General features: G+C 36.5%; 4 protein-coding genes and 1 long non-coding RNA gene across 10 annotated transcripts; 4 read left to right on the top strand and 1 right to left on the bottom strand.

Moving 5' to 3' along the window:
- The first annotated feature begins 19,727 nt into the window (after window positions 1-19,727).
- On the top strand, window positions 19,728-24,227 carry LOC130943466 (uncharacterized). The gene is made up of 4 exons (XR_009071824.1): window positions 19,728-20,579; window positions 20,667-20,798; window positions 20,910-21,025; window positions 23,454-24,227. It is a non-coding gene; the product is annotated as an uncharacterized LOC130943466 (long non-coding RNA).
- A 1,098-nt stretch (window positions 24,228-25,325) lies between these two features.
- On the top strand, window positions 25,326-42,817 carry LOC130969963 (OVARIAN TUMOR DOMAIN-containing deubiquitinating enzyme 7). Of its 6 annotated transcripts, none has more exons than XM_057895889.1 (12): window positions 25,326-25,531; window positions 26,459-26,565; window positions 27,394-27,469; window positions 28,749-28,898; window positions 29,359-29,420; window positions 29,950-30,034; window positions 30,116-30,265; window positions 30,566-30,683; window positions 30,902-31,026; window positions 31,139-31,239; window positions 31,469-31,733; window positions 42,566-42,817. In XM_057895889.1, the coding sequence occupies exons 1-11, from the start codon at window positions 25,475-25,477 to the stop codon at window positions 31,596-31,598; spliced, it is 1,161 nt and encodes a 386-aa protein (XP_057751872.1). In that variant the 5' UTR covers window positions 25,326-25,474; the 3' UTR covers window positions 31,599-31,733; window positions 42,566-42,817. The 6 variants fall into 6 exon arrangements, with proteins under 6 accessions (XP_057751872.1, XP_057751895.1, XP_057751888.1 ...); XM_057895912.1 differs by having other exon boundaries at window positions 31,139-31,230; XM_057895905.1 differs by having other exon boundaries at window positions 31,142-31,239.
- On the top strand, window positions 33,060-35,039 carry LOC130976097 (uncharacterized). The gene is made up of 3 exons (XM_057900863.1): window positions 33,060-34,430; window positions 34,476-34,611; window positions 34,696-35,039. Exons 1-3 carry the CDS (start codon window positions 33,060-33,062, stop codon window positions 35,037-35,039), a joined length of 1,851 nt encoding a protein of 616 aa, XP_057756846.1.
- Window positions 35,128-35,688, top strand: LOC130976101 (uncharacterized). Its single transcript, XM_057900865.1, has one exon. It carries the CDS (start codon window positions 35,128-35,130, stop codon window positions 35,686-35,688), a length of 561 nt encoding a protein of 186 aa, XP_057756848.1.
- LOC130976106 (uncharacterized) lies at window positions 39,363-41,961 on the bottom strand. Its single transcript, XM_057900878.1, has 2 exons — window positions 40,344-41,961; window positions 39,363-40,258 (listed from the first exon to the last, which is right to left on the bottom strand). The coding sequence occupies exons 1-2, from the start codon at window positions 41,959-41,961 to the stop codon at window positions 39,363-39,365; spliced, it is 2,514 nt and encodes an 837-aa protein (XP_057756861.1).
- Window positions 42,818-72,089: the final 29,272 nt, after the last annotated feature.

The following is a 72,089-nucleotide window of genomic DNA, read 5'->3' on the forward strand; positions in this document are numbered from 1 at the left end:
TCTTAATCAATTTGAGTTTGTTAAGTGATCATCTCACTCGTCCACTTAAACAACTATTAGGAGTTAGAATCTCGCCTTGTGTATATAGCAATGCATTGGCTAGCGTTAAACTCTTAATAAATGGAGTATCAATACGTCGTTAGACTTGGCAGAAGTTTCCGAATACGCGGGTACCCGACCCGTTCATACCCGGATGAAAAGGGTAATAACTTGACACAAGTTGGGACAGATTTTGCTCAAGACAGGGTATATGGTCGGGTTTAGGGTGTACCTGCCCCGAATATATACATATAAACACTTTGTAGGAATTAGGATTTGCCTCACATCACAGATGATTCATAGCTTCAGTCTATACTCTATATCCATACAAGATAAACTCAGTCATCCTCACCTAAAATTTTCTTCTTTTCGACTTCTTCACAAAAAAACCGCATAGACGCGTCATGTTGTTACTGAGTCCATCGCCGCCTACCTATTCACAACTTTCATCTTCCTTCACAGCTAGGGACGGACCCACGTTTAATATAGAGGGGGAATTTGCTCCCACAATTTTTTTTTAAAAAAATTAATACTTATATACTTATATACCACTTAATTATATTTGTTTCAAAATAAAATATAAATAGTTCTTTTGTATTTTATGTTAAAAAATATTTTGTTAAACTTAACACATAATAATTATATTGTTAAATTTGATTTAGTATGAAAAATAAATAAATACACTAAAAAAAAGTGATAATTAATTATATTATATTAGTTAATTAATTAATAAATAAATTAAAAATTAGTTTTCTAATTAAATACAACTTAAATTATTAGTGATTTTTTAAAATTGTTTAAGATAAAAAATATATTATCTATGTATTAATATACTGTAATTATTTTGGTTAAAAAATTTATTTATACTATAAAAATAATAATAAGTAGATTTGACAATTAAATATGAGATAATAAAAAGTAAAATAATTGTTTAAAAATATATATAAAAAAATAATATTTAGTCATGTTAAAAATAAAAAAAAAAGTCCTTATAAATATTTTTTGTTATTTTAAATATTATACTATGTGTATGAAATTATATTTTTATTATTTTAAATATTATAATAATGATTGTGTGTATATCTAGTTCTTATCAATATGTATTAGATAGTTCTGATTTTAAATTTTGAATATATCTAAACCAATTTAGATTGGTCAAGTGATCAACTTAGTCATCCGCTTAAATAAGTATTGAGGGTTCGAATTCTATCTCGTATGTATAGCAAATCGTTTCCAGCCAATTGTAAATTTTTAAATAAAATTCAAATTCACGACGGATTTGTCCTTAACTTGTTGAGTATTGTGGGAAGCAAAAAAAATATCTATACCTAAATTTTATTATATTTTTGTCCCCATTACTAAATTTTTCTGGGTCCGTCACTGTTCATAGCTTATGTCATCATCGCTGCTCATCCCGTTACCGTCGCTGTTAAGCCCGTCGCCACCTTTCTCCTGTCGAGTCCCTTTTCTCTAGGTAAATTTCCCTCCCTCTCTCTCTCTCTCTCTTTCTCTCTCTTTATCTCTCTCATTGTGAGTCTGTTAAATTATTCTCTTCTTCTACAGACTCATCACTTAGTCGCCTTCGCTATGAGCCTGAACGTTGCCGTTGCAATTTCATCTGAGTCTGTCACGGAATAAAATAAAATTTTTATTCAAGTTAAAAATAGACATGCATGAGATCATTTTTGCATGTAATCTCTAAATTTTCTCATCCAAATTTGATCTATGTGGTTGAGTATTTTAGTATGGGATCATCGTGGTTTTGTTGTGACACTAATGTGATAAAAATTTTGGTAATTTCATAACTAATATATGAGATAGACCAAATTATGAAAGTAATAAGAGAAATAACATTCAGATTTGCGCGTAAAATTTATAAGAGGTTATCTCAGGAAAATATATATTTATAACCCAAGTACGTAGAAGATTGTTAGAAAATTATTATTTCTTAATATATTAATTATAATCGTAAATTAAGTAATTTCACATTAAATGACTTATACAACGGTGATCTCATTTATTGTCATAAATGTTGAATTAAATAAGTCATTATTACTTTTAATTTAGATAAATGAGATTAAAATAATAGATATTATTTTATTTGAGTTTTAGGGTTTCTTGAGTGTCACACTCAAATATAAATAATGACTTTAGAATTTTGGTCTCCAACACATCAAACTCGCATTCGTAGCTCTTTTTCCATAGTAAAATTAAGATTCAACCCTATCAAAAATACAGAAGATTTTAGTTGACGAAGATCAAAGAACCACAAGAGCCAAACTCTCTGATCTCAATCATACTCTCGAATAAAGAGACGCTTCCACGCTCTTAGTTATATTTTTTAATGAGTTAAGATGAATGATCTTGAGGTTGAGAAATCCTGAAATTTTCAGCTAAAATAAAAATTTTATTCAATCAAATGATAATAAATAATTTTATTGAATTAAATTATATTAATGTGATCATTGGATGATAAAGAATGCTAGAAAAATAAATAAATAATATTTTAAAAGTATAGAAATATTAAATTGTCATTTCAATTTACTTTTTTTAATCAACGATAATAAATATCTTAAATTAATTAAATTTTTACAAAAATTATACACCTAAAACTATTTCATTTTTTCAAAAATCTTTTGATAATACAATGGTTCAATGAGAGGTTGACTATTGAGAATTGAGTATAATATTTTTAAATTCGTATTTTCAATAAAAAAATATACTTAGTTCTATCCATCCTAAATAATTCTATATTCACTATTACTTATCCATCTAAATAATTCTAACATTGATAGAATATTATTTTTAGATGAAAAAATTTTAAAATATATTTATTCTATTTCAAAAATTAATATTCATATTTAACTTAGAATTTCAACAAATATGACAAAAAAATATTATATTTTTTAGTTAAAAAATTAAAGTAAAATATCTATAAATATATTTTTGCACTTTAGCTTTAGATTTTTCAAAAAAAATTTGGCAAGTTAATGGAATCAAATCATATTTCTATAACATATATAAGAATGTATATTACACATAAATAAAAAAATTAGGTATAGTAAGAACAAATACATAAATTAAAATAAAATTTAGAAAAATAAGAACCAATAAAATATTGAAGGAAAGAAATATAAATAGAAGAGAAATAAAATTATTAGATGAAAGAAAAATAATTTAATAAATTTTATGTGTATATAAAAGAAGAATAAAAAGAAGATATACATACAATGCTTTATTTAATTTAGCAAAATTTATGGGAATAAACACATAGAATAAGAGAATAAAAAATGATAATAAAAAAAAGCTAAACATCTGAATTAATATCAAAAAATAAAAAATAATAAAATAATGATAATCTATCATAATCTTAATCTTTTAATATAATTAATTAATAATAATATAATTAGTCTACCATAATCAATTTTGTTACTCACTTTAACCTTATTATTCATTTATTGTATCTAAAAAAGTATATAATGTCACACTTATTTTTAAAAAGATGAAACTCTTCAAATACACGGTATAATATATAATTTAAAAACAATAAAATAAAAATATCTAGAATTTTATAATAGTATTTGAAATTTTCAATGACGATAATACAAAGTAAATCGACCAAATGAATTCAATAGTTATCCTTTGCACATCTTATTTAAATTTGAATCTTAAAATTTACTTTTATCTTTTTTTTTCTAATATCAATTATTTTTGACAAAAAAATAGAGAAAAAAATTTGTTAGACAAAAAAATATCCGATCAAAAAATTATTATAAGGAAATTTATAATTAGAGAAGAAAAGAATAAAAATATTAATAATAATTAAGAAAAAGAAACGAAGCTTGCATTAAAGAATGTTAGAAAAGAATAATAAAGTTTATATTAATAATAATAATGCTGAGAAATGATGTTGCTGTTTTAGACTTTTAACCTTCTTCTTTGACCGTCTTTTTTTTGTTTTTTGCTTTTTTTTTTTTAAATTATCAAGTCATAAAAAAAATAAAGAACAATTCAAGAAAACGAAAACAGCAAGATCGAAAACAGTAAGATCAATAATAACTATACAAATCAAAATATATAGGAGAAAAATAAACTATTATATGATAGAATTAACATGAGTATATTTCATCATTAAATAAACAAAGTTAATGCACAACAAAATTACATGTAAAGAGAAAAAAAGAAAAAAAATTAAAATATCTAAAGTGATAAAAAGATTATTTTATAGAAGACTATAAAATAATGAACTTCTAACTAAATTAAACTGTACTTATTATTATTAGAAATGGTAAGAGAGAGAAAAGGTTTGTGTGTATTTAAGTTGTGTAAAATGATACAATATAGAGTCACAAAAAAAAATGATACAATATAGGAGAGTATTTATAGGTGCTAAGAGAATCGAAATAATAAAGACGTAATATCCTATAATAAATATTTAGATATGTTAAATAATACTAATTGATCTATCCTATATGATATCAAAACAAAAAAAATCAGCGTGCTAATATAATATTATCAATATTATATAAATCATCTTTTTATATTTATTTTTCTGTACGTATATAATATTTAATTAACACATTAAGATATATATAATATTTTGTTAATACATATATAATATAAAGTGATTTACAAATTATTTTATTGAATATTATAAATTAGAGTGATTTATAAATTATTATTAATTCGTATATAATGTATAATTAAATTTAATGAATTCAATTAGAATAAACAATAAATCTATTCTTTTTATTTCAGACTTTATAAATGAATAAATTAATTAACTAATATAATAAATTACAATTAATGTAGTAAAATTAATTAAGTAATATATATTATAATAAATTATATTAATATTTAAATATCTAATCAAATCAATTAGCTGATATAATTAAGTCATGGTAATAAATTATATTGAATGAGTTAAAATAATTAAATCGGAAAATACTCTCTGGAGCATGCCATGTCAGCTCCATCATTAAGTACAGACATCCAATTTTTATATAATAGAATAGATATAAATACACACTAAAAATGAATTAAGCAATTCATATATTTATATATAAATATATGATGACTGATTTTAGTATATAAATAATATTTTTAATTAATAATATATGTCATAAAAATTGTTTTTATTAAATTATTATAAAAGAAGCATTCATATTTTTATAAATTATACATTAAAAAATTAAATTTTTGTTATTATTATACTTTTAAAATGTGGGCTAATTTTTTTAGTTATGAAAATTTAGAATGTGTCATACTCAATTATAAAAAAAGTGTATTTTTTATGGTATGGAGATAATTTTTTTTAATTAGAATTCACAAATTAGAGGCTAAGTTTTGTTTTAGAAATAAAACTTAGGGTCTGATTTGGGGTAATAGAAAAATTTGAGTCTTAGATTTATGTGAGGTAAAAAAAATTTTTAAGAAATAAACAAATTGGTAGGTTAGTTTTGTGAAAAAAATTATAAATTACAAATCTGATCCTCAAATTTGTATTTTTAAAAAGAATTAAAACCACAAATTTGACTCTTAAATTTGTGGTATTCACACCCAAAAAAATAGATAAGTATTCATATCGCTGGAAAACACCACTTGAATTACAATACCAAAAATAAAAAGCGCTTAAAATTTGTATCTTTAACTAATTTTTTTAATATATTAAACATAAATACATAAAAGCATTGCAATTCTTTATTGAGTTTAATATCGATATCATTAGTAACGAAATATACGAAAATAGGGTAAAATCCTAAATTAGTCTCCTATGGGCATAATTTTGTTTTGGTCCTTAAAGTTTAAAGTATCTTATTTGAATTTAAAAAAGTTTCATTTAGTTTTAATGTAGTTCCATCGTGAGGTCAAGTTAAATAATTAACGGAATGTCTTATATGACAGTAGTATAAGAACAAGATCGATAATCTGGAGAACAAGTACAAGCTCTAAAGGCACAAAATCAACCGTAGATGCATCAATACATTTATTTATCATTTTTCTTACAATTTAAATGAAATATTTTCTATAAAACTAAGGAAAATGATAAATAAATGTATTGATGTATTCACGGTTGATTTTGTGTCTTTGGAGCTTGTATTTATTCTCTAAATTATCGATTTTATTCTTGTACTGCTGTCATGTAGGACATTCCGTTAATTATTTAACTTTGACCTCACGGTGGGACTAAATTAAAGCTAAATGAAACTTTTTTAGATTTAAATAGGACACTTTAAACCTTAAAAACTAAAACAGGATTATGCCCAAAAATAGGAGACTAATTTAATATTTTACTCTATGAAAATATTTAAAATATAACTTTTGTAGAAAAATTAGAATATTTATATTATGAGGCAAAATATTAAAAATAAATATTAGGATAATTCACCTAAACAAACAGAATGAATATTAATATTACATAAATGTCATAGCTAAAACTAAATAGCTTACATGTATGTCCGATTTTCATCTTTACTCTAATCGAAACTATTGAGCTCAATTTAAGCTCACTCCATGTAACTTGAATGAAATATATTCAATTTACTTGAAACAATAGTAGATTGAATGAAATGGATTCGATTTAGGACAAACAGTAATAAATCAAAGTGAATAGATTCGATTTACTAGAGAAGTAGCGTTGGTGAGATCTAGCCTATAATAAATCACATGAAGTAGTTCCGATTTTGTGGATTTGATGTCCATACTAAATTGAATCCATCAAATTCGATTTGAACAAGATGTGACCCAAGGTCAATTGAAGCTAGGTTGTTTCAAAGTAGTGTTGGAAAGCTTTATAAAAGAATTTGCATTTGATAGATACGAATTATAGCTACAATTCTACAATTCACTTACCCCATCCACCTATAAAGAGAATTCTCTAAGAAAATTTTGAAAACTCGGGATATGGAGGATAACCCAAATTGTATTTATTGTTTGGATGAAGTTGTCCATATTACTGGTAGCATAAATAAAGATGTAGGTAAATGATTTTTTTTAAATTATATTAAAAATGTTAACAATATTTAGTGAGCAGTATTTGACTATAAATATTAGATCTCATAGTGATTATAAATTTTGTTAGAAATCTTAAATTAAAAATGTTGGTAATAGTAATGACTTAAGAAAATTTTATGAATTAGAAAAGTTAGTGTTAGTTGAACGTAGATTTAGTGGAGTTAAATGTCAAAATGGTCCCTGAGATTGATGTCGTGCATTAAAATCGTTCTTGAAATTTTAATTGCACCAATTACGTCCTTGAGATTGACAAAAGTGCACCATGTTAGTCCTTGATCCATTTTTCATTAACAACGTGATGACATGATTTGATGACATGGGCTGTTAATGACACATATCACTCTATAGTTTGGCCACGTATAATGGTATGATGATGTGTTGACCGGTGACACGTGGCATGCTGATGTGGATGATTGTGCCACGTGTCACAATGCTATTTGTTTCACGTGTCGCAACAGTATTCATCCACGTGTCATCCATTATGTCATCATTGTAGATGCACTAAATTAGTCCCTCACTTTACATTAAGTGACTCATTTTAGTCCCTGAAATTGAATGTCAGTGCACTAAACTAATCCCTTCACTAGTTTTTTCTCATTTTTTTACAAATTTAAAATTTTTAATATCGTGGATGCACTAATTTCAATTCTATTTTTTCATATATCATTTAAATGCAAGTGCTTTTATATATTGAAATTCTATAAAATAACTTTTCACCTGTTTCATGCCATGCAGTCCTGGTTTTGGAATTATAGTACTCTGAAACTCAACAAAATTCGTAGAAGGTTTGATAAAAACACTAAATGGATTCTTATCAATAAATTTTATTCCCTCTCACATTTTTTTCTTAATCGTCCTTCTGTAGTGCACAAGAACTAAAAAAATTATTCTCACTAGGCATTATGACTCTAATAAAGATTTAACATTCTACTCGTATTTATATACTTTAGACTCGTAATCTAAATCGAATTAATTGAATACAATTTGTTTTGTTCATTGTGTTAAGTAAATCGAATCTATTAAACTCGATTTACTTGGTCTAATAATATGGAATAAATCGAAACAATTAATTTCGAATTACTTCACTAAAGCTCGTTTTTAGTAAATTGAATCTGTTTCGTTCAATTTACTACTTGTGCATATAAATCGAATATATTTCATTTGATTTACATATAAAAACTTTAAATCGAGTTTAATAGCTTCAATTTATATAAAATCTAAAATCAAACATATATGTAAATTGTTTAGTTTTTGGATATTCATGTAATAATACCTTCCATTCCATTTGTTTAGATGAATTATCCTAAGTATTAGTTATTACGTCACATACATATCCTATATTAATATTGTAATTTGAGTCGACTAAAAAAATATAGCTAATCTGCATATATAATTTCTATTGAACGATATTTATATAAAGGTAAATGCTACTCTACTCTATCTAAAGTAACATATAAGTTACCCTTTTTGATATATTATATTTTAATTGGGTGTTTATTTTAATCCGAATTACTTTAATCTCATGAGAATTAATAATATTTTGGAAGACGGTGACGGCCTAACAAAAGAAGAAAATGGAACACCCAATAAGACGGTGATACTCAGGAGACACAACGACAACGACAAAAGAGTGGGGAGGAATAAACGCAATTAGAGAGAGTTTGAATACCTTTTCTGAAAGAATGATTTGGGAAGAGAAAACAAAGACACCCAATGAAACGGTGATGCTTGGAAGACGTAACGACGACGATGAAGGAGTACAATGGGAGGAGTAAATGCAATTAGAGAGAATTGGAGTATTTTCTGGAAGAATGATTTGGGAAGATAAAATAAGATACCAACGAGACCGTGATGCTTGGGAGGCGTAATGAGGATGACGAATGAGTGAGGAGGAGTAAACACAATTAGAGAGAGTTGGAGTACCTTTTCTAGAAGAATGATTTGAGAAGAGAAAACGAAACACCAATGAGACGGTGATGCTTGGGAGGTGCAACGACGACGAAAGAGTGGAGAAGGTAACTCAGGTTAAAATAAACACCCAATTAAAATGTGACACCAGAGAAGATAACTTACCTATTACTTTATAAAGGGTAGAATAGCATTCATCTTATATAAAATCGAATATATATATATAGTAGCTTATAAAAAGTGTGACAAATTGGATTTGAAGCTTTAAAATTGCTTAGGACTGATCGTGGGAGTTGGAGATGGTGATTTTGTGAAATTAGGATCATGCAAAAAATTCTACGTAAATCCAAATTTTATTTTGATTGGTTCTCAGCCCTCAAATGTCATTTTTGTGCAAAATATTTTTTTTTAAACTTGGTATATTTAGTTGACATTCAATTTTATGTTGATTGGAGTTCTGAAAAGTTAATGATTTTTGGAAAAGAGCCTACTAAAATGATTTTAAACCAATAATTTTAAAACAGAACAAATTCTATCAAAGAGCATAACTCACACTCTCTTGGAACGATAGTCACATGTGACAAATTGGAATTGAAAGATGTTTTAGTCTAATTATTCCACACCAAATATAGCTATAGAGTAATAAATGTTACAAAACCAAATTCAAATTATACATAGATATTAAAAATTTTTTGTTAAAAATATAAAAAATTCAAATTTTTAATATATTTATTTTACATTGGTTAAATAAAAACATCTAAAATTTTTCACTGATAATAAATTTATCATTTGTCTTTAGATAGAAATGAGTGTACGGATCAACTCGATCCGTTTACTTTAGATTATAATGGGCTAAATATTAACGGACCAAACCAAACTAATTTATATAGGCTGCTTTGAGAGAAGTCTATGTTCGTACTATGTTGATCTACAGTTTTACAGGCCAACCCAAATTGCGAATTTCTTTCTCTCTCTCTTTTTATTTTATTTTATTTTTGCATTATTATTATTAAATTTATGAATTATGATTAAAGAATTGGCAAGAAAATGGACTATAGAAGAAAGCACAAATCTTGCACAACAATAAATTGATATTTATATTAATTTTAGGTTTAAGTAAAGAGTTAAAGACTAAATATTGAGGTAAAAAAATTTTTTTTAATAGTTTGTTAGCTTTTAGTCCATATAAATATATTTTTACTAATATTATATATACTTAAAGCAGGATGATGGATTGCCCCACTAAACTGTGGGTTCAACCCGTTTAACCCATAAGTTAAATGGTGCAAATTGAAAAATCCAATAAAATTGCGAGTTTAAGTAGTGCGGATTGCGGATTAAATGAGTTGTCATGACCTGTATACCCAATTCTACTCTTAAAACACATGTTAGCAAAATTCTTGTCTTAAAAAGTAAACAAAAAGAAATTTTTAGAAGTAATATCTTCCTTTAAACTATATCTCATTAACATTTTTATTTAGCATTTGAATAAAGCTCTATATCCAAGAAAAATACTTAACCAAGTTTAACTAAGTTGTTATAACAACTTTTCAAATCGCACGCTCCTTTTCCTTCTCCTTCTCCGTTTCCTTTTCCTTCTCCTTCTCCTTCTCCTTCTCCTTCTCCATTTCCTTTTTCTTCTCCTTCTCCTTCTCCTCCTCCTTGTCTTTCTTCTTTTTCTTCTTCCAAATTTGCACACCTAGATTCTTCTTCAATGTTATGTCTTCTTTTTTTCTTTTTCGTTATCATCATCACCAATAATATCAACATTTTACAAACATCTTTATTAGTTTTGTCTCTACTGCCAGCATTAAATAATTTCGGTTCATTTCTTAATTTATTTCGGTTCATTTGTGTGTTAATTGAGATTCACTCGATGCTGCTGATAAGTATTGACTAAATTTTTTATTCTTTAAGTAACTTCGATATATTTTTGTTAATGATTGAGTCTTTTTTTAGGAAAAAAATGAAATTATTTATTATCACTTTATTCAATCGTATTAGATTTCATTCCATTCCATTCAATTTGTCTTGAAAGCCATTCCAACCATTGGGACAAATTATTCATGGACAAAACACCTGATGGATTGTAAATGAACCGAAAATATTATTAAAGTGAAATAATTGTATAATACCAAATGAACTGAATATTTCTCCATCATATAAATTCGAATTCAGAAATACCTGCGTATAAATGATCCGAAAATATTACCAAAGCGAAACCATTGTATAATACTAAATGAACCGAACATTGCCCATTATATAAATTCAAATTCAATTCAATTCAAAATGTTGGTGTTGTTGGTGATTACGATAACAAAAGAGAAGAAGAAGAAGAAGTAAGAAGAAAAAATTTCTCAAAACTTCTCATCATGTTCTTCTTTTCTTGTCTTGTTCATATAATCAAATAAAGAAGAAGAAACACATAATGCTGCAAAATCACTTGATGGATTTGGATGTATTTTTGTTTATGATTCAATTTTGTCTGTGTTTATTTTTAAACGAGTTTTCATTCTGAATTTAATTTTCGGTTCATTTCTGTTCTACATAATTTAAAACTCTTCCTCTCACCTTCTACTGCTTTTTCGTCGGGGAGAGAAGGAGGAAAAGAAAAAAAATATAGCAACAACAACAACAAAAGAATGACGATAAGGAGAAAACACGTGAAGAAGAAGGAGGAGGAGGAGGAAGAGGAGGAATGCGAAAAAGAAGAAGAAGACGCTCCGTGTGTAAACGAGTGTGAGAAGAAGAAAAAACTCCATGCATAAATGCATGAGTGTGAGAAGAAGAAAAAGAAGACGTGCGTGTATCACGTTCTTTTAATGAAACTGTTTTTGTTGGTATTAGCCTACTTAAATGAACTTAGATAAAAAAAATACTTGAATGTGTAACAATCTGTTAGCATTTTTGATTTTTTGAATGTATATTAAATTTAAAAATCATCTAATGTCAATACAGATCTTTGAACATTATTACCGGATTAGCAAAATCTTGTCTTAATACACTTGTGGCATTGGAAATGGAAAAATGTGAGATTATCAGATTAGCAAGTAGCAGCCACAATAAAGCAAGCAAGGAGTGGGCCTTTCCTTTTAAGGATTAATAATGAGTACAAACTACAAATACACAATAGTAGATCAACATGCATTGCTTCACTTTAATTAGTTACGATTTAATCCATGACCTTTACTCTTGGCCATCTTTCGCTCAACTCTATCTTAGCCTTTAATTAATCAAATAATGCCAACTTCGATGACAATAATTGATTAACAAAGTTTTGACTTGTGGTCCCGTTTTTCTGCCTCAAATTCGGTGGTTGATGGTCTTAGGATCCCACCTACACCGAAAAGCTTTGCTCGATTTTGTTCCACTCTTTTATTAGCATGTTTTGGCAGACTACAGTGCTTATCCCAAATGCAGACAAAGGAATGTAGGATAGTGTTTCCTTTTAATTTATTTTTCTCTTAAATGTGTTGATTTTTTTATTATATAATATTTTTTTAGTCCTATTTAAAATACATATAATAAAAAATCACATTTAATAATATTATTTTAGAAAAAAATAAAAATAATTTATTCATGTATTATAATGATATAAAAAAAGACAATTCAATACATAAACATTTTATGTTGATATAGAATTTAAAAAAGGACCATGTCTAAAAAATTTAATGTATATACTTTTTAACATGATAATTACATCAATAGTGAATTAGCGATTTCTATGATTTGAATCCGTGACTTTAAAATTATACGGACTAATTACATCACCGGAATTTAGCGCCGGAACAAAGAACTCACACGTAACCTTTTTGGATAGGTGGCACTAAATGCCACATCATTGGTGTTTAGCGCTGGTAGTGCTCTGCAAGGAGTGGGGACTACGTCCCCATTGGAATCACACGGAAGATCTTATTTGGTTTAAATTTAAATAAATAAATAAGAGAGATTGAATTGTCAAGAAATTGAAATTCAGTCACCTAAAGTTTGTCATGAACTAAATTTTTGCATGATTAAAATAGTTGATAATGATTGTTAATCCAAAAATTTAAATGTCTTCAAAATCTTAACTCTCTCCTGATCTCCTCATATTAGTTTCTCACACGTTTATAATTTGCATTTTTTAATTTATTGTCTTTTATGTTATTTAATATTCAAAATTCTTAGATTCACTTGTGTAATTAGAATAATTAGTTAACAATTACTTGTTTAGTCCATTAATTCTTGTGGGATCGACACTCACTCACCATGAATTTATTACTTGAATTTTTTTCTATTGGGTTTGATGGAAAATAATACTAGAAAGATGAAGAAGAAGGAGGAGGATCTCAAAGTAGAAATTAAAAAAAAAAGATATTTTAATTATTCTAGAACACTTATTACTCCTTAATTTTTTAAAATAATAGAAGTTTATTAGTCCTTGTTTTGATTAAATTATTTCTATGGGCACCTAGACTTGACATGTTAGTAAGTTGTTGTTTGACAACCAATTAAAAAGATTAATTTGATCAATAATTTTGATGAATGAGAACCAATATAATATTTTAAAATAATTAAAAAACATTTTATTTTTCAAGTAAATGGTTAAGAATTTAAGGATAGGTTTAGGAGAAATGTAGGAGATGTGCAACAATCCATGTGGTATGATGAGAAGACTCTATTTTAAAGACTTTGTGATTTTATTCTCTATATTCACATATCTGAGTCAGAATTTGTAGTGGTTGATTTGTGGCGTGATGAATCTTGGGTGGTGGATACGCTTGTTATGATAATTTCTCTTGTAGTTAAGCAATTCATTTTCGGCCTTACCTACCCAAATTCAACGAACCTAGATGCGGGATGGAGTTGGTGATCTGCAAGGACAAAAGAGTACAGTGTAAGAGAGGGTCACAGTTGATTGTTGAAGCATAAAGTGGATTGGAATGGTAATAGTGAAGTTGGCTGTGGCATTTAAATCTTCTAGAAAAAATCAAATTCACTGTGACTTGGGCTTCATAATGCTCTCCTGATGGAGGCTTTCTGTTTCAGGAGGCATCTAGGTAGTTCGAATTTGTGCCAAAGATGCAATGCAGCTCCGGAGACAGTCAAACATTGCCTGTGAGACTGTGTTAAATCCAAGACTCTTTGGCAAATATTAGACACTCGCTTTATTGACTCGTTTAAAGGCACCTCTGATGCGTGAGCATCTTTCCTATCTTTTTTTAGTGAATTTGCATCTAATTTGTTGAGTTTAATAAAAACTTAATTATCTTTTAGCCAATATAGATGCTACTTTGAGTCTTTTGTAATTTTGTTTATTTTAGGTAGCATTTGGTGGAATTTGATGGAGTTTCTGCAGCACAAGAATCAAAGGATGTGGCAGCAAGGAGCGACGCGTACGCGTGACTGACGCGTACGCATGATTTGGAGCTTTCCATGGCGATGCGTGCACGTGACTGACGCGTACGCGTGATTTGAAGATTTGCTCAGTGATGCGTACGCGTGACCGACGTGTCCACGTGACTTGCGAAGAAGACCAGCGACGCGTACACGTCACGCGTACGCGTGACATGTGCCACGTGCAGAAAATACAGAAAACGTTGGGGGGTGATTTCTGGGCCCCATTTTAGCACCCAAGTAGACGCAGATCCAGTTAAGCCAAGTGGTTCCCACGTTACAAGACGCGGAGTAGTTAATTAATTCTGATTTAAATTCAAATTTGAATTTGAAAATAGAAAAAGATATTATCTTAATTTTAGATATTAAATTTTAAATTAATTAGAATTAGTTATAAAAAGGGGAGACTTTTCTTCTATTGGAGAGATTCCATTAGGAAAGATTCCATTAGGGAATTCTATACAAATTTACATTCCACATTCTATGAGCAACTAATCCTCCATTTTTAAGGTTAGGAGCTCTGTCTATTTGTATGGATTGATTCATTTGATCTTTCTAATTTAATTCATGTTTTGATTTATATTTCAATAATTGTCGTTCTTTATTTATGAATTTGGGTGAAACGGAAGTATGACCCTCTTTCTATTTGAGTTCTTGTAAAACTTGGAAAAGCTCTTTACTTGAAGAACAGCTTGAAAACATATTATCCTGAATTTCTAATTGTTTGTATTTAACGGGATACGTGACATATAATCCCCTTATTTTTGGAAAATTAGAATTCTTGTGGCATATAAACTGAAATTTGATCATCATCTTCTAATTGGAATTAATTAACCAAGGAATTGGCAGTTAATGAATTTTAGAGGAGACTAGGAAGGTCTAAAGAATTAGGGTCTAGTCACATATAGTTTGCCATGAATTAAATCTTGCATGATTAAAATAGTTAGTAAGAAAAATCAATCCGGAAAAATAGATAACTCTGAAGCCTTAACTATCTTCTCCATATTTTATTCCCAACTTATTTATTTTTTCTTTTGATATTCTGATTTCAAACTTAAACCTTTTGAATATCTCAAATCCCTTTTTTGCTTGCCTAACTAAGCCAATCAATCAATCATTGTTGCTTGATCCATCAATCCTCGTGGGATCGACCCTTACTCACGTAAGGTATTACTTGGTACGACCCGGTGCACTTGCTAGTTAGTTTATGGGTTATAAAATACCGTACCAACCTCCATTGAGGGGTTGTTTAGAAATGTCATGTTTGGTAATGAGGTTCTTTTTGGGGCCGGAGTGTGATGGTTGTGGAGACACATGTCTAATGATATTTTCAATGTTGGGAATCATTGGATGGATCACAAGGTGGTTGCCTTCATCAGAAGTACTGTCATAGACTAGAGACTTTATATGCATCAGTGTTCTTCATTCAATACCTTCAAGGATCGATGGTGTTGGGAACTTCCTGTAGGTAACAGTTTTAAAGTTAATTGTGATGCAAGTTTATTTTCTTATTTGAGTTTAGTTGGTTTTGGCTGTATTATTAGAGACTCTAATGGGAGTTAAATCTCAGACTGCTCTGGTAGTTCTTCTCCCTGATCTATCATTAGATGTGAGTTTTTCGCAGTCTGGAGGGAGCTTGTCTTAGGTTGGGGCTACAGTTTGAGATACATTGTATGTGAAATGAATTGCTTGGACATCTTACACCGTTTGCATGACTCTAGTGGTGAGTACACGCCTGAAATTACTGATTCAGTTCACAAAATTCAGAAACTTTTATCAAGATCTTGGTAAGTTGATTGGATAGCTAGGGAAGCAAATAAAACGGTGAATTGGATGGCTAGATATGGAGCGAGAAATAATCCCAATCATATGATTTGGTCAAAGCCTAGTGTTGTTGTTCAGCAAATCATCAGTTCTGATTTATGTTAGGAGTTTGCTTTGGTTTTCTCTTTTGTTTAGACACCAAAAAAAGGTTAAAGACTAAAAGAATATTTACTCTTTATATATAAATATAGAAAGAAGATATTTGTGTATTTACTCTTTACCCTAAAGTTAGTTTAATTTTGAATTTATTTTCTTATTTTTTAGTGCTATTAGTGGAGTACAAGAAGTACGTACTCTTTCAAATTGCTCTGCTAGAATTTTTGCTGTACCCTAAGAGTTTTTCTTTTTTTTCTTTTCAACTTTAATTCTTTAATTTTCTTCTTATTCTTCCAAATTTTTTTTCATCTGAATCCATTCCTTACAACTTTCTCTTATTCTTCCACTCTTTTTATTCTTCTTATCTTTTTCTCATTCTATCATCACATCCTCATTCATATCATGAACTCAAAAGGAGAGTAAGAAGAGGAGAAATTGGTATTTGTGACAAATGAAGACTTCTCTAAAGGACTGAAGGCATGTATAGAGCTTGTGGCCAAGAAGATGTGTGTTGAACAAGAGCTAATTGCTTATCAGAGGGTGGAGAGTGCCAGCCGGTCAATAACACTCCAAGACCCACGAGAATGTTATCGTGAAATTATCAGGGATTGGAGAGACCCCTGAAAGTTGACAATCTTAAAGAGATTGTTCAATCTCACTCTCCCGAGTTGGTTTTTCTTTTTGAAACAAAAAAAAACCAATCTCGACAAGTGAAAAAAATTCAGGACTTATGGCTACTCTAATTTATCTTTTTGATAGTGTGGGTGGACTTGCATTAGCATGGAAAGATGATTTTGTTGTTTAGATTTTCAGTTGTTTTGAGTTTTATATTCCTGCCTTGATAAAAGATGTCCCTCCCAACATTGAATGGAACTTTTTAGGCGTTTATTTAAATTGCAATGAGAATATTCGGCTATCCCAATTTTAAAAAATCTCTTTGGTGCTCTTCCAACTCCAAGGTAAATCAGTTATTGTTGGTGATTTCAATTCCATTATTGATCAAGGTCAGAAACTGGGTGGTAATCTAAAATCTCATTCTTCTATTACTGCCTTTAATTACTTTATTGGAGATAACTCATTGATTGATTTGGGAATGGTGGGTAGACCATTTACTTTGAGTAACAGACGCAGGAAGGTGAACTAATTCAAGAAAGGCTTGACAGAGTGCTTGTTGATGAATTTTGGTCCCAATTATACTCTCATTCTATGGTCTTTAGACTATCAGAGACATGTTCTGATCACGTCCCCTCTTTTTGGACACTAACTACCAACCGAAGAGATCAAAGAGGAGATTCAAGTTTCAATTTCGCTTGTGTGGTGAAGAACGAATTCGTAACTTTATCAACAAGGTCTGGAACTTAGATATAGAAGGTTCAGCGATGTTCAGATTATTTCAGAAGCTAAAATTGGTTAGACATTGATTGGTTCTTCAACAAAAGAATAGCTCAACTAATTCTAAAAAGGAGATTATAGAAGTTACTACTCTTCTAGAAATAAAAAGGGCATCAGACACCATGGGAGACACTAAATTACTTGAGCTTGAGCAGCAACTTGAAAAAGCATATTTGGACGAAGAACTTTATTGGAAAGACAAATTTATAATTAAATGGCTGAAGAAAGGAGACCAAAATACAAATTTCTTCTATCGGAAGTTTAAATCTAGAACCAGAAGAAATAATATATGACATATGCGGAGGGATAATGGGAATATGGCAACAACCAATGTTGATATTGCTAAGGTGGCTGAGGATTACTTTAAGAGTATTTTCACATCTTCTAATCAGGCGGATCCTGGACCTTTTTTCACAGACTTCGACCGAAGTTTACAGCTAACATAAACCGAAGGCTCAAACGACCTATTTTTATGGAGGATGTAAAAAGAGTTACTTTTAGTATCCACCATCAGAGTGCACCAGGAGAGGATGATATAACGGCTAAATTCTTCTAATTCTACTGGGATATAGTAGGAGAAGGCGTGTTCTGGCCTGTGAGGAGTTTCTTTACTGGAGGTAGAATTTTAAAAACTTTTAACCACACCAATATCTGTTTAATGTCAAAGGTCCCAAATACAAGTGATATGAGTCAGATAAGGCCCATCAATTTGTCTTCTATTGTCTACAAAATCATTTCGAAGGTACTGGTCTACAAACTCCAAGGATGTATGAACAAGGTAATTAGCCTTACTCAAAGTACATTCCTGAAAGGTAGACTTATTTCTGATAACATTCTTATAGCACACAAATGTATACACTACCTTAAACAAAAGAAACGAGGCTTCGAAATGGCACTCAAACTTAATATGAGTAAAACCTACGACAAGGTAGAGTGAAATTTTATATGGTTTATAATGAAAAAGTTAGGCTTTGAATCGAGATTCATTGATTAGATTTGTGAATTGTTGACAACCGTTTCTTATTCTATTATTGTGGAAGGTCAATGTTATGGTTTTTTTAAACCAAATAGAGGTATCCATCAATGTGACTCTCTATCCCTTTTTCTTTTCTTATTATGTGGAAAAGCACTTTTCTTCTTGCTACACAAAGCAGAACAAAACAGTCTTATTTGAAAAATTTAGATAAACAGAAGATGCCCATCTATAAATCACTTGCTATTCGCTGATGATTCCATTCTATTCGGTAAAGCCTCGAAAAATAGTTGTGCCTCTATTCTAGAATTATTGGAACCTTATGAGAACTTCAGTGAACAAAGAGTTAATCTTAATAAATCGGCCCTATTTTTCAGTAATAACACTTTAGATCTGATTAGAACCTCCCTAATATTTCTCACATAGATGCACAAGATAAATATTTGGGTCTACCTTCTCTTACCAACCGCTCTAAGAAAGCGACCTTCAACTCAATCAAATATAAGGTTATCAAAAGGACACAAGGATGAAAAAGATGCTTGTTATCTAATGGAGGAAGACAGGTATTACTCCAAACAGTTCGTAAATGTAAGACCCAGAATCTTTGAAAAGTCTTATTATGATCAAGTCTCAAATCCTACAGTTATTTATAGCCTTAATTTCAGTGATTATTTTATTAAAGATAATTAAGGCAAGTTTTGATTTATTGGATTTGAGATAAGTTATGATTTTTATCCAATTTCACAATTGTTGGATTATTTTCTATATTCAAATTTATAAAGTTGGTAGTTATGAAATAATAAGGATTTTATATGATTTGGATTAGATAAATAATATTTTAAATATTATTACTGCTATTTTGGAAAATGAAAAAATTAAGTATATCATTTCTAATTATTTGGTTGGGACATTTTATTGAAAATAAATTGTAAAAGTGAGGAGCAAATAGTATTTTCTATATACAATTAGTGTTGGATTTAATTTGGGTTTCAATTACTATATTATCCCTATTTTTATGTGAAATTACCATAATGCCCTCAACCCTAATTTTATTCAAAAACCCTAACCCTAAAACCCTAACCCGGTTACCCGATTTCCCCATCAGTAGCAGATCTCCCCCTCTCTCCAATTTGATGCGCAACCCTATCCTACACACACTCACGATTCCCTGAACCAGGGGATGAGAAAGAACGAAAATGGAAAGGTAGGGGGAAAGGGGAAGGAGGTCACTGCCCAATCCACGCCGCCATACCCTTTTCCTTAGCTTCAGTAAATCAGAAAGAAAGAAAGAGAGAACGGGAGGAGAGAAATGGGAGATCAGAGAAGTGGAGAGGGGAAGAGGAAAGACGACGCCGGCAAGCATCACTGCCGCCGCGCCGTCGTGTTGCTGCCGAGTGAGAGGAAGCCGCGGACCACAGTCATGGGCAGAAGAAAGAGCGCGAGCCAGGGCACGCGAGACGGAGCCGCCATTGCTGGGTCACCGTCCAGCCTCGCCCCATCGTCCATCCTTGTCCCACCGCGTCTCGTGATCACCGCCGTCGCGCCTGGTCACCCTTCGAGCTCGCCATCGACGGCGTTGCGTCTCTGTCATGCGAGGGGAGCGCGACCCACCACGTGGAGCTGCGCCGCCGTGCATCTCCGCTGCCGTCACAAACCATCCAAGCCTCTTCGCCATGGTCGCCGCCGTGGGTTTTGGCTGCTGGTGAGGAGAGGGGAGCAGTCACCACCGCAGAAGGAGTTTCGCACGTCACTGTGAGCTGCGAATCACTGACCGAGAAGAAGCTCCATCCTCGTTACCGCACTGGAGTGGTTGCAGCCAGCACCGTACAACGCCATCGCCGCTGCCGGCGAAGGAAGCTTGCCGTCACAATTCAGTCGCCATCGAGCCTGAAGGGAAACACCATTGATACCACCTGACAGCAGCTCCCCTGTGTTCCCAAACTCCATTCTTGGAACAGTAACACTTTAAACCCTGCTCTAGTTTCAGTTTTGTTCCTATGTTTTCTTCCTGGCCTAATTATAGGACTATGGATTATTGTTTTAGTTGTTGCTGGTTTATCATTCGAAAATGGCATAATTGATGCTGAGGCCATTGTTGTTCTTGCTCCTTGAGATCTGATGCCACAATTGCTGCCATGTCAATTCGGAGTTTCAGTTGCTTCGTTTTGTTAATTCGGTGAGTATATCTGTTTCGGAAAGCCTCGTGTTCGTATTTCGTTGTGTTCGGTTAATGAATGTGAATTTTGATAACGTGGGGTTAAGTCCTGATTGTTATATGTTCGAGTAGAGTTGTTATGGTTGCTGAGGAAACGGTTTGGAGCTGAGGTTACGGCTGCCACAATTGTGGGCTAAGAGGAAACAAGTTGTGATGAGTCTTAGAGTTTTCGGGTTTCGACATTTGAGGTAGGGGCGCTTTCCAAAAACTATGTTTTATGTATTGGAATTATTACATATGGATACTGATGTGAGATATTGTGTATTTAGTGATTGTATCTGCCTTATGTATTATTTGATTGACTCGAATGATTATGGATGTTGGTTTGGCTGAATTTGTTGTGCGGCTTGTGAAATGTAATGTTTGAAGTTGATTCTTTAAAGATTTGAATCTGAGTTTAATCCGTTGAGGATTGATTTGATTGAGCCAATTATTTTAATGATGTGAAGAGTCGAATGCACTTTTGAATTCAGCACGGTTTATTTTAATTGATTTGGTTTCGGACAAATGATTTGTTATTGAGCCGTTTCTTTAAAGCTTTGGAAATGAGCTATATCGATTGATATTGAGTTGATTTTGAAATGATTTCCTTGAGAGACGCCACTGAGGTGATTGTTGGATTTAGCTTGCTTTAAATTGATTTCTGGTTTTGAGCTGTTGAAAAGGAATGAGAAATGGTTTAGTTGGGACCCGAACCGGGTGGCAAAAGTCTAAGTTTTAGGGGAGGTGCTGCCGAAATTTCTACAAAACTCCTACACTTGTTTGTAAAGTTATTTAAAAAGGGTTGGATTTGAGAAATGGTATTATTTGATTTATTAAGAGAATATTTATGTTTTCAAGCTTAATTTATTTACGGAACTTTATGCGTTGAGTTCGGCTTATTTAGAAATGAACTATTTTTACCATTTGAATCACTGAAGGAAAGAATGATGCTCTAACGTTGGTTTCAATATAAAAAAGGAGTTTTTAGTGATTTTTAAAGGAACCTAGACTTTTGATTGAGTAATCAAGTTTGAGGCATTTTGGAAGAGTTGGAAAAATGGGTTCCAAAAAGGATTCTAAAAGCGGTTTGATTCAAATGAACCGGTTCTGTTTCAAATGAGTTGATTTTTGGACCGTGTTGGAACTTGTGATTTTGTATGGTTCGGTTTCATAATAAACTCAGTTTTAATTACTTGAACCGAAAATCTATGATTTTAAGAGTTTCAATGAATTTTAAAGAATTTGATGTAAGTTGGCCTTCCCTAAAGACTTGGGACTCTGCCGAGAAACTTTTGTTATAAAATCCCATTGTTGGATGGGTGATTTTGAATGCTTTGAAATAAATCCTTAACTTGCCATGGTTTTGGAAGTTTTGGAAAGAGAATGCCGAGAGTGGCTTTGTTTGAAAAAGGGAACTCACTTTGAGTAAAATTTGGCTTATGAGCCTGAGATGATTTGAGAAATGAGATCCTTTAAAGCCAAGGCTGAAAAGAGTTGAAATTTGATTTCAAAGTGAAATGGCTTGAGAAAAGTGAGTTATGACTTAAATGCCGGTTTTATGAATTTGATGATGTTGAATGATGGAAGTACTATTTTTGTTATGGGCCAGAATGACTGTGTATGATTATGAATATTGGCTGGTTCTGGATTGAACCGTGAGTCGGAATGGCTGTGTGTGATATTGATTTATGGCTGATTATCGAATGAGTTATAAGCCGTATGGCCAATTATGAATTATGAATTTAAGCCGAAGGGCTGTATTTATTGATAAGCTGATTGGTTCTGAATTGAACCGTGAGCCGGATGGCTGAGATGGATGGTGATCCATGATTGAATATAAATGCAAGTATGCAATTGAATGATTTGTGAATTTAAGCCGAATGGCTGAGATGAAAGTTGTAAGCGAGTATGCTTGTGTTTTCTCTCTGTTGTAAGGGTGACAGGGCACCGATACCCTCTAATGGCGACAGGGCGCAGATACCCTCTAATGGCGACAGGGCGCAAATACCCTCTAATGATAATAATGCGCAACAGAGAGACTGTGTCCGGGTTAGCTACCGGACACGTCGGGTTGGCTTGGCAACCGACAGATGATATCATCAGCCACTAGGGACAGGCATGCATCATGTGCATCTATGTGACATTGTTTGGGTGTGCATATTGTACTTGTTTTGCCTATGTGATTAATTGCTAATTGTTCTACTTGTAATAACTGTTTGTTTGTGTTTGCATCTTCCTACTTGTGTTTGCTTCTGGAACTATGTTGGATTGTGGTGGATTGGTTGTGGTTGGATTGTTTGGGCCTAGGGCCGTGGTTGAATGAGAAGGACCGATGGTTGATTTCGGTTTTGTGGTTCTGGTTTGGAATAAGATATGAAAGGTTATTTTGGTTCAGTATAGATAAACCTTGTTGAAATGCTTTGATGTTTTGAGAATTGAACAGTTCCTCTTTCAGAAAAGATTTTTGACTTTACTTTTATTGTAAACTGTTGTTTTTGAAAAGAGGCATAAGATGGTTATTAATCACTGGTACGGTTTATCTTCATGTATCCTATTACAGTAATTCCCAAAAACCCTCTACTGAGAACCCTTTCGAGGATGATGTTCTTACCCCTTACATTTTTTCCCTTTCAGGATTGGGCGCAGAAGTTACGAAGAATTTATTTAGTTATTGTTGTGATGTTCTGTATTGCTTTGGATTATTAATTATTGTACCCTCGCCTTTATCTTGATATATTCTATAAGAGGGATAGGAATTGTATTGGTTAATGTCTGTAATATTATTTATACATATATGTATGTATATATATGGATGTACTCTTTATGAGTTTTTGTAAGTTGTATGGTTTCTATGGATGTACGTTATCGAACGAAAGCATTTTTTTGGGAACGGTATTTGCGGTTTAAAGTTTTAAACAGGCTCATATTTTAGTATTAATTAGTATAAGTGTCGTCGTAATGTCCGAGCTATCAGAGTTGCGCAGCCGAAGGCGTGAGCTTTGGTAGTTAGGGTATTACAGTAAAGCTATACCAATATACACATTGTCATGTTTTAAACTGTCAGACAGCTTGCTAAATGAAATTCATAAGATTCTAATCTAGTTCTGGTGGAGGCAGCAAAGTTCTCAAAGGCGAATTGTGTGGATTAGTTGGGATAAGATGACTTGGCCTAAAAAAAAGCGGACTTGGTTTCAAAGATCTCAGGGCTCAAAACCTGGCACTTTTGGGTAAACAGTGTTGAAAAAGCGTGACTCAACCTAACTCTTTTCTTTCTAGAATACTTAAAGATAACTCCTTTAGATTTATTTCTATCCTTACAGCAGAAGTAGGAAACTTACCTTCTTGGGGTTGACAAAGTATTCTTAAAGGGAGACAAGTTGTAGAGAAAGGCATTAGTTGAAAAGTAAGTTCTGGTGATATCCGAATCTTCAGTGAACCATGACTCTCTTCTCCTTGGCCCTTCACTATTCCACTGTCTGTGGCACTACTATCAGATAGTTATCATCTATTATGGGTAAAAGAACTGTTTTTGTCAAATAAACAGTGAAACCAAGTATTAATCTCAAATCTTTTCTCTCCAGAAATTTCTCAGCGAATCCTCTTCATAATCCCAGGAGAAGGTGAAGACACAATTCAATGGGTAATGAACAGAGCAAAAACATATGATGTTGCATCAGGGTACAAGATTGCTTACCAATTTTACCATACCTCCATTTAATTTTATCTGAACTTCATGTAATAGAGGCCAATTTGGAGCCATTTATGGAAGTTGAAAATTCCTCACAAGATTTTGCTCTTTGCATGGAAAACCCCTCTACGGTAAGCTTCCTGTTCTGCTTCTCATCCACTAGCAGTTTCCATCCACTCCAGCAACTTGTCCAATCTGCAAGTCAGCTCTAGAATCACTCATGCACTGTCTATTTTTCTGTGAAGATGCTAATCTAGTGTGGAAGAAGAGTCCTTGGGCTTACCTCATTTCAGACTTTAGATGTTCCTTGTTCTTCGATTGGTGGAAGGATTCGGCATTACAAATTAGATCTCAAGGAACAAGTCCTCAAAGAAGTCGACTAGTTTTGATTATAGTTTGGAATATTTGAAAGGAGAGATGTCAGACGAGCCTTCGAGCATGTCAGGAGCCTTCGGAAAAAGTGCTAGCAACATCGCTTAAGTTGAATTAGGAACTATCTATTTTGCCTTATACATAGTGCCTTAAGATTTCTTCCCTATTTACTTTTCTATGTTATTTTCTTACAATTTCACCTGTTCGTGAATATTTGGGAATCCGCTTTTTCTATTTTTCTTGTCCTGACTTTTGGACATTGTATTTATTTCTCTATTAAGTAAAATACCACTATTATATTTAAAAGAAATTAGTTTAATTTCTTTTGGAAAATAATTAATTAATTTATTTCATTACAAAATATGTTTCTTAAATCCAGCCTCGCTCAGCCCATTTGGATACCCTACTTCATGACATAAATCAATATAAAACACTGAACTGGTAACAAAGGACCCGACCGTTTACAAAAACAAAAACCCCATAACAATATTTTGTACACATTGCTTAATTACTGGTTCCAGGGTTGGGTCTTGTTCGTACTCGCACCGGCATCCCAAGCAATTTCTGGTTTTTCGATTCTGTACGAGGAGAGGATATGGTTAAGCCAAAACAACAGAGGAAGATATCCCACAAGAAACAACACCACCCGCAAGTAACCGCTATCACCTTCCTCAACTTCTATAAATTTTTTGATTCTTCGTTCTTCTTTCGTGCGTTTGCTGCATCAACCTTAACTGCAAGTTATGCACACTAATCAATTTGTTTTTGGATTTTCTTTTTGTTAATTTATTATATTTATTATTATTATTATTATTATTATTATTATTATTATTATTATTATTATTATTATTATTATTATTATTCGTTTTGGGTTTAGTTTAGTGGTGAGTTCACTGAGTTGCACTGTTGCTTAAAGTAACTAGTTTATGAAACTTGTGCTTCCTAGAGTGTGTGTAAGTGTAACGAATAATTTGAGTTTAGATTTTAGAGTACTTGGAATCAGTGGTTATCTATGTTCTATTTTTTGTAATATAATTAGATAAGATTAGATGAAATTCACATAAAGATGCTGAGATGACATCTATATTCACTTACGATAGTTGGCCACTGATATATGGGTGCATTTGTTTCTGATTTTCAAAATAGTGATTTTACAACTTGAAATTTTTTTAATAAATTTGTAAGAATGTTGAAAACTGATTTTAATTAGAAGCTACCCTGTTTAGCTTTTACCAAAATCCAAAAAGAAGGAAAAAGCTCAAAAACTGATTTTTATATTTTTTACATTCTGGTTATTTTCTAAATTTACACAAATATGTGAAAAAGTTTTGTCAGAGAAAGTTAAAGCAAGCGCATCCATAGTGTCAAGTTTGTATTTGTCAAGATGTGTCAAATCTTTTGGTGCTTAATGACTTTCGAAGGTTAAGCATACGATGTTATGATGAGAATGTCTGCGCGTGCATGGATGCTTTGTTCTTTTGATTAAGTAACCTCCTCAATCAACTTGTTTAAGTAAATAATCCAACTATGATTTTGTAATGCTTCTAAGAATCAATGTGCTGCCATTTTTTTTTAACAGAATAAGAAGCCCGGGAAACCAGCTGATACTTCACAATTTCGGAGTCAGTTGGATGCACTGGGCCTGCGCATTGTTGACATAACAGCAGATGGTAATTGTTTCTTCAGGTCAGCTTTCTTAGTTGATTTTATCTGTGATTCTCATATATTAAAGAAAAAGTTATTATTAGTTTTCTAATTTTGCGCATCAGATAGTTTTAAGCACATTATTGACTAAGGAATGTAAGCTTAATAGGATGAACTAATTAGAAGTTAAAAATTATATAAGAGTATTTTAGTAAAAAGTCTTTATAAATAAGCCTTGATTTTGAGTTTCTTTGCTCTTCTGCATATGTCTTAAAGTGAGAAATCAAATAAACTGGAGATGGTACTAGTACAGAAAATAATATAATACCACCCTCATTATTCTTATGCTAAATCTGAGGTTAGGTTAAGCCTATGAGATTTTGGCATTATCTGCTCTAGTGCTCTTAGCTTTATTGAATTCCACAATGCTTGAAGAGTATCATCACTGGGGCAATTCTTTCCCTTGAGCTAGTTCTTCGGGTGGAATTACACGAAAATGTTAAGATGGTATCATTATTTATATTGGACTACTTGCAGAAGCACATTTCTGTGAACTACTTCAAAATATATAGCCCTGCGTTTGTGGGTGCTTTAGTTCATCCCGCATTGGTTATGCACCAAAAGGGCTTAGAGAGCTTTTATCATTATAAAGGTGATCTTTCTCCCTTGAGTTGACTTTTGGTTGGGAATAAGGCCCACAATTCTAAGAAGATCCTTCCCAGTTACCAACCCCTACTTGGAAAGACCCTTCCACTTCTTTTTGTTTGTTGATAGGTAGTCTGGTGGCAATTGGTGTTTGCAATCAGATGAATCAATTATGTCCGAGTATATTATTAGTTTTAACCTTTTCACTCTTCTATTCTTGTGCAGAGCCCTTGCTGATCAGTTGGAAGGTAATGAAGAGGGACATCAAAAGTATCGCAGCATGGTGGTGAAACACATAATGGTATGGTGTTTTTGGAAACACTTTTTCTTTGGGTAAAGTATTAAATTGGTCCTCTACGTTTGGGCGTAATTCTGTTTTGATCCTTAAGATTTAAAGTGTCCTATTTGAATCCAAAAAAGTTTCATTTAGCCTCAATATAGTCCGACCGTAAGGTCAAAGTTAAATAATTAACGGAATGTCCTACATGACAGCAGTACAAGAAAAAGGTCGATAATTTGGAGAATAAGTACAAGCTCTAAAGACACAAAATCAACCATGAATGCATCAATACATTTATTTATCATTCTCCTTAGTTCTATAGAAATATTTCATTTAAATTGTAAGAAAAATGATAAATAAATGTATTGATGTATCTATGATTGATTTTGTGCCTCTGGAGTTTGTACTTATTCTCCAAATTATCGACCTTGTTCTTGTACTGCTGTCATGTAGGACATTTTGTTAATTATTTAACTTTGACCTCACAGTGGGACTACATTGAAGCTAAATGAAACTTTTTTGGATTCAAATAGGACACTTTAAATCTTAAGGACCAAAACAGGATTACGTCCAAACGTAAGGGACCAATTTAGTACTTTACCCCTTTTTCTTTTTATATCCTTCGTGTAATTCTTTAGCATCATTAATCTGAGCTTCAAGTTTATGCACTTATGCAACGATTTTTATCCACGTGGAACATGCAATTGTTTCTTACAAAAGGGGAAGGGCTTATCAGCTAATCTGTACACACTAGTAATATCAATTTAGAAAATTGGTAGGAGTATTTGAAAGATTATGGAATCAGAACCTGTTGTAGAAACATGTCAATGAACACACTGCATACAATGGTATTAGAGAGAAAGTTGTTCTAGGCTTGTAGCATCTGTTGTAGAAAAGTGTTTAGACTCTATCCTTAAGTGGCTTAATTTGTTTGAATAAGGCTTGTAAAAGCTCCAGTAAGGATCATAGATCTGATGGAGTTTCTTTATTAATCTTTTCACTTTTTGATCATTTGATCCTTTTAGCATATCATTCCATGGGATAATGCTTGATTATTGTTCTTGTTGATTATTACGATTGCTTATTTCCCACACAGAATTTGTAAATTTGTTTTCCATCAGTCTTATAGTTTATGTTTGTGACTTTACATAAATATTAAGGTTATTAGCTTTATCAGATTCTTGGAAACTGAGTGACATCTTGTATATATATTTGTGTGTGTATGTCTGTTAGTTTCTGTCTTTTAATTTGTACATTGAAACCCTTTAACATAATCTCATTTTGAAGCTGTATTTAACAGGACAATCGGGAAATGTTTGAGCCCTTCATTGAAGATGAAGTCCCCTTTGATGAATATTGCCAGACGATGGAAAATGATGGTACATGGGCTGGACATATGGAATTGCAGGCAGCTTCTCTTGTGTTACATAGTAATATATGCATTCACCGGGTAAGTAATATCGCTGTAAATTAAATAATTGTTTCATTATCTTTGTATTCTAATGTTGTGAACTTGGAATGAAGTTGGTAATTGGTTGGATTTTTCATACCTTTACCTTGATGAAGACTGGGGCCTACTTTCAATTATATTTACTTTTATTTTGGTTAGATTATATTTCTAACCTTTACCTCAATTATATTTTGGTAAGAAAGGTAATGTAACCAAAATAATCCAACCAATTACCAGTTATATATTTTCACATTAGATTATATTTTGGTTAGAAAGGTAATATAGCCTTTACTTTAATTATATGTTTTCACATTAGATTATATTTCTTCCTTTACACCTTTCTTATATTTTCATGTGTCTAAACTAGACTTAATTCTGTAAAGATTGAAAACACCAATTTCTGCAGATGGTCTAGACTTCACTTATTGAAATTCTCATCCTTAGTGGTTGTTGTATGCAGAACATGTCACCTCGTTGGTACGTAAGAAATTTTGATGATTGTCGAGCTCGTATGATCCATTTGTAAGTACTATAGAGTTTGTGGTTATCTTTTGAACTTATACTGTCTTGTCTTTATTGCTGGATACTAAGAGCATTATAATAATCTTTTTGTCGTGCTAAATCTATGACGTAGACAAGCAATAAATTCTTCATATCCTCAATTTGTTTCCAGCATCTTCATTTCATGATTTGAGACAAATGCTTCTGGTGTTTGATTAGTATCTCCAAGACATTAGAATCGTGTGTGTATGCATGGTGGGTGTTGCAATGGGTTTGGATCCTTTTATGTATTACTTTGTTTTTATAGATCTTATTGATATGTAGCTGGAGTATTTAGTAACGAATGATTTCATATTAAGTCTATCATGTCATTTATTGTTATGGGAAGACTGCCTCTTATCGACATTGTCCTGTGCACTATATATACATATTTGCCATGTAATTAAAATTTAAATTATGACTATTGCTTCTATAGGAACTAGTTCAAAATAATTTTGTTGTCTTTTTTCGTGAACATTGATGGTTTTATTCTATATGATTGTTTTTCCAGGTCTTATCATGATGGGGAGCATTATAATAGTGTGAGGTTGAAGGATGATCCTTGTGATGGGCCTGCAAGGTCAATTGTAATTAAGGTTCTTATTGGAATTCTGTTACCTGACTCTCAAATTAATATTAATAGTAGCTATTGCCTGATTAATTCTAGTTTGTTTAAGGCTGATGCTGATCTTTCAGCGACATCACATCAAGCAAAAGTTACGGCTAACAAAGCCCATGCGCAAGCTGGCAGGGAATCATTTCAGCCAGGTTCTATAAAGTTGGTTATGGCTGGAAGCGGATGTGAAAACACTGAAAGAGTGGAACAGGTGATAGCATGTTTGTATGCTCCATTTATGACATAAATAATTAGAACTGGCAATGGGTAGAGTAGGAGAGGGTTTAGATTCCACCCGAACCCTTCCCGCGGGTTTAAAATTTTTCTAAAATTCAACCCTACCCTACCTGAATGGGTTGGGTTGGGTTGGGTTGGGTTGGATATCCGCGGATAGGGTTAGTGTTGCCAGCCCTTCATAATATGTTGGCTCAGCCTGATCTCTTTCAAGTTGTTATCTTCCCTGGAAAATTACTATTTGGCATATATTTAGGGTATATCTTCCTTGTCCCAGATTCTAGAGCAGGTAAACGGAGACATCGATGCTGCAATAGAGTTCCTAATTGCAGAACAAGGAGAAGAAGAGTGGTCTACAAAGTGTGATTCCTCTCCTATTCAGGCTGATGCCTATGGTAATGCCTAGTCCATGTGCTTCACCTTTTCTATAACCGAGGACAAACGTACAAATTTCCTGTTTAGATTTTTCTTTTATCTCTAAAACTTGTACTGGTAGAGTTAATGCATCTTCGTGTTTATTCATTGCTATTTAGTTTAAACAGTTCAATTAGTAAAAAAGAACAACACTTTTGACTTTGTGCTAATACTTGCCCCAAATTCAAAACATATACAGGTCATGATAAAAATGAGAATAGTGAACAACAAAAAGATAATATAGTAGAGAACAGCATAAATGCCGAATCAAGTAAAAGCTCCAGGAAGACCAATGAACGTAGCACATCTCAACAAAACGACAAGGTATTCTTTGTCTACTTTCTCTGCCAGTGTGTCTGCATGCGCCGTGCTTGTGTCTCTTATTCTTTGATCTCTTTTGACAATCTTGTTGCCACTTCTTTCCGAATGTTAACAGCAGAAGATTTCTAGAAACAAAATGTGCCCATGTGGTTCAAAAAAGAAATACAAAGCTTGTTGTGGAACAACCTTGGCTAGACAATCTGCACGGTTTGTGGTGTATGCATCTTTTTTACTCCCTTTTTCTGTGCTCCTGTTTCTGTTTCAAAATTTCGATCATGTCTGCAGTGTGCTTAGAAATTTTTATTTAGGGTGCTCATGTGATGTTCCTTGAATTTAAATTTGTTGATATGGTTTTGATTTTTTACTGCTATAAGAATGCGATCAACATGAGTTATGCATAGCAGATGATTATAATGTGGTACAAAAACTTCAATTGTTGTGTCAGTAACCAAGCAGCCGAAACTAGAAGGAGCAAAAGAGACAGCAAGCAGGGAAAGAAAGGGGTTTCGTCAAAAGCGGATGTGTCCGGTGACTATGATTCGGTGACACCCGACATGGGCGCACTTTGTATTTGAGTTCATTATAAATGTAAGACTCATATTGTGGAATACACCACCTCTTCGTTGCTTCAAGATAATGGTTCGCGAGTTCTTGTCCGCTCCAGGTGTGGCTAATTTCTTGTTCCCCCCGAGGATTAAAAACTACATCAGGTAAGTGAGTTTTTCATTGTATGCTATGCTGATTTACACTGAGAACTCTGCCATTTATGTTACGAGTTCTGGTATAGTGTGTTCTCTAAAGAGAGTTACTTTAGAAGTTCTGTTTTTTTTTTTTTTTTAAAAAAGGGGGGGGGGGGGGGAGAAATTCTTTTTAAATGATCATTTTAAGTAATTGTGTAGTATAACTATTGATATTAAATTTTCCGAAATTTGGTTAGCTTGATTATCAAGTGAATAGTCAGATTTATAAAATTCATCAGGCATAGAGAGTTATTTGATGATATAAGCTAATTTGATTTAGGCTTGTTTAGTAAAACTCGTACTTTTTGCAGATAGCTTATCAAAATTAACTTTTAAAAAATAGCTTTCTAAAAGTTGTAGCATCTGGTTTTGGCAAATCAAATGTAAAATGGTTTTCAGTAAACACAAATAACAACAATTGTATTTGGTGAATTTAAAATAACCATAATACACATAAATAGGGGGCAATTTTTATCGTCAATGGAATTTGACATCAATTTAATTAAAGATAAATCTGAATTATTAATATATGATATTATATTAGATTTTTTAATTTTTATAAATATAAGTTACTTTTGACTGCCCTTAACTTTCCTAAGCTACAAATACAAACAAATGATATGTTTGATTTATAAAGCACAAAACGAGGTGCTTATGTTTCTGCAAAACACAAACACCACTCCAACCTCTGGTGTAATCAGATCCCTCGTTTATTATTATTATTATTATTATTATTATTATTATTATTATTATGGTACTTTCTGTACTGAGAGTTTGAATGCGTCCTTTATAAACTTTTACTAGTAGGGTTTACTCTGAAGTCACTCCAGATTATGAGAAACAATGTTTGTACTTGTCACTGCTTTTGTATACCTTTTTTTCAGGGTAAAAAACTGAAATGAGCCAAGTGGAGCTCAAATTTACCTAAATCAGCCAAATGAAAAATCAATACATGAATCAACCAGGACGTATTATTATATAATTCGAATCAATATGATTCGAATTTGATTTGAACGTAATTCGAATCGATTTGATTCGAATTAGTATGAACGGCCAAAATCAATGAAGTTCGAAACAAGTTGTTTCGAATTACAACTATAGAATTCGAATTAAGTTAATTCGAATTACTAGGAGGGCAGATTGTTTAGTAATTCGAATCAAGTTGATTCAAATTACTAGGTTAGGTTGTGACATTAGATAATTCGAAACATATAGATTCGAATTATATATATATAGTGCGAGCCAGGGCTATATATATAAGGTGTGAACTCATGTTGCTCTCAACAAAGAGGGGAGATGGCTAGTGAGGAGAGTTTCCTAGTTCTGGTACATTACAGAGGGTCCATTAAGAGAAAAACTCGGTCCGGCGTTAAGTTCACTGATAAGGATCCCCTATGTATTATCGTGACGCCGACAACCACCTACGATGCACTTGTTAGCTCTGTGCTGGAGAAGCTGGGTCTTGCAGGCGTTAAAAGGGTGAAGAAGTTTTTCTACCGCATTCCTACAGCGGTGCTCCATGACACCGTGAAGTTTGATTGTTTCACAATCGGTAGTGACGAGGACTTGCAGGTTATGTTTCTTTCTCGTAGGCAGTTTCCCGAGGTAAGGACACCGGAGTTGTTGGCTAAGTTGGTTGATGTGGTATCTAGCTCGGGTGGTTCGAACCGGAATGCCACTACTATAGCCGCGGTTGCCGGCTCGAGCTCGAGACCTGCTGTTGCTTCATCCTCTGCTCCTGTGTATGAGCCACCGATGCAGCCTGTTGCGTCCCCTTCGTTTGCCGTTGATCTGAGCGGCAATGTTGGAGACGAGGTTCGGCACGGGGAACATATTCCCACCGAGGTACATTGTCCCACACCGGCTGGTGTTGGTGATGGTTTGTTTGATGATCCAGATGACGATGACACGGAGCCGGATTTCATCGCTGATGAAAGCGGCGATGATGTTGGGACTACTGTTCCGACAAGGGCTATAGGTGGATCTAGTTCTGGCACACAGCAGTATCCACCCCATTTTTTCTCATTGGACCTTGATGCCATGCGGCAAGACGATGATGTTCTGCAGGCCTCAGGATTTGGTGCTAGAGATACCGAGGGGTCTGCCGGTATGAACGAGTTCCAGGTTGGCCAACAATTTCAAGATAAAGATGAGGCGCTGTTGAGTGTGAAGACGTACAGTATCCGTCGAGGGGTCCAGTACAAGGTCGTTGAGTCTGATTATCGCAGGTACGTGGGAAAGTGTTCTGAGTTTGGAAATGGGTGCACATGGCTAATTCGGTTGAGTCTCCGACAGCGGAAGGGTATCTGGGAAGTGAAGCGATACAACGGACCGCATACATGTCTTGCCAGCTCCATCTCCAGCGACCATAGGAGTCTGGACTACCATGTCATATCCACCTTCGTTATGCCGATGGTTAGGGCTGATGCAGGTGTGAACATCAAGGTGCTCCAAAATGCCACGGCCGCACACTTTGGGTTCAGGCCTACGTACCGGAGGGTATGGATGGCGAAGCAGAAGGCCGTTGCCGTGATATATGGGGACTGGGAGGAGTCGTACAATGAGCTCCCTAGGTGGGTTTTAGGAGTGCAGCTGACGATGCCTGACACTGTAGCCGTCCTCAGGACTTGCCCTGTTCGAGTTGGGGGACAGGTTGACGATTCTCAGGTTTATTTTCATAGGCTGTTCTGGACTTTCCCCCCTTGTATCCAGGCATTCCGTCATTGCAAGCCTTTGGTGAGTATTGACGGCACCCATTTATATGGAAAGTATGGGGGAACACTGCTAATCGCCATTGCACAAGACGGAAACTCGAACATCCTACCCGTTTCATTTGCACTAGTTGAGGGTGAGAATGCTGAGTCATGGTCTTTCTTTCTTTCCCACCTCCGTGAGCACGTGACACCTTAGCCCGGTCTGTTAGTTATTTCAGATAGGCACAACGGTATAAAGGCAGCCCTGGAGGCTCCGGATGGGGGATGGCTACCGCCTGCTGCGTACCGGGCTTTCTGCATTCGACACGTTGCAGCGAATTTTGCGTTGACGTTCAAGGGAAAAGATGCACGGAGGCTTCTTGTTAACGCCGCATATGCCAAGACCGAGGTGGAGTTCGACTACTGGTTTGACATTCTGCGCTCTGAGAATCCGGCAATGTGTGACTGGGCGAACCGAATCGAGTATTCGTTGTGGACACAGCACTGTGATGAGGGTCGGAGATTCGGGCACATGACGACCAATATTTCGGAGTGTGTCAACTCAATCCTGAAGGGGGGTTAGAAACCTCCCAGTATGCTCCCTGGTGAAGGCCACATACGGAAGGCTTGCTGAGCTATTTGTCCGTAAGGGGAGGGAGGCCGAGGCTCAGATGGGTACTGGACAACAATTCAGTCAATACCTAGTAAAGTGTATCGAGGCCAACCTGAGAACAGCCCGGCATTTCACGGTTACTCTTTACGACAGGGACAACTCGGAGTACACCGTTGCTGAGACGACTCCGACAGGCTCATTCTCTCTTGGTACGTACAGGGTCTCATTAGGGTCTAAGACTTGTGATTGTGGATACTTCCAAGTACTTCATTTTCCCTGTTCGCATGCACTTGCATGCTGTGCTTATTCACGGCTTACATGGCAGCCTTACGTGCACGAGGTATACCGGCTTAGCTCCGTTTTCGGCGTCTATCAGATGGTATTTGCCCCTCCCATACCGGAGGGTTTCTGGCCACCTTATGCCGGGCCTACAGTTATACCGGATCCGAGTATGAGGCGTGCGAGGGAGGGTCGTCCTAGATCCACAAGAATTCGAACCAACATGGATGAAGCAGATCCGAACCAGCCAAAGAGATGTGGCCTCTGCAGGCAGCCAGGACACACCAGGCGTAGTTGTCCACAAGCCGCAGGCCCAAGCGGTACTGCTAGAAATGAGTAGGCGATTTGCTATGTATGTGTTTCTTTGTTATTGTATTAGCACTTGTCCTGTATTTCTCTATAACTTTTAATGTATTACAACTTGTATGGAACAACGTTGCTTCGTTTGTGTAATGAAAGTTGATAATGATACCAAATATTTCTGTTTAAAGTCTTTTACATCATTGAAATTTATAACTAGAACAAACAACATTATATAAGGGTAAAAGGATAACGAATAACATAACATGAAACTATAAATCATAACATAAAAGTACAATACATCGACGTAAATGACACTACATAACATCAATTCAAATAACATAATAAGAAAGTACATATGATAACAACTATAACAAACCAACGATGTACAAAATATAAAAAGACAACAAGATGTGAACCAATATCCATGAATCATCTAAACAGGTGCGATCCAGTGCCGCAACGGCGTGGCACCCGTGTCCGGTAGCCCCTACGAATAAGTGGCTCCTCATCCTCAATCGACTCGTCGCTGTCATCAGGTACTGGCTGTCTCGGGGTCGTAGGCGGTACATGGACGGGTCTGGATGAGGACGGGCCGGCAACCGAGTGTGATCCAATAGTCTGTGCCGATGCTGGGGTCCCACCCATGGCAAAAGGATGCGCAGGAACTACCGTGGCAGGCTCATTCAGATCAACGTCTAGTGGTGCCTGTGTCCCTATCGTATGAACCCGTCCGGAAGCAGCCTCATCCTCCTGCATGATGGTCCGGATATCCTCAAGGAAATGTGGTCCACCAAACTCGTGCACAATGCCATCACTAGCAAGTAAGTCTCCAAACATCGAGCCAGGACTCACCCATGGAGTACTATCCTGAAGGGTATGATCATCACCGGGAACACCTACGAAGTAATCTCCAAGACCTCCACCACCAAGCCCAGCATCAATGTGACTCGTGGGATCTCCCATACCTGCTCCAGGGAACCCACCATCATGCCCGCCCTGATGTGCCCTAGGAACTCCCGCAACATCACCTCCCCCAGGCATCTGCGCACCATGTCTAGCAGCACCCACCCTCCTCCTGCCTCCTCGACCACGACCTCTACCCACACCCCTAACTGGGTCGTCTCCGGCATCCATAGCCTGATCTACCCAGTTCCACTCACGCTGGCTACGACGTGTCCCAACTCGTGCTCTCCTCTCAATGCGACGTCTGTCAGGAACATCCTCTACCCGGTCCATGTCTGGAAGTCGGCCTGCACCCCTCTGCGTCGCCTCATCTGGAATAGGAACACCTCTCGGATCCCCCAATAACATCTCCGGCGATAAAAACCTCTTCCCGTGCTGATACCACCATGTCAAGAACTCATGTGACGGACCAGGGTCGGGCACGATGTCAAACTGTAGAATATAATCAGCACGCTCCTGCCAGTAAAGATGCCAATCGGGGTACTGTGCCGGGAACCAACGGTCACCTCCTCTCCCGTCCTTCGACATCAGGAAGTCGATGTTCAGGGCGGGAGACGGTATGGGCTGAACGCCGCCAAACTGAGGTAAAACTCTGTCTACCTGATGCCACTCGACAACCGCAAAATAAATCAGGGCCGTCCTGCATCGCCACAACATCGTATGCCGAGGCTCCAACACCTCAGGATGAACAACCTGGATGACGTCCAATCCGCTATACGGCATCCATACGAACTGCAAAAAACAAAACCAATTCGTCTGAACTTTCAGTTAAGTGATATAAAGTGAAACAATGAGTTTAGATGCGCAGAAGTGCTGTTTACGTACCTGCCGAGGCTGTAGCAAGTCGATCTGCATGCGAGCCATCTGTACCCGAGGTCCCTTGTTGCTAATCCCAGGGTAAAAAACAGACCATCTGTTTTTTACCCTGGGATTAGCAACAAGGGACCTCGGGTACAGATGGCTCGCATGCAGATCGACTTGCTACAGCCTCGGCAGGTACGTAAACAGCACTTCTGCGCATCTAAACTCATTGTTTCACTTTATATCACTTAACTGAAAGTTCAGACGAATTGGTTTTGTTTTTTGCAGTTCGTATGGATGCCGTATAGCGGATTGGACGTCATCCAGGTTGTTCATCCTGAGGTGTTGGAGCCTCGGCATACGATGTTGTGGCGATGCAGGACGGCCCTGATTTATTTTGCGGTTGTCGAGTGGCATCAGGTAGACAGAGTTTTACCTCAGTTTGGCGGCGTTCAGCCCATACCGTCTCCCGCCCTGAACATCGACTTCCTGATGTCGAAGGACGGGAGAGGAGGTGACCGTTGGTTCCCGGCACAGTACCCCGATTGGCATCTTTACTGGCAGGAGCGTGCTGATTATATTCTACAGTTTGACATCGTGCCCGACCCTGGTCCGTCACATGAGTTCTTGACATGGTGGTATCAGCACGGGAAGAGGTTTTTATCGCCGGAGATGTTATTGGGGGATCCGAGAGGTGTTCCTATTCCAGATGAGGCGACGCAGAGGGGTGCAGGCCGACTTCCAGACATGGACCGGGTAGAGGATGTTCCTGACAGACGTCGCATTGAGAGGAGAGCACGAGTTGGGACACGTCGTAGCCAGCGTGAGTGGAACTGGGTAGATCAGGCTATGGATGCCGGAGACGACCCAGTTAGGGGTGTGGGTAGAGGTCGTGGTCGAGGAGGCAGGAGGAGGGTGGGTGCTGCTAGACATGGTGCGCAGATGCCTGGGGGAGGTGATGTTGCGGGAGTTCCTAGGGCACATCAGGGCGGGCATGATGGTGGGTTCCCTGGAGCAGGTATGGGAGATCCCACGAGTCACATTGATGTTGGGCTTGGTGGTGGAGGTCTTGGAGATTACTTCGTAGGTGTTCCCGGTGATGATCATACCCTTCAGGATAGTACTCCATGGGTGAGTCCTGGCTCGATGTTTGGAGACTTACTTGCTAGTGATGGCATTGTGCACGAGTTTGGTGGACCACATTTCCTTGAGGATATCCGGACCATCATGCAGGAGGATGAGGCTGCTTCCGGACGGGTTCATACGATAGGGACACAGGCACCACTAGACGTTGATCTGAATGAGCCTGCCACGGTAGTTCCTGCGCATCCTTTTGCCATGGGTGGGACCCCAGCATCGGCACAGACTATTGGATCACACTCGGTTGCCGGCCCGTCCTCATCCAGACCCGTCCATGTACCGCCTACGACCCCGAGACAGCCAGTACCTGATGACAGCGACGAGTCGATTGAGGATGAGGAGCCACTTATTCGTAGGGGCTACCGGACACGGGTGCCACGCCGTTGCGGCACTGGATCGCACCTGTTTAGATGATTCATGGATATTGGTTCACATCTTGTTGTCTTTTTTATATTTTGTACATCGTTGGTTTGTTATAGTTGTTATCATATGTACTTTCTTATTATGTTATTTGAATTGATGTTATGTAGTGTCATTTACGTCGATGTATTGTACTTTTATGTTATGATTTATAGTTTCATGTTATGTTATTCGTTATCCTTTTACCCTTATATAATGTTGTTTGTTCTAGTTATAAATTTCAATGATGTAAAAGACTTTAAACAGAAATATTTGGTACCATTATCAACTTTCATTACACAAACGAAGCAACGTTGTTCCATACAAGTTGTAATACATTAAAAGTTATAGAGAAATACAGGACAAGTGCTAATACAATAACAAAGAAACACATACATAGCAAATCGCCTACTCATTTCTAGCAGTACCGCTTGGGCCTGCGGCTTGTGGACAACTACGCCTGGTGTGTCCTGGCTGCCTGCAGAGGCCACATCTCTTTGGCCGGTTCGGATCTGCTTCATCCATGTTGGTTCGAATTCTTGTGGATCTAGGACGACCCTCCCTCGCACGCCTCATACTCGGATCCGGTATAACTGTAGGCCCGGCATAAGGTGGCCAGAAACCCTCCGGTATGGGAGGGGCAAATACCATCTGATAGACGCCGAAAACGGAGCTAAGCCGGTATACCTCGTGCACGTAAGGCTGCCATGTAAGCCGTGAATAAGCACAGCATGCAAGTGCATGCGAACAGGGAAAATGAAGTGCTTGGAAGTATCCACAATCACAAGTCTTAGACCCTAATGAGACCCTGTACGTACCAAGAGAGAATGAGCCTGTCGGAGTCGTCTCAGCAACGGTGTACTCCGAGTTGTCCCTGTCGTAAAGAGTAACCGTGAAATGCCGGGCTGTTCTCAGGTTGGCCTCGATACACTTTACTAGGTATTGACTGAATTGTTGTCCAGTACCCATCTGAGCCTCGGCCTCCCTCCCCTTACGGACAAATAGCTCAGCAAGCCTTCCGTATGTGGCCTTCACCAGGGAGCATACTGGGAGGTTTCTAACCCCCTTCAGGATTGAGTTGACACACTCCGAAATATTGGTCGTCATGTGCCCGAATCTCCGACCCTCATCACAGTGCTGTGTCCACAACGAATACTCGATTCGGTTCGTCCAGTCACACATTGCCGGATTCTCAGAGCGCAGAATGTCAAACCAGTAGTCGAACTCCACCTCGGTCTTGGCATATGCGGCGTTAACAAGAAGCCTCCGTGCATCTTTTCCCTTGAACGTCAACGCAAAATTCGCTGCAACGTGTCGAATGCAGAAAGCCCGGTAAGCAGCAGGCGGTAGCCTTTATACCGTTGTGCCTATCTGAAATAACTAACAGACCGGGCTGAGGTGTCACGTGCTCACGGAGGTGGGAAAGAAAGAAAGACCATGACTCAGCATTCTCACCCTCAACTAGTGCAAATGCCACGGGTAGGATGTTCGAGTTTCCGTCTTGTGCAATGGCGATTAGCAGTGTTCCCCCATACTTCCCATATAAATGGGTGCCGTCAATACTCACCAAAGGCTTGCAATGACAGAATGCCTGGATACAAGGGGGGAAAGTCCAGAACAGCCTATGAAAATAAACCTGAGAATCGTCAACCTGTCCCCCAACTCGAACAGGGCAAGTCCTGAGGACGGCTACAGTGCCAGGCATCGTCAGCTGCACTCCTAAAACCCACCTAGGGAGCTCATTGTACGACTCCTCCCAGTCCCCATATATCACGGCAACGGCCTTCTGCTTCGCCATCCATACCCTCCAGTACGTAGGCCTGAACCCAAAGTGTGCGGCCGTGGCATTTTGGAGCACCTTGATGTTCACACCTGCATCAGCCCTAACCATCGGCATAACGAAGGTGGATATGACATGGTAGTCCAGACTCCTATGGTCGCTGGAGATGGAGCTGGCAAGACATGTATGCGGTCCGTTGTATCGCTTCACTTCCCAGATACCCTTCCGCTGTCGGAGACTCAACCGAATTAGCCATGTGCACCCATTCCCAAACTCAGAACACTTTCCCACGTACCTGCGATAATCAGACTCAACGACCTTGTACTGGACCCCTCGACGGATACTGTACGTCTTCACACTCAACAGCGCCTCATCTTTATCTTGAAATTGTTGGCCAACCTGCAACTCGTTCATACCGGTAGACCCCTCGGTATCTCTAGCACCAAATCCTGAGGCCTGCAGAACATCATCGTCTTGCCGCATGGCATCAAGGTCCAATGAGGAAAAATGGGGTGGATACTGCTGTGTGCCAGAACTAGATCCACCTATAGCCCTTGTCGGAACAGTAGTCCCAACATCATCGCCGCTTTCATCAGCGATGAAATCCGGCTCCGCGTCATCGTCATCTGGATCATCAAACAAACCATCACCAACACCAGCCGGTGTGGGACAATGTACCTCGGTGGGAATATGTTCCCCGTGCCGAACCTCGTCTCCAACATTGCCGCTCAGATCAACGGCAAACGAAGGGGACGCAACAGGCTGCATCGGTGGCTCATACACAGGAGCAGAGGATGAAGCAACAGCAGGTCTCGAGCTCGAGCCGGCAACCGCGGCTATAGTAGTGGCATTCCGGTTCGAACCACCCGAGCTAGATACCACATCAACCAACTTAGCCAACAACTCCGGTGTCCTTACCTCGGGAAACTGCCTACGAGAAAGAAACATAACCTGCAAGTCCTCGTCACTACCGATTGTGAAACAATCAAACTTCACGGTGTCATGGAGCACCGCTGTAGGAATGCGGTAGAAAAACTTCTTCACCCTTTTAACGCCTGCAAGACCCAGCTTCTCCAGCACAGAGCTAACAAGTGCATCGTAGGTGGTTGTCGGCGTCACGATAATACATAGGGGATCCTTATCAGTGAACTTAACGCCGGACCGAGTTTTTCTCTTAATGGACCCTCTGTAATGTACCAGAACTAGGAAACTCTCCTCACTAGCCATCTCCCCTCTTTGTTGAGAGCAACATGAGTTCACACCTTATATATAGCCCTGGCTCACACTATATATATAATTCGAATCTATATGTTTCGAATTATCTAATGTCACAACCTAACCTAGTAATTCGAATCAACTTGATTCGAATTACTAAACAATCTGCCCTCCTAGTAATTCGAATTAACTTAATTCGAATTCTATAGTTGTAATTCGAAACAACTTGTTTCGAACTTCATTGATTTTGGCCGTTCATACTAATTCGAATCAAATCGATTCGAATTACGTTCAAATCAAATTCGAATCATATTGATTCGAATTATATAATAATACGTCCTGGTTGATTCATGTATTGATTTTTCATTTGGCTGATTTAGGTAAATTTGAGCTCCACTTGGCTTATTTCAGTTTTTTACCCTTTTTTTCATGTTATAAAAGACAAATTTTTACCTCTACTTTTTTATCAATTACTTTTAACACAAATTTGATAATATACAAAAGAGGTGTACTGTGTACACAAAGGTGGTCCATATAATATTTTTTATTAAATATTAGCAACACAAAATATATAGTTTTCATGACGTGTAATTTTTTCTTTTCCTTTTGTAAATAGGTTTCCTTTTGACAGAGGCTAGTTTTGGACAGAAGGATGGACAATAGGTGGAATATTGTTATAAAAGCATTATTTTCTTATAATGGAACAACATGGATGTTTTGATCAATTTTTATATTGTAATATCTTGTGTGAGAATCAGTTTGGCCTAAAATATAAGGGTAACAAAAATGATCGATAATGATTTATACTAATAAAGTTACAAAGTTGTTGGAAGACAACGAAAATCAGTCTAAAATTACTATATTTTGTATTTATTAATTACTGCTGTAGTAAATGGGTAATATTAAATGTAATAAATATATCATTATAAATATTATATATATAAAATTATAAATGTGAAATTAAATAAGATAATTTAAATTATTATCGTTTTAATATCATTGTAAAGTTAATAGCTCAGGCTGAGAAGGGTTTTTTTTCTGTTGTGATAAGGTTGATTATGTGAATGAACTTAATAACGTTGAAAATATAACATTTAGTATAGGTATAAATAGGAGGTTAAATTTTCATTAATAATACATAATAGTAATAATAAAATTACTCTCCTTTTTATATTGTTTCTTCCTTTTTTTTACAAATAAGTTGTTACATATATTAGTAAATATATATAAACTATATTATATTAAGATAATTATATTAAATAATATTAATATTAAACTTATCTATTTATGTTTCTTTATTTTATATCTATTTTCTGTCTTATTTATTTATTTTACAATGCGTTATTAGCACAAGATTCTGACCAAAATTTTAGCAAGACTTAGGTAATAAATTTTTATTATGTCAAAGTTTTCTCATCTTGAATTAATGTTCTTGATATATTTAGAAATAACTAGTTATTATGGATATTAGATGTTGAAATCCATCTTAATTTAATGGATTTTGGAGATACTATTAAGGTTGAAAATAATGCATCTTAGAAGGATAAAGTCAAAGTTATGATTTTCTTTCAACGTCATCTTGACGAAGAATTAAAAAATGAATATCTCACATTAAAAGATCTTGCAGATTTGTGGAAAAACCTTAAAGGAATGTATAATCATCAAAAGACAGTGATACTTTCTCAAGCTCGATATGAATGGAGGCACTTGCATCTACAGGATTTTAAATTTATAAGTAAATATAATTCAACAATGTTTCGAATAATCTCACGAATGAAATTATGTGGGGAAAAGATAACTGATAATGATATGTTAGAGAAAACTTTCTCGACCTTCCATGCTTCGAATGTGCTCCTGCAGCAGTATCGAAAAAAATATTTAAAAAATATTTTGAGTTAATTTCTTGCCTTTTTACTGCTGAACGCAATAATGAGTTGCTTTAAAAAAAAAATTATAAAACGTGCCCAGCTGGCACCGCCCTATTTTCTGAAGCAAATGCGGCAAATCATAACCCCAAAAATGGTAAATTGCAAAGTTTTGGCAACAAGAAAAATTATGAGAAGAAAGAAAAATTATGTTCACAAGAAAGGATATCACTAGAAGTGGGATAAAGAAAGAAACAATGGACAAAATAAATCAACAGAGGATAAATATTTCTGTTGTGGTGGAAAGGGCCATTAGTCGCGTACCTATCGTACCCTAAGGCACCTAGTCGATCTTTATCAAGCATCTTTGAAAAATGATGACAAAGAAAATGAGACGAATTTTGTTTTAAATGATGCTAAAAATTACACTACTCATTATGAAGTATCTGATTTCTTTGAAGATTCAAGAAAATATTGGTCATTTGATCAATGATGGAATAGTTTAATATATGGATTTGTTAGGTACTCATGTAAATAAATAATGTAAAAATTTTTTTGTTAAGTTTTATTTTCTATGCATTTGAATTTCAAGTACGATGTATATAAATAATGTTTAATAAAATATTTATGAATTTCAAAATTACTGAATCTGCCAAGATAATAATAATAAAATTTTTAGTATATACCATATTTCTTAAAAAATATTTTTAATCAAGAAAATAATTTTACTGCGCAAATATTTCTACTCATTTTATTATTATGTGTCTTTGAAGAAAATGACAAGGACATATAGTGAAGATGTTTGCCTTGTGGATGGTGTAAGTTCGCACACCATTCTCAAAAGTAATATATATTTTACTTATCTTGTGCCAAAAAAAGAATATGTTAATACCATTATTGGCTCAGGCAACGTGATAGAAGGCTTCGGAAGAGCTATAATTTTGTTTTCCGAAGGAACAAAATTCATAATAAATAATGCACTATTATCTACTAAGTCTCTAAGGAACTTGTTGAGTTTTAAAGATATTCGCCGAAATAGATATCATATTGAAACAATGAATGAGGGAAATCATGAGTACTTATGTATCATAACTCATGATTCAAATAAAAAGGTTATATTAGAAAAGTTACCCTCACTTTCATATGGGTTATATTATACCAAAGTTAGTGCAATTGAATCACATGTCATTGTAAACCAGAAGGTTACTAACCCAAATGAATTCATAACTTGGCATAATCGATTAGGTCATCCGGGAACAACCATGATGCAGAGAATTATTGAAAATTCCCATGGACATTCACTAAAGAACAAGAGATTTTTAAATCTACTGAATTTTATTGTGCTGCATCTTCTCAAGGAAAGTTAGTTTTAAGGCCATCACCAGTAAAGATTGGATTTGAGTCCCCTGAATTCCTGGAAAGGATTCAAGGCGATATATGTGGACCTATTCATCCACCATGTGGATCTTTTAGATATTTTATAGTTCTAATAGACGCATCTTCGAGATGGTCACATGTGTGCTTATTGTCTTCTTGCAACCTGGAATCTGTGAGATTACTTGTTCAAATTATTTGATTAAAAGCACAGTTTTCAGAAAATCAAATCAAAGCATTTCGTCTTGATAATGCTGGTAAATTCACTTCCCAAGCCTTTGATGCTTATTGTATGGCTAACGGAGTAAGCGTTGAACATCCAGTAGCTCATGTTCACACACAAAATGGGTTAGCAGAATCACTTATTAAACGACTCCAATTAATTGCTAGACCTTTACTTATGAGAATAAATCTCCCAATCTCGGCTTGGGGTCATGCTATTTTACATGCCGCAGCACTTATTTGTTTGAGGTCAACAAGTTACCATCAGTTCTTTCCTATGAAATTAGCTTTTGACCAGCAGTCAAATGTTTCTCATTTAAGAATATTCGGGTGTGCGATATATGTTCCCATTGTACTACCATCTCACACCAAAATGGGACTCCAAAAAAAATTGGGGATATATGTTAGATATAATTCTCACTCTATAGTGAGGTATCTTGAAATATAAACTGGAGATGTATTTAAAGCCCGATTTGCAGATTGTCATTTTGATAAATCAAAATTTTCAACATTAGGGGGAGAGAATAAGCTTCCTGAAAAGGAACTTAATTGGAATACATCATCCTTAATGCATTTAGATCCTCGATCAAGGCAATGTGAACTAGAAGTTCAAAATATTATATATTTGTAAAGAATAGAAAATGAATTGCCTGATACATTTTTTATACAAAAGGATAACTAAGTCCTATATACCAGATGAAAATGCTCCAATTCGAGATGATGTCCTTGTCGGACAAATAGCCACCGAAACAAATTCACGTTAGAATCATGGTAGGCTTGTCGGTTCCAAAGACAAAAATTCTCAAAAAAGAAAAGAGGTAAATTCTATTCTATTGAAAAAGACATAGTAAAGACACTTGCATTTGTCCAAAATTCTGATATAGTTTTGACGCCAAAAGACGTTCAGGTACCTGAAAATTATGAAAATGACAAGATCTCGATAAATTATGTCTTTATAGAAGAAAAATGAGACCGAAATAAGACAATTGTCAATGAAATATTTGCATATAATGTGCCATTAAATATCATGCATGAAAGTAAGGATCTTGAGCCAAGAACAGTCGAAAAATGTCGATAAAGAAATTATTGGCCAACATGGGAAGAAGCTATGAAGGCTGAGTTAGACTCACTTGCAAAACGTGAAGTCTTTGGACCTGTAGTCAATACACCAGAAGATGTAAAACCTGTTGGATACAGGTAGGTATTTGTGAGAAAATGAAATGAGAAAAATGAAGTTGTACGCTACAAAGCTTGACTTGTGGCACAAGGTTTTTCACAAAGGCCTGGTATAGATTATGAAGAAATATATTTTCTTGTAGTGGATGCAATAACATTGCGTTATTTGGTCAGTTTATCCATATACCATAAACTACGTATGCATTTAATGGATGTGGTAACAACCTATTTATATGGATCATTAGATCGTGATATCTATATGAAAGTCCCTGAAAGACTAAAGATATCTAAATTATCCAATGAATATTCGCAGGGTTATACTCAGTCAAATTGTAAAGAAATTTATATGGTCTAAAGCAATCTGGACGAATGTGGTATAATTGTCTTACTAAGTATCTTGCCAAAAACGAATTCAAGAATGATGATATCTGTCCATATGATTTTATAAAGAAATCTGCATCTGGATTCATTATAACTGTTGTGTATGTTGATGATTTAAATATCATTGGAACCCCTGAAGAGATTCTAATAATTATAAAAGCTCTAAAACAAAAGTTTGAGATGAAAGATCTTGGAAAGACTAAATTTTGTCTCGACCTGCAAATCAAGCATACAAAAAATGGGATCTTTATTCATCAAATAACATACACAGAAAAGATCTTGAAGAGATTTTATATGGATAAGTCACATCCATTAAGTACCCCAATGCTCATAAGGTCTTTAAATGTGAAAAAGGATCAATTCCACCCTAAAGAAGAAAATGAAGATATCCTTGGCCCTGAAGTACCATATCTTAGTGCCATTGGAGAACTAATGTATCTTGTTAATAATACACGACTTGATATATCATTTGCTGTGAATTTATTAGCAAGATATAGTTTCTCTCCAACCAGAAGACATTGGAATGGAATCAAATAAATCTTTTGATATCTTCATGGAACAGTTGATATGGGATTGTTTTATCCATATGAATTCAAGTCACAACTAGTTGGCTATGCAGATGCAGGATACTTGTTTGATCCACACAAAGGGAGATCTCAAACAGGATACTTATTCACATATGGCGGTACAACTATATCATGGAAGTCCAGAAACAGATGATAGCAGCAACCTCCTCTAATGATGCTGAAATACTAGCGATACATGAAACAAGTCGCGAGTGTTTTTGGCTCAGGAGTTTGATCCAATATATTCTGTCATCATGTGGACTAACTGACCATAAGATAGCTGCAACTGTCTTATTTGAAGACAATACAGCATGCATTGCTCAACTTAAGGGTGGATACATCAAAGGTGACAAAACAAAACATATTTCTCCCAAATTCTTCTTCATTCATGATCTTCAAAATTAAGGAACAATTGATGTCCAACAAATCCGTTCAAGCGATAATCTGACATATTTATTTACTAAGTCACTTCCAAAATCCTCCTTTGAAAAATTGGTACATCAGATTGGGATGCGATGATTTCGAGATATTAAACAATGTCGACAATAGGGGAAGACTATACTCTTTTTCCCTTGGTCAGGTTTTTTTCCCATTGGGTTTTTCTTGACAAGGTTTTTAATGAAGCAATCCCTATCACAAAGGATTTTGTACTCTTTTTCCTTCACTAAAGTTTTTTCCCATTGGATTTTTCTTTAGTAAGGTTTTAACAAGGTATAATCCTAAATGGACATCAAAGGGAGAGTGATGTGATAAGGTTGATTATGTGGATGTCTATTCTCAAGAGAGAATGAATTTAATAACGTTGAAAATATAACATTTTCTATGTGTATAAATAGGAGGTTAAGCCTCCGTTAATAACACACAATAGTAATAATAAGATCACTCTCTCCTTCTTCATATACTATTCCTCTCATACACACACACACACACACACACACACACACACACACACACACACACACACACACACACACACACACACATATATATATATATATATATAAACCATTTTTATTATATTGAGATAATGATATTGGTGAATATTAATACTAAAGCTATCTATTTATGCTTCTTTATTTTATATCTATTTTCTCTTCCTTATTTATTTATTTTACAACACTTTATGCATTTAACTTATTTGGCATGGTTTTGAGAATTCAATTGAATTAACAGTTCAATCTAGTTAATTGAGAATCAATTAGAAAACCATTCAAAGAATAAGTTAATTAGTCAAATCAGTGTGACGTTTTAGTAGTTACGTTAACAATTGAACTTGAAGCGAGAACTGGGTGCATGAAGATTAGTTTATGCATTGGTGCATAAACTGTGTAACTAGAGAGAAAAGAGAATAGAACTTTATTCACTGAGTTAGAGTATTGTTCACTTTTTTAGACTGAGATACAACACTACTTACATATAGAGGATACATGTACTAGCAGTGTAATAGGTACCAATCAGGGAAGGAGAAACAGAAAAATAACGCAATAACAGAATTGAAAGGTTAGTTTAATTCTATAACTTTCTATTTATACTCAATCATAGCCACCCTCAAACTTAGTAGTGGGTTGAAGAACCACTCTAAATTTGTCTCTGAACTTGTGGAATAAGGGTGCTAAAAGTGGTTCAGTGAAAATGTCACCAATTTGATCTATGGAGGGTATATGAAGGACATAAAGCTCTTTTCAATTCACCATTTCCTTGAGACAGTGCAGGTCAATTTTCATATGTTTGCATCTTGTATGAAGTATTGGATTAGTAGCCAACGAACAAGTGCTTTGATTATCACAGTATATTGTTGGTGTTATTGGTTGTTGAACTCTAAGTTCCTTTAAGAGTTGCTGGATAGATATCAATTCTGACTGAGTTGCTGCCATGCTCCTGTATTCTACTGCGGCTAACCTTGGCTTGCTTATTTCTTCTCCATGACACAAGATTGCTTCCTAAGTATACACAGTAGCCAGTGATTGATTTTCTATCTTCCAAATCCCCTTCCTAATCCGAATCTGTAAAAGCAAGCAATCTGGAATTAATACATTTCTGAAATTGAATGCCTGCTGATACTATACCTACCATATATCTTAGAATTTGTTTCACAGCCTTCCAATGTTCAATTGTTGGTGCATGCATATATTGAGAGACTTTGTTGATCGAGAAAGTAAGGTCTGGTCTAGAAATAGTCAAGTATTGTAGAGATCTCACGATTTCTCTATACTGGGTTGGATTTTGAAAATGATCAGCACCACTGGATGTGAGTTTAAGAGTTAAAACCATTGGGGTTGGGATTGAATTTGCAGCTTCCATCTGATGTGTGGAAAACGATCCAACACAAAACTCACCGGCAAGTGTACCGGGTCGCATCAAGTAATAATAACTCACATGAGTGAGGTCGATCCCACAGGGATTGAAGGATTGAGCAATTTTAGTTTAGTGGGTGGTTTAGTCAAGCGAATCAAGTTTTGGTTGAGTGATTTGTGTTTATCAGAAATTAAATGACAGTAAATGTAAAGGGGGAAGGGAGAAATGCAGTAAAATAAAGAACAGAAGAGTAAAAGTGCAGAAACTTAAAGAGCAAGAAAGTAAATGACTGAAACTTAAAGTGCAAGAAACTTAAATTGCAGTAACTTAAATGGCAAGAAAGATAAATTGTTGAATGTAAAGGGGAATTGAGGAATGGGATTGCAGGATCTAAACAAGAAGAAGTAAATTGCAGTAAAGAAGGTAGCAGAAATGAATTGGATGCAAACAGGAAATTTAAACAGCAAGGAAATTAAAGTGCAGTAAAGGTTCACAGAGGAACCAAAAGTGATCTCAGGATCCCAAGGGCTTAGGTAGCAGAGCCTAAAACCCAATTTCCTTCCCAGATCTGAAGTTACTAAGCAATTGACAGAAAATTAAAGATGAAGCAGTAGAAGAACAGAATTTGGATTGAATTATGCAGAAAATACAATGCAAAGAGTTTGAATGGGAATTGGGACAGAATTTCCCCAATTTCACACACCCAATACTCAGAAAACAGAAGAGGAGAATTGCCCAAGGGAATTGAGGAAGGAGATCAAGCAATTCTCCTTTGATCCTCTTGGTGCTCGGACAAATCTCTCAAGAAAGCTCAAAAAAGGAAGTTCAAAAATTCAGAATGTAAGCAAAAATTCAACGCTCAAAGTAAAGGTAGCTAAAGGTCCTAATTACATCAAACTAAGTCCTATTTATACACTTTCTATTCTTGGATGATGGGATTTGGATGGGCTTTTGGATTGGTGAAGAAATGAATTCAAATCAATTTTCAATTTGAATTTTGGCCCAAAAACCACTCCCAGGAGGCTGCCCTGCCCTTGTGGAGGGCAGGGCAGAAAATTGATGCTTGGTGCTTGGAGTTGGTGCGGCCATGTGCGATTCTGGTGTGAGTTGGTGCGTGTCTGGCATGAGCTTGGTGCGCCAGAGGCTGCCCTGCCCGTGCCAAGGGCGGGGCAGAAAATGTTGATGCGCGCGAACGTGAAGCGTGCGTGCGCTTGGTGCTGCCAGAATTTGAGAAGCGCGCGTGCGCGTGCTGCACGTTGATGCGTGGGACGGCCAGATTTGAGGAGCGCGCGTGCGCGCGAAGCACGTTGACGCGTGGATGCTCCCTGCCCGCGCCAAGGGCAGGGCAGGAATGGTTTGGTGCGCCAGGAAGCAGAGTTGGTGCGCCAAGGTCTTGTGTGTGATGCGCCAATTTCAAATGCTGCCCTGCCCGCGCCAAGGGCAGGGCAAGGTTCCCAATCTCATGGCCCGTGTTCGAATCTGGTGGCTTGCAAACACGCTATTTTTTCTTTTGATTTCTTGGCACGCTATTTGGTCTCAAGGCTTGGCTTCCTCATGGTTCTTGGTTCGAACCTTGTGGCTTGCATGGGAGCTATTTTTCCTTGGATTTCTTTCTCATGGAGCCCGATCCTGCTCTCCACAAGGGCAGGGCAGAGTTTGCTTCTCTTGGCTCCAAGGCACCATTTTGTGCTCTGCCCTTAGAGTGGGCAGGGCAGGGTTGCCTTTGCTTGCTTGGTCACTTGATGCTGCCCTCCTAGAGGGCATTTTGCCCTTGTGGAGGGCAAGGTTGCTTCCCCATTATAATGCGGCACGCCTCCTCTTGATTCGGCCACGCTTTTCTTTCTTTGGCTACACTTTTTATGCCACGCTTTCCATTTTCTTTTCTTTTCTTCACCTAAAATAAACCAAACAACCACTCAAAGCATCACTAAATTCAAGAGGCTTATAAATCAATTAAAATGCAATTAAAGTTAGCTTAAACCTCATGATTTATCATTAATTTCATGGTGGTTGCTTGATTTAGAGAAGTTGTGCATTTTCACTCCAAATCACTAACTTAGGATGCAAGAAAGTGCATAAATGCTAACAAAACAAGTGAAATTAGCTTGAAAAATGGGTATATGATGACTTGTCATCACAACACCAAACTTAAACCTTGCTTGTCCCCAAGCAAGCATCAAAACTAAGAGTAAATGATATGAATAAGAAAAGAACATAAATCCTTATTATGCAGATAGCAGAACTTCAATTTATGGGGCATTTATGCAGACAATGATACTCACTTATTGTTGCTGCTGCATAATACATATCTTTATTCAAAGGCTTGCTAAACTTGCTGTTATAAGACTCACCTTTTACTCACTCCCTTGCTAACTCTTCTTGGCTTATAATGCTTTAATAAGCTTTTTATTCTTTAAGAGGTTTGGTGTTAAATGTTGCAGCTTTGCCTTTGGCTTCATTTTCTTTTATTTTGCTCAACATCTTTCCACCACAGACACTTAGCTCACTAATTCTTCCTAGGATCATTGATGCCCAGCATCTCTTTGGATCACTAAGTGCTTTGTATCTAAGTTGCTCTTTATTGTGGATTTTCAATTGGCCATCCCAAATCAGTTGATCTAAGTGACCGGGTTTCAAAATACCCCTTAGAATTTACTCATCCAAGCAGATCTCAGTACAAGAACACCACAGGCATTTGTCCTAGGGTCCAAACCATTGGTGTCCAACCTTTATTCTTTGTTTTTCTTGCCATTTTGGCTTTTTCTTTCTTCCTTTTCTTTCTGTTTTTGTTACCAAGGGTGTTTCATTATTGATAAAGTCTTTGTAACAGCAAGCTAACTTACAATTGAATGAGAATGATATCATGCAACATTTATTTCATGAGTTATACATTTAATCAAACACATGTGCCACCACCAACTTCCATTCATACTCATGCAACATTGGATTTTTCTCTTTTCAATTCAAACCAAACTCTTTTATTTAAGCATATGGGAAACAAAGCAATATTTAAATCTGAGTGATGGCTACAAGCATTATGCAGACTTATCATTTTCACAAACAATTTCACTTGCACTAGATGAACACTTTAGCAAGGCATATAATGGTTTCCAAATTCAAAATATCACACAGCAGCAAGAGTTAAGTTCAGATACAACCTTTGTAGTTGCAGCCCTTTGATTTTTCTTTCTGCTATGATCCCTTTGAGTCAAAATGCATAGTGTCTTCAATTATTGATTCATGTCCTGCATAATCCTCAAAGTTGCTTGCTTCTCAAGCCCTTGATCATATGGTTAGTAAGCATAACTGAGTGTGGTTTCAGGATTTGTTTTGGTGTGTGAACACCAAACTTAATTGTTTTGCCACTGTCTCAGATGTACAAAGTTAACCATATTGGAAACCATGTATCCTTGCTAAAGGTTAATGGAATTAAAGCTAGAAAACAATTTAACAGTTGAGTAATGTGGTTGATTGCTTGGAGTTAGAATCATGCAAGAGGTGAGAATGTATTAAATGATATTTTTGGTGGAACACCAAACTTAGAAGTTTTCATTCTTCCTCAAATTGTTTTGGTGTGCAACACCAAACTTAGCTCCTTGCAATCCATACCAATTACTCAACATTTTTATTGAAAAGTTATGAAAAGAAACTACCTCAGGTTGGGTTGCCTCCCAACAAGCGCTCTTTTATTGTCATTAGCTTGACATTGACCTCCCTTTAGGGTGGTTGAAATTGGTGGTGTCTCAACTTGTCACCCCTCACTGTCAGCTTTCTCTGAGTGCCTTGATGTTCAATCTCCACATGCTCAAAAGAAAGAATCTGGTTGACAGTGTAATAATCTTCTGCTCCCTGCTGTTGGTATATTAACTGCACCTTATCACCCTTAGAAAATCCTTCAGTTGGGATTTTCTTGTTCTTCCACCCTTTGTGAGCCTTTTCTTATTCTTCACCTTTTTCTTGCTTGTTGATCTTCCCTTCTTGGCAGTTACTTGAGTTGTGATGCCTTCCTTTCTGCTAATCACCCCTGCTTCCTTGTGAATCCCCTTTTCTTCTTGTGTCTGTTTGTTTATCTGTTCCACTTCCTTTTCAGTTGATTGCTTTGGGGGGAGATCATCACTCATTTTGTTTTTTTCTTCATCCTTTTGTAATTCTGGGAAAACTTTCAGGATGATGCTCTCCTCATGCATCCTAAGAGTTAATTCTCCTTGCTCTATGTCCACAATGGCTCTAGCAGTGGCCAAAAATGGTCGACCGAGTATTATGGAGTCATTTCCATTTTTTGAAGAATCCAGAATCACAAAATCTGCCGGATAAATGAATTTGTCAACCTTAACTAAAAGGTTCTCAATCAACCCCTTAGGATGGACTATTGATTGATCCACCAATTCCAAAGTCATCTCTGTTGGTTTCACCTCCTTTATGCCAAGTTTTTTCACTAGAGAATATGGGATTAGATTTATGCTTGCTCCTAGATCGCACATCCCTTTGTTAATGAACAGGTTTCCGATAGTGCATGGCAAGAAGAAACCTCCAGGGTCCTCAAGCTTGGGAGGGAGTCCCTTTCTAATGAGTGCACTGCATTCCTCACTAAGCATCACTGTTTCCTTCTCATTCCAATCCCTTTTCTTGTTAATGAGCTCCTTTAGAAACTTAGCATACAGGGGCATTTGCTCCAAAGCCTCTGCCAAAGGTATGTTGATTTCCAGCTTCTTGAAAGTCTCAAGAAATTTGTGGAAGTGCTGATCCTTTGTTTTCTTGTGAAATCTTTGTGGGTACGGCAGTGGTGGTGTTGAGCTCTTCACCACTTGATGCTGTTTTGGACTTGGTTCTTCCAAGATATTCTTTCCTTTCTTCAAATTCTGTAGCTTGTTATCTTCTTCTGTGAGTTTTTCTGGAGCATTCTTGCTTATCTTATCTTTGTTGATGGCTTCAGTGTTATCTTCCATGAGCTCTTTGGTTGCTCTTTGGTTGCTGTCTGTTAACACCCTTCCACTTCTTAGTTGCACCACCTTGCATTCTTCCTTTGGGTTGGGAATGGTATCACTAGGTAGTGAACTTGATGGTTTTTCAACAGAGATCTTCTTAGAGATTTGGCCAATTTGCCTCTCTAAGTTCTTCATGGTAGCTTCTTGATTTTTGTTTGTCAATTCTTGGCTCTTCATTAGTTTCTCCAGGAGTACTTCTAGATTGGTGATTCTCTGTGAATCTTGTGTGATGGGTTGGTTTTGGGGTGTTGATGGATGAAGGTAAGTGTTTTGGTTAGTTGGGTGGTTATTGGGTGGGTATTGGTTAGAATTTGGGTAGTTGTTTTGTGGTTTTCTGTATGAATTTTGGTTAGTAGTTGGCTGGGGGTTGTGGTTTGTGTTTTTCCAATTGTTTTGGCCTGTGTTTCTTTGCCATGGTTGTTGGTTTTGATTATGGTTGTCTCCCCATCTGAGGTTTGGATGATTCTTCCAAGATGGATTGTAAGTCTCTCCATAAACTTCATTTGTTCCCTGATTCTGGTTGTGCAAGTATTGAACCTGCTCTTGTTGTTGCTCCTCTTGAGTTTCTTCACTTTGTACCCAAGTGTTTGGAGGTTGGCTTGTGGTGCTCACTGCTGCCACTTGCAAGCCATCAATTTTCTTAGCCATTTGCTCAAATTGTTGTTGAATCTGTTGTTGCATCATCTTGTTTTGAGCTAAGATTGAATCAACTCCTTCCAACTCCATGACTCCTCTTCTCTGTGATGGTTGGCGTTGTCTTTGATGAGCAAAGAAATATTGGTTGTTGGCCACCATATCAATGAGGTTTCGAGCTTCCTCTGTGGTTTTCATGAGTTGTAGAGAGCCTCCGGCAGAGTGATCAAGAGCTTCTTGAGCTTTAAGGGTGAGGCCTTCATAGAAGTTTTGTAGCTTGTCCCACTCAGTGAACATCTCTGGTGGACACTTCCTCAATAGAGCCTTATATCTTTCCCATGCTTCATATAAGCTCTCGGCCTCCATTTGAGTGAAGGTTTGAACCTCTGTCTTCAACCTTAGGACTCTTTGAGGTGGATAGAATTTAACAAGGAACTTGCTCACCAAGTCATCCCAAGTGTTGATGCTTTCTTTTGGAAAAGTCTCTAGCCATTGAGTGGCTTTATCTCTAAGAGAGAATGGGAAGAGTAGCAACTTGTAGCTATCAGGGGGTACACCATTTGTCTTCACTGTATCACAGATTCTCAAAAAGGTGGACAAATGTTGGTTTGGATCCTCCAAAGGTCCTCCTCCGAAGGAACAATTGTTTTGCACCAGAGTTATGAGTTGTGGCTTGAGTTCAAAGTTGTTTGCATTGACATTGGGAGGAAGAATGCTACTCCCACAATGCCTAGCATTTGCAAATGTGTATGAAGCCAAGACTCTTCTCTGTTGGTCATTGTTGGCTCCTCCTCCTGGTTGACTAGTATCTCCTTCCATATCTTGGAATTCCTCCTCAGATTCTTCTTCTTCTCCAACAATATTCTTCCCTCTTTCTGCTCTTCTTATTCTCCGAAGAGTCCTTGGATCAATTTCAGAAATGATAGGAGAGGATCTCCCTATACCTGACATACAAACACACAGCAACAAACGCACAAACCCAGAGAGTTAACAAAACTTCAATCTATTGCTAGAATGAGGTTTTGGTTGGTTAGTTTAAGCAAAAACTCCAACAGTTAATGTGTTAGTAAGAGTTAGAGTAACAGAAAAGAAAAATGCTTAATCTAGACCTCCACTTCACTTAATCATTGTCAATCTATTTCAATCCCCGGCAACGGCGCCAAAAACTTGATGTGTGGAAAACGATCCAACACAAAACTCACCGGCAAGTGTACCGGGTCGCATCAAGTAATAATAACTCACATGAGTGAGGTCGATCCCACAGGGATTGAAGGATTGAGCAATTTTAGTTTAGTGGGTGGTTTAGTCAAGCGAATCAAGTTTTGGTTGAGTGATTTGTGTTTATCAGAAATTAAATGACAGTAAATGTAAAGGGGGAAGGGAGAAATGCAGTAAAATAAAGAACAGAAGAGTAAAAGTGCAGAAACTTAAAGAGCAAGAAAGTAAATGACTGAAACTTAAAGTGCAAGAAACTTAAATTGCAGTAACTTAAATGGCAAGAAAGATAAATTGCTGAATGTAAAGGGGAATTGAGGAATGGGATTGCAGGATCTAAACAAGAAGAAGTAAATTGCAGTAAAGAAGGTAGCAGAAATGAATTGGATGCAAACAGGAAATTTAAACAGCAAGGAAATTAAAGTGCAGTAAAGGTTCACAGAGGAACCAAAAGTGATCTCAGGATCCCAAGGGCTTAGGTAGCAGAGCCTAAAACCCAATTTCCTTCCCAGATCTGAAGTTACTAAGCAATTGACAGAAAATTAAAGATGAAGCAGTAGAAGAACAGAATTTGGATTGAATTATGCAGAAAATACAATGCAAAGAGTTTGAATGGGAATTGGGACAGAATTTCCCCAATTTCACACACCCAATACTCAGAAAACAGAAGAGGAGAATTGCCCAAGGGAATTGAGGAAGGAGATCAAGCAATTCTCCTTTGATCCTCTTGGTGCTCGGACAAATCTCTCAAGAAAGCTCAAAAAAGGAAGTTCAAAAATTCAGAATGTAAGCAAAAATTCAACGCTCAAAGTAAAGGTAGCTAAAGGTCCTAATTACATCAAACTAAGTCCTATTTATACACTTTCTATTCTTGGATGATGGGATTTGGATGGGCTTTTGGATTGGTGAAGAAATGAATTCAAATCAATTTTCAATTTGAATTTTGGCCCAAAAACCACTCCCAGGAGGCTGCCCTGCCCTTGTGGAGGGCAGGGCAGAAAATTGATGCTTGGTGCTTGGAGTTGGTGCGGCCATGTGCGATTCTGGTGCGAGTTGGTGCGTGTCTGGCATGAGCTTGGTGCGCCAGAGGCTGCCCTGCCCGTGCCAAGGGCGGGGCAGAAAATGTTGATGCGCGCGAACGTGAAGCGTGCGTGCGCTTGGTGCTGCCAGAATTTGAGAAGCGCGCGTGCGCGTGCTGCACGTTGATGCGTGGGACGGCCAGATTTGAGGAGCGCGCGTGCGCGCGAAGCACGTTGACGCGTGGATGCTCCCTGCCCGCGCCAAGGGCAGGGCAGGAATGGTTTGGTGCGCCAGGAAGCAGAGTTGGTGCGCCAAGGTCTTGTGTGTGATGCGCCAATTTCAAATGCTGCCCTGCCCGCGCCAAGGGCAGGGCAAGGTTCCCAATCTCATGGCCCGTGTTCGAATCTGGTGGCTTGCAAACACGCTACTTTTTCTTTTGATTTCTTGGCACGCTATTTGGTCTCAAGGCTTGGCTTCCTCATGGTTCTTGGTTCGAACCTTGTGGCTTGCATGGGAGCTATTTTTCCTTGGATTTCTTTCTCATGGAGCCCGATCCTGCTCTCCACAAGGGCAGGGCAGAGTTTGCTTCTCTTGGCTCCAAGGCACCATTTTGTGCTCTGCCCTTAGAGTGGGCAGGGCAGGGTTGCCTTTGCTTGCTTGGTCACTTGATGCTGCCCTCCTAGAGGGCATTCTGCCCTTGTGGAGGGCAAGGTTGCTTCCCCATTATAATGCGGCACGCCTCCTCTTGATTCGGCCACGCTTTTCTTTCTTTGGCTACACTTTTTATGCCACGCTTTCCATTTTCTTTTCTTTTCTTCACCTGAAATAAACCAAACAACCACTCAAAGCATCACTAAATTCAAGAGGCTTATAAATCAATTAAAATGCAATTAAAGTTAGCTTAAACCTCATGATTTATCATTAATTTTATGGTGGTTGCTTGATTTAGAGAAGTTGTGCATTTTCACTCCAAATCACTAACTTAGGATGCAAGAAAGTGCATAAATGCTAACAAAACAAGTGAAATTAGCTTGAAAAATGGGTATATGATGACTTGTCATCACCATCTTAGCTTTTTGGAGCAGGTCTCTAGCATACTTTTGTTGAGAGACTATAATAGATCCATATGTTAGATACAAAAATTATAACCCTAGAAAGTAGCTAAGTTTACCAAGATCTTTTAGTAGAAAGATATTATTTAAATAAAAAATTAGTTTAGCTACTTTATCACTGTCACTACCATGACAACAATATCATTTACATATGCCAAAAGAAAGGTTGTGAAAGTAGGAATGTGTTTCATAAAAAGGAAAATATCACTTTTGGTCTTAGAAAATCTGAATTTTTGATAGAGTTGCAGTCAATGTATTGAACCAAGCTCGTGGAGCTTACTTCAAACCATAGATTGCTTTATTTAGTTTCCAAACCTATGATGTGTTACCAACTGGATAACCTACTGGTGAAGACATGTATACCTCTTCCTTAAGAATGCCATTAAGGAAGGCATTATCAAAATCGAACTACCTTAAGGTCCATCCAAGAGATAAAGCAATAGTAAGTACAATTCTTACTGTAATTGATCTCACCATTGGACTGTATATCTGACCATAATTGATGCCTTCAACCTGCAAAAAACTCTTGGTATAAACTCCGCTAAAATTGGTAAATAATTAGTTAATAAATCAAATTTTAACTAGGAAAATTGAAAATGCAAAACTAACATCAAAATAAGATAGAGCTCTTCGAAACGAGAAATTTGATACTGATTTCGAAAAATTTTGGCCCAAAATTGGACCGGATGGGCCAACTGGTTGAACCGGATCCAAACCGGGCCCGTGGGCCCAACCGGCCCAGTATATAAATGAGCTACAGCTCATTTTCTTCTTCGAGAACACAACAGAAGCAGTCCAAACGCGGTGAGAAGAAGGGAAGGGTAGGAAACCCTTGTTTCAATTTCCAAACGCCATAACTTTCTAATTCGGGCTCCGATCGCCGCATCGTTCGCGGCCACGCGTCCAGCGCGTCGAGCTCTACACTTCTATTGGATCAATTTCATTGGTAAGCTTTATTTTTGTTTTAGAATCTCTACTCCCCTTTTTTTGGTGAAATTGAAATCCTATAGTGAAATCTTGCCCAATTTGGTGTTCTAGGTTCGAGTTAGCTTCCAGAACTTGTTGGGCTCGAGTTACTACGTATATGAGTGTGGTAAGGATCACTTAAACTCTAGCTAATTTTGAATTCTTGATGAAAAATCTGAATATGGATATGAATGTGAATTAGGGGCGAATAGAGACATATATAGGCATTGGAATTGAAGAGTGAATATTTGGAGGCTTATTGGTGATCAAGGCTTGGTTTGTGGCTGGTTTATTTGAGCTTGGAGGGGCTGTGTTTTTGCTTGTGAGGCTGCCTTGGGTGGAATAAAGTGATCGGCCAAGATATGGTTTAGGTTTCGCGCATTTAATATTTAAGGTGTTGTGAAAACTTAGGCTAGAAGAACCATAGGTTAAGTTGAATTGGTTAATTGCATTAAATGATTAGTCTTATGATGTTGTTGGAATAAATTGTGGATGAACATGTATTGGAATTTATGAGGTGTTGAAGTTGTGGATTGTGTACTCTTGAAATTGAGCTAGTGTTGGAAATTATGATCATGAGTTGTTGGTATTGAATTGTGTTGTTGAAACCATTAATGAAGGGTTGATATATGTTAATGGAATTTAATTGTTATATGTTGATAAGGGGTTGATATATGTGATGAAGGGTGGTATAGGTGAAGAGTTAATATAAGTAAATGAGGGGTTGTTTATATATGAGGTATATGTTGATATTTATTGATGGTTAAGGTTTGTTGAATTGGTTAAAGGTAATGTTGGTAATGGTTGTTAATGAAATGGGCTGATATGTCATTGATATGCAAGTTTTGATGGTAAGGAATATGAGTTTGATGAAAATGAGGTTTGTATGTGAATTGGTGAAAAGTGAATTTTAATGAACTTTGGAAGTCCATAACTTACTCCTCAATTTTAATGAATTTTAATGAACTTTGGATGGAATTGTGATTTGTTGCAAATAAAAGATGGTTTTATGAGCTTTTGAATGATATCAATTTTGTGAAAAATGGAATTTGGTAGAGAAAGTTATGAACGTCGGAAGTTTGGTATATAAATCTGTGTTACAGGGTACCAAAAATAGGTTTGTAGCAGTTTTCTGGGCATTTTGCCGATTTTGGAAAAATGCCCATCCACGCGTACGCGTGGCGTGGCATTTTGACGACGCATGCGCGAGAAGCCATGCGTGTGTGTGTGCACATGATCACGTGTACGCATGACTCACGCGTACGTGTGACTTGCTGTTTTCTCTACGCGTGCACGTGACCCACGCGTATGCGTGACTCTTGCTGCAAAATCGGATTTTGGCTGTTTTAAACCAAATTTCTACTTCTAAACCTCTATTTTCTTCCTTTTAAGGCTTAAATCATAGTACTAGGTCCAGTAGATAAATGAAGCTAGGAAAATAAGATAATTTGGCAGTGAAGTAAGAGGTAAATGATGGCTTATAAGGAGAAGATAAGAATAATAAAGAAGTTTAATGCCAAGGCTTGATAATTGATGATGTATTGATAATGAAAATGAAATGGCTTATGAATAATGATATCTGAGATACGAGTTTTCCTGGGTAAGAACCATGGCTTGCCACCACGTGTTCCAGGTTGAATCTTGACACTCTGTTGACCCTACGTCGTAAGGGTGACCGGGAACATATAAATTTCAGGGTATAATAGCCCCCATTGAGTGATTTGAATGAAAATTGATTGTGAAATCTATGCATAGACTCTTGGAAATGCATGACAGAGGACATTTTAAGGTTTTCGGACTTGTCGGGTTGGTTGGATAACCGACAGATGAGCCTCATCAGCCATAGGACAGGCATGCATCATGTGCACTTGTTTGTTTTGATTGCTATGCATTTCCTGGGTTTACCTAATTGAATATATACTTTCTGCTACCTGTTATACTTGCTACTTGCACTATCTGCTTATTACATGTGCATGAACTTGTTTGGTTGCTTGTCTCTGCTGAATTTTGGATGACGGAGGGACGGAGGAAAGGGTAAAGTGGCTGGGTGTTATGTTAGGTTTTAAAAGTGAGTAAGTTTAGGAAATATTAGGTTACCTACCCCTATTTATGGCTTCTGTTTAGAAATTAAGTTTGATAACTGATATGACGGAGTTCTAGGATTGCCTCTAGAATTCCCAGGACCTTATTTATTATACGCGTGGCACCTTTACCATGCTGAGAACCTCCGGTTCTCATCCCATACTGTGTTGTTGTTTTCAGATGCAGGTCGAGAGGCTCCTCGGTAGGCATCTGGATCTTTGAAGCGAAGTAGTTTCAGGGTGTATTTTGGGTTTTGTTTATATATATATGTATATGTGTTTAGCTTACTCTCCAATAAACTTGTGTATGCTGCTCCTCATAGAGGTTGAGGGAGAGATAGGAGCTTATTTTGGTATTTTGATGTATTTTGGGATTCCTATGTGTGTATATATATATATATATATATATATATATATATATATATATATCCTCTGGCTAGCCTTGGCTTCGCAGGCTGAGCTAGGAGCTAGTTACATTGTATACTTGGCCTTCTTTTACTCTCTTGTTTATCCTTACCATTTCCTATTAGGTTTCTTAGCACGCAAGTAATCCTATTCCTTGAGCGTTGCGCTTTTATTTTGCGATTTTGTTTTACCCGTTTTTCAAGGCTTTTAGTATATTATCTTTTTTTCCACTATTATGTATATATTTTATTATTTAGAGGTCCGTAACACCACACTACCTCTTTTCTACAACTTAAGTGTAAAACTCTGTGTAGTAGAGTGTTACACTTGACAATTACCCTGGCTTTATACCTGATAATGTTACCTGAAGGGTCCCTTTGATTGCAAAAACCCATTTGAAATCTATAATGGTTTTGTCAACAGGCAAGTCAACTAGATCCCAAGTTTTATATTTTGTTAAAGCTTGAATTTCAGCATCCATAGCAGTCTTCCAGTGTGAGCACTGAAGAGCTTGCTTAATATTCTTGGGAGTGTTATTAATCAAATCATAAGATTCTGCAATGGTAGTAACTAGAGCTTGAGGTCTTTGATTTTTTGGTTTTTGATCTTGTCAACATATTATGAGTATTAATAGATGTTGTATTAGCAGTACTGGTAGTATGGTCAAAGGGTAAAAACACTTCAAGGCCAAAAATTGGAATAGGAGAATGCTGTCTGGTACTGGTATTAGCAAAGTTAACATCAAGGGATTGTGATTCAAGGGTAGGTGGTAGGTGATGAGGAAGAGTCCTAAATTGCTGTAGGAGGTATAGTATGGAAAGGTCTATTATAATAAGGAAGAGGGGGTAGGTTGTAATGTGGATAAAGTGCTAAAAGTGAATGTTGGGGAGGTGTTAGAAATATCAGTATCTGTTGTTATGGTTTTATTATTGAAAGGAGAAAGATATGGAAAATCAGTTTCATCAAATATAACATGCCGAGAGAAGTGAATTGTACCATCTTTTGTCATACGCTTGTATCCCTTATAGTTATTGTCATAGCCAAGAAATAAGCATGTTTCTGATTTAAAATCACACTTAACTTTGTTATATGGTCTTAAATAGGACAAACAATCACACCCAAAAATTTATAAATTCTGGTAATATGGTAGTTTATCAAATAAAGTTTCAAAAGGGGATATATTCTTTAAGGTAGAACTAGGTAGTCTATTAATAATAAACACTGTAGAAGAGAACGAATATTCCTAAAACTGCATTGGTAATGCAGTAGTAGTTAATAGTTATAGTCATATTTCTATGATATGCCTGTGTCGTCTTTTCATACTGTCTTGTTGCTGGTGTGTGTGAGGACATAAAATTTTATGCATAATACCATGTTCAATTAAGAATTGAGTGAAATATTGGGACCTAAATTCCATACTCCATCAGATTGTAGAGCTTTAAGCTTCAGTCGAGATTGTGTTTCTGATGAGCGGATATTTTATACGCTTTTTGGGGGTAATTTCATATAGATTTTAGTGTGTTTTAGTTAGTTTTTAGTATATTTTTATTAGTTTTTAGGCAAAATTCATATTTCTGGACTTTACTATGAGTTTGTATGTTTTTCTGCGATTTCAGGTATTTTCTGGCTGGAATTGAGGGAGCTGAGCAAAAATCTGATTTAGGCTGAAAAAGGAATGCTAATGCTGTTGGATTCTGACCTCCCTGCACTCAAAATAGATTTTTTGGAGCTATAGGAGTTCAATTAGCGCGCTCTTAATTGGGTTGGAAAGTAGACATCTAGGCCTTTCCAGCAATATATAATAGTCCATACTTTGTGTGAGGATAGATGACATAAACTGGCGTTTAACGCCGGTTCCATGTTGCAGTCTGGCGTTCAGCGCCCGAAACAGGTTGCAAGTTGGAGTTCAACGCCAGAAACAGGTTACAACCTGGCGTTCGACTCCAGAAACAGCCCAGGCACGTGAGAAGCTTAAGTCTTAGCCCCAGCACACACCAAGTGGGCCCCAGAAGTGGATTTCTGCACTATTCATCTTAGTTTACTCATTTTCTGTAAACCTAGGCTACTGGTTTAGTATTTAAACAACTTTTAAAGACTTATTTTTTATCTCATGTCATTTTAGATCGGAATTATATACCTTGTGACAGCATAAGTCTCTAAACTCCGTTGTTGGGGGTGAGGAGCTCTACAACATCTCGATGAATTAATGCAATTATTTCTGTTTTCCATTCAAACACGCTTGTTCCTATCTAAGATGTTCATTTGCGCTTCACTATGAAGAAGGTGATGATCCGTGACACTCATCACCTTCCTCAATCCATGAACGTGTGCCTGACAACTACCTCCATTCTACATTAGAGTGAATGAGTATCTCTTAGATTCCTTAATCAGAATCTTCGTGGTATAAGCTAGAATTGATGGCAACATCCTTGAGAATCCGGAAAGTCTAAACCTTTTCTGTGGTATTTCGAGTAGGATTCTGGGATTGGATGACTGTGACAAGCTTCAAACTCGCGAGTGTTGGGCGTAGTGACAGACCAATGGATCCTATTCCGACATGATTGAGAACCAACAGATGATTAGCCGTGCTGTGACAGAGCATTTGGACCATTTTCACTGAGAGGATGGGAAGTAGCCATTGACAACGTTGACACCCTACATACAGCTTGCCATGGAAGGAGCCTTGCATGTTTGAAAGTGAGGAAACATTATGTTACAGGAATTCAGAAGACAAAGCATCTCCAAAACTGCAACATATTCTCCATTACTGCATTATAAGTATTTATTTCATGCTCTTTTACTTTTTACAATTAAAACTAAAAATTATCATTGATATTATATCCTGACTAAGAATAATAAGATAACCATAGCTTGCTTCAAGCCAACAATCTCCGTGGGATTCGACCCTTACTCACGTAAGGTATTACTTGGACGACCCAATGTACTTGCTGGTTAGTTGTCCGAAATTACATAGTGTGAAGTAATTTTCGTGCACCAAGTTTTTGGCGCCGTTGCCGGGGATTGTTTGAGTTTGAACAACTGACGGTGAATCTTGTTGCTTAGATTAGGAAAAATTAGTCCTTTTGGTTTAGAGTCACTAGAATTGCATCTTTTATTATCCCTTTTAAAAATTTTTTCAAAAATATTATTTTTCTTTATTTTTTTAGTTTTTCTGTAGAGTTTAGTGTCATTTTCTAAGTTTGGTGTCAATTGCATGCTTTTTTTTGTCTCTCAATTTTTCGAATTGCATGTTCTTGTTTTTCCTTGATCTTCAAATTGTTCTTGTCAATTTTTCTTGTTTGATCTTTAGTTTGTCTTGTTCTGTGTGTTTTCGTGTTTTCCTTGTACTTTTTCAAAATATTAGTTTTCAAAAATATTTTTTATATACAAATATTAATACATGTTACATTTATAGCTCAGTTGGCTAGAGCGTTTGCTTATGTTCTTGGCAATTGGTATATTCCTTTTAAAACTTTTTTCAAAAATAATTTTTCTTTGATTAAATCTTGTGCCAAACTTTAAGTTTGGTGTTCTCTTGTTAATTTTCTTTAATTTTCGAAAATTTTATTGTGGTTTTCTAAAAATTTTAAGTTTGGTGTTCCTTGGTGTTTTTCCTCCAAAATTTTCGAAAACAAGGAGCATTAGATCTAAAAATTTTTAAGTCTTGGGTCTTTTGTGTGTTTTTCTCTTTCATCATAAAATTCAAAATAAAAAAAATTATATATTTTTTTCTAACTATTTTTTAAAGCAATTATTTCGATTTTTTTTTTAAATTTTGGATTTTTTTTTTAAAATTTTAAAATTATAGCTTTTTCAAAATTATTCTAACCACTTTCTCTCTCCTCACTTTTTCGAATTTCTTCATAAAATATTTTCAAATTCTTTTTGTTTTTCTTTTTATTTTAGTTTTTATTTTATTTTATTTTATTTTAATATTTCGAAACCTCCTCTATAATAATAAAATAAATAAAATAAATTCACATCATCTCCCTTTCTCCATTATGGACTTAAGTGGAAATGAACAGTTCAAAAGGACTCGGGGTCATATGCTAACCCCAGTACTGCTTCATATGGGAGTAGTATCTGTATACCCTCCATTGAAGTTAGCAGTTTTGAGTTGAATCCTCAGCTCATTATCATGGTGCAGCAAAATTGCCAGTATTCTGGTCTTCCACAGGAAGAACCTATAGAGTTTCTGGCACAGTTTTTACAAATTACTGACACAGTACATGATAAAGAAGTAGATCAGGATATCTACATATTGTTACTGTTTCCCTTTGCTGTAAAATTCCAAGCTAAGAGGTGGTTAAATAACCAACCTAAGGCCAGCATAAAGACATGGAAACAGCTGTCAGAAAAATTCTTGGATCAATATTTCCCTCCAAAACGGATGACACAGCTAAGATTGAGCATCCAAGGCTTTAAACAAGGAGATAATGAATCCCTTTATGATGCCTGGGAGAGATACAAAGAGATGCTAAGAAAATGCCCCTCTGAAATGTTTTCAGAATGGGTGCAGTTAGACATCTTCTACTATGGGCTTACAGAAAGAACTCAGATTTCTCTAGACCACTCAGCTGGTGCGTCTATACACATGAGAAAGACAATAGAAGAAGCTCAAGAGCTTATTGATACAGTTGCCAGAAATCAGCATCTGTACCTAAGCAGTGAACCTTCCATCAACGAAGAGGCTAAAACAGTAACTGCTGAACTCAGTCCTACAGAACAAGTTACTGAATTCAATCAGCAACTGGATTTTCTAACAAAACAGCTAGCCGAATTCAAGGAGATACTACAAGAAACAAGAATGGCTAATATGAATATGGAAATACAGTTGAAGCAAACAGAACAGCAGTTATCAAAACAAATAATAGAAGAGTGCCAAGCAGTTCAATTAAGAAGTGGGAAAACATTAAATACCTCACTTCAAGGCAGCATGAAGTCAAGAAATGAATAGAATGCTACCCAAAATCCCTCTGAGGACAGCCAGAGCCCAGAGAGGAATAATTCTGGCGCTCAAACGCTAGAAAATGGATGGGAAGCTGGCGTTGAACGCCCAACCCATGCTCAGTCCTGGTATTCAACGCTAGAAACAAGAAAGGAATTGGCGTTGAACGCCCAAAGGAAGCACAATTTTGGCGTTCAGACGCCAGAAATAGGTAAGGAGTTGGCGTCTAACGCCACTCCAGCTTCCACCCCTAGCATTCAAACGCCAGTGGGGGATCAGACACATACAAGTGCTGATAGCAAACTCTCTAAAAAGGCTTCTCAACCCACATCTGTAGGCAATAAACCTACAGTAACTAAGATTGAGGAATACAAAGCCAAAATGCCTTATCCTCAAAAACTCCGCCAAGTAGAACAGGATAGACAATTTACCCGCTTTGTAGACTATCTCAGGACTCTTGAAATAAAGATTTCGTTTGTAGAGGCACTTGAGCAAATACCTTCGTATGCTAAGTTCATCAAAGAGATCTTAAGTCAAAAGAAGGATTGGAGGGAAACTGAAAAAGTTTACCTCACTGAAGAATGCAGTGCAATCATTCTAAAAAGCTTACCTGAGAAGCTTAAAGATTCCGGAAGCTTTATGATACCATGCACATTAGAAGGTACTTGTACCAAGCAAGCTCTATGTGATCTTGGGGCAAGTATCAACCTAATACCTGCATCTACTATCAAAAAGCTTGGGTTGACTGATGAAGTCAAACCAACCCAGATATGTCTCCAACTTGCTGATGGTTTCATTAAACACCCATCAGGCGTGATTAAAGACATGATTGTCAAGGTTGGGCCATTTGCCTTTCCCACTGACTTTGTGGTGCTGGAAATGGAGGAGCACAAGAGTACAACTCTCATTCTAGGAAGACCTTTCGTAGCAACTGACTGAACCCTGAGTAACCCTGAGAGTCAATGAGGATGAGTTTAAGTTGAATATTGTCAAAGTTATGCAGCATCCAGACACCCCAAATGACTGCATGAGCATTGATATTATTGACTCTTTGGTAAAAGAGGTCAATATGACTGAGAGTCTCGAATCAAAGCTATATGATATCTTTAAAGATGTTCAGCCTGATCTGGAGGAACTAGAGAGAATAATAGAACCTCTAAAAATCCCTCAGGAAGAGGAGAAACCTCCCAAATCCGAGCTCAAACCATTACCACCATCCCGGAAATATGCATTTCTGGGAGAAGGTGATACCTTTCCTGTAATCATAAGCTCTACCTTAGAGCCACAGGAAGAGGAAGCACTAATTCAAGTGCTAAGGACATACAAGACAGCTCTTGGGTGGTCTATTAGTGATCTTAAGAGCATTAGCCCAGCCAGATGCATGCATAAGATCCTATTGGAGGGTGATGCTAAGCCAGTGGTTTAACCACAAAGGCGGCTGAATCCAGCCATGAAGGAGGTGGTGTAGAAGGAGGTCACTAAATTACTAGAGGCTGTGATTATTTATCCTATTTCTGATAGCCCCTAGGTAAGCCCTGTCCAAGTCGTCCCTAAGAAGGATGGCATGACAGTGGTTCATAATGAAAAAAATGAACTGGTTCCTACAAGAACAGTTACAGGGTGGCGTATGTGTATTGATTACAGAAGGCTCAATACAGCTACCAAAAAGGATCATTTTCCTTTACCATTCATAGACCAGATGCTAGAAAGACTAGCAGGTCATGAATACTGCTGCTTCCTGGATAGATATTCAGGTTATAATCAAATTGCAGTAGATTCCCAAGATCAAGAGAAAACAGCATTCACATGTCCATCCGGAGTATTTGCATACAGAAGGATGCTATTTGGCCTGTGCAATGCACCTGCAATCTTTCAAAGGTGCATGCTCTCTATTTTCTCTGATATGGTGGAAAAATTTCTGGAAGTCTTCATGGATGACTTTTCAGTATTTGGAGACTCATTCAACTCCTGTCTTGATCATCTAGCACTTGTTCTAAAGAGGTGCCAAGAGACTAACCTCGTTTTAAACTGGGAGAAGTGTCACTTTATGGTGACTGAAGGAATTGTCCTTGGGCACAAAATTTCGAACAAGGGAATAGAGGTAGATAAAACTAAGGTAGAGGTAATTGAAAAATTACCACCACCTGCCAATGTTAAGGCAATAAGAAGCTTTCTGGGGCATGCAGGATTCTATAGGAGGTTTATAAAAGATTTTTCAAAAATTGCCAAACCTCTGAGTAATCTGCTAGCTGCTGACACGCCATTTATCTATGATAAGGAGTGTCTACAGGCGTTTGAGACTCTGAAAGCTAAGCTGGTCACAGCATCAGTCATCTCTGCACCAGACTGGACATTACCATTTAAACTGATGTGTGATGCCAGTGACCATGCCATTGGTGCAGTGTTGGGACAAAGGCATGACAAACTTCTGCACGTCATTTACTATGCCAGCCGTGTTTTAAATGACGCACAGAAGAACTACACAACCACAGAAAAAGAGTTACTTGCAGTGGTTTACGCCATTGACAAGTTCAGATCTTATTTAGTAGGATCAAAAGTGATTGTGTACACTGATCATGCTGCTCTTAACTATCTACTCACAAAGCAGGATTCAAAACCCAGACTCATAAGATGGGTGTTGCTTCTGCAGGAGTTTGATATAGAAATAAGAGACATAAAAGGGACAGAGAACCAAGTAGCAGATCACCTGTCCCGAATAGAACCAGTAGAAGGGGCGTCCTTCCCTCTTACTGAGATCTCTGAAAACTTTCCAGATGAGCACATCTTTGCCATCCAGGAAGTGCCATGGTTCGCAGACATTGCAAACTATAAGGCAGTGAGATTCATACCCAAAGAGTACAGTAGGCAGCAATCAAAGAAATTGATAACGGATGCAAAATACTATCTTTGGGATGAACCATATCTCTTCAAGAGATGTGCAGACGGAGTAATCCGTAGATGTGTGCCTAAAGAAGAAACACAGAAGATCCTCTGGCACTGCCATGGATCATAGTATGGAGGATATTTTAGAAGTGAGCGAACAACCACAAGAGTCCTCCAATGTGGCTTCTACTGGCCTACTCTCTATAAAGACTCCCGAGTGTTTGTACTTAATTGTGACAGTTGCCAAAGATCTAGCAATCTACCTCACATTTATGCCATGCCTCAACAAGGGATCTTGGAGATTGAGTTGTTTGATGTATGGGGTTTTGACTTTATGGGGCCTTTCCCACCATCATACTCAAACACTTATATTCTGGTGGCAGTGGATTATGTATCCAAATGGGTGGAAGCTATTGCAACACCCACTAACGATACTAACGCAGTGCTGAAATTCCTCCAGAAACACATCTTCAGCAGATTTGGTATCCCTAGAGTACTAATCAGTGATGGAGGCACTCATTTCTGCAATAAACAATATTACTCTGCTTTGGTTCGATATAGAGTTAGCCACAGGGTAGCTACTCCATATCATCCACAGACAAATGGGCAAGCTGAAGTCTCTAATAGAGAACTTAAAAGAATTCTGGAACGGACTGTGATTAACCGTAGAAGGGATTGGGCAAGAAGCTTGGATGATGCTCTGTGGGCATACAGAACAGCATTCAAGACTCCTATAGGAACTTCTCCATACCAGCTTGTATACGGAAAAGCCTATCACTTGCCAGTGGAACTGGAACATAAGGCCTATTAGGCAACCAGATTCCTAAACCTTGATGCCAAGTTAGCTGGAGAAAAATGATTGCTGTAGTTAAATGAGCTAGAGGAATTCAGACTCAATGCCTTCGAAAATGCAAAAATTTACAAAGAGAAAGCAAAAAGATGGCATGATAAGAAGTTGTCATCCAGAGTCTTTGAGCCAGGGCAGAAAGTTTTGCTGTTTAATTCTAGGCTCAGATTGTTTCCCAGAAAATTAAAATCCCGGTGGAGAGGTCCGTATGTGATTACAAGAGTGTCACCCTATGGATATGTGGAGCTTCAGGATAATGATTCTAACAAAAAGTTCATTGTTAATGGACAGAGAGTTAAACATTATCTTGAAAGCAATTTTGAGCAAGAATGCTCAAAACTGAGACTTGATTAAAGCTTAGTAATAGTCCAGCTAAAGACAATAAAGAAGCACTTGCTGGGAGGTAACCCAGCCATTTACAAAGCTTATTTGTTAATTAATTGATTTTTACAGGTTTATGTCAATTATCTTCAAGGTAAAATAGCAATTGCTTGAGTTGACAAAGTTACAGAAGGATTCGCAGGATAAAATAGCAAAAAGGAAGCTCATTGGTGCGAAAAAGCCAGTAAGAGCTATTTTGGGCGTCGAACACCCAAAAGAAGCATCTACTGGGTGTTCAACGCCAGTAAGGATAGCCATATGGGCGTTAAACGCCAGAAAGAAGCATCTTCTAGGCGTTAAACGCCAGAAAGAAGCACCTTTTGGGCGTTTAACGCCAGATTTATAGCGTCCTGGGCGTTCAAAAAAATGCCAGTGACAAAGAAGTTCCTGGCATTGAACGCCAGCTAGAAGCAACAGCTGGGTGTTGAACGCCCAGGAGAAGCTGCAAATGGGCGTTAAACGCCCAAAACATGCAGCGTTTGGGCGTTTAACGCCAGGATTGTGGGGAGGAGGTAAATTCGTTTTCACTTCAAATTTTTTCCATTTTTCATGTTTCAATTCATGATTTCTTGCATAAACATATTACAAACTCTCATCTTTCAACTTCAATTCCAAAAAAATTTAATCCTAAACATGTTTCTTAATTTTTCTTCAATATCTTTTCAAACCTTTTTCAAAACTCAATTATCTTTTTGAATTCTTTTCAAATCTTTTTAATTTCTTCTCAAATCTTTTTCAAACTCATCATATTATCTTTTTTGAATTCAAAGTTATCTTTTTCAAAA

This window comes from Arachis stenosperma, chromosome 1, assembly GCF_014773155.1.
Source record: "Arachis stenosperma cultivar V10309 chromosome 1, arast.V10309.gnm1.PFL2, whole genome shotgun sequence".
NCBI lineage: Eukaryota > Viridiplantae > Streptophyta > Magnoliopsida > Fabales > Fabaceae > Arachis > Arachis stenosperma.

Coding starts and splice junctions, on each gene's coding strand:
- LOC130969963 (XM_057895889.1), top strand. CDS start 25,475: ATGGTTAAGCCAAAACAACAGAGGAAGATATCCCACAAGAAACAACAC. Junction 26,566..27,393: donor GATGGTAATTGTTTCTTCAG/GTCAGCTTTCTT, acceptor ATTCTTGTGCAG/AGCCCTTGCTGATCAGTTGG. Junction 28,899..29,358: donor GTAATATATGCATTCACCGG/GTAAGTAATATC, acceptor TGTTGTATGCAG/AACATGTCACCTCGTTGGTA.
- LOC130976097 (XM_057900863.1), top strand. CDS start 33,060: ATGGCTAGTGAGGAGAGTTTCCTAGTTCTGGTACATTACAGAGGGTCC. Junction 34,431..34,475: donor GACAGGTTGACGATTCTCAG/GTTTATTTTCAT, acceptor CCTTGTATCCAG/GCATTCCGTCATTGCAAGCC. Junction 34,612..34,695: donor TTCATTTGCACTAGTTGAGG/GTGAGAATGCTG, acceptor TAGTTATTTCAG/ATAGGCACAACGGTATAAAG.
- LOC130976101 (XM_057900865.1), top strand. CDS start 35,128: ATGGGTACTGGACAACAATTCAGTCAATACCTAGTAAAGTGTATCGAG.
- LOC130976106 (XM_057900878.1), bottom strand. CDS start 41,961: ATGGCTAGTGAGGAGAGTTTCCTAGTTCTGGTACATTACAGAGGGTCC. Junction 40,259..40,343: donor GCACGTGACACCTCAGCCCG/GTCTGTTAGTTA, acceptor GACACGTTGCAG/CGAATTTTGCGTTGACGTTC.